This window comes from Haemaphysalis longicornis, unplaced genomic scaffold (assembly GCF_048455015.1).
Source record: "Haemaphysalis longicornis isolate Haplotype H1 unplaced genomic scaffold, Haemaphysalis longicornis Haplotype H1 scaffold_2, whole genome shotgun sequence".
NCBI lineage: Eukaryota > Metazoa > Arthropoda > Arachnida > Ixodida > Ixodidae > Haemaphysalis > Haemaphysalis longicornis.
Window position 1 is genome coordinate 175,472,535 of NW_027526295.1, and position 72,089 is coordinate 175,544,623.

General features: G+C 47.6%; 1 protein-coding gene across 1 annotated transcript; it reads right to left on the reverse strand.

Annotated features, from left to right (window-relative positions):
• Nucleotides 1-29,317: 29,317 nt before the first annotated feature.
• On the reverse strand, nucleotides 29,318-55,166 carry LOC144169501 (uncharacterized). Its single transcript, XM_077698691.1, has 2 exons — nucleotides 54,312-55,166; nucleotides 29,318-34,460 (listed from the first exon to the last, which is right to left on the reverse strand). The coding sequence occupies exons 1-2, from the start codon at nucleotides 55,030-55,032 to the stop codon at nucleotides 34,084-34,086; spliced, it is 1,098 nt and encodes a 365-aa protein (XP_077554817.1). The 5' UTR covers nucleotides 55,033-55,166; the 3' UTR covers nucleotides 29,318-34,083.
• Nucleotides 55,167-72,089: the final 16,923 nt, after the last annotated feature.

The following is a 72,089-nucleotide window of genomic DNA, read 5'->3' on the forward strand; positions in this document are numbered from 1 at the left end:
TACAATGCTTAAGCTTCATGCACATACTGTGCATGGTAGTTTCATTTACTGAACCCAAGCTTCCAGTCTCTCCTTGATGTGTCTGTGGTCCACACAAAATGCACTGCAGGAAAGCCAACTTTTTTCAGGTGATGATGATGATGACCGTGGGTGAAATGAAAAAAACATTAAAACGCGTCTTGTGAACTGAACTGACCCGTGGTCCCTCATTTTATGAAGCTGATGTCTATCCTATTGTGCCATTCCAGCACAGTCGAAGCAATTTGGATTTGCATGGAAGTACAAAATTACACAGAAAATGCACACCTCCATCTAACAACTACAATGGTTGTACGCTACGGAAGGGCATGGATTGCCTGCATCAGTAAAGCTCTAGAGAGAACAATTGCAGTGCAGCAGACCATCCTTATAAGGAACAGGTGCTCGGTACTAGGCTGGTTAATTTGGTGCTGGACTTAATTTTGCAAAGCTTCACGTCCCCCGTTTTTGTTGTTTCAGCAGATGGGCTGTTGTTTTATTATTATTAAGTCTTCCCGTCAGTAACTAAGTCACAGCTACATATTTGGTCGTCATACTACCAGGGTGGTCTGCGAGCACACGCAGTCTGCCTGCTGCTAATTTCGAGTGTACAACAAAAACAGCCACTTCTGGAGGCATTCACCTGCTTTCCATGGGTACCCAGAAAGGATGTAGACCAAGGCTTGCCCTCCAGGCCCTGCACCAACATCGTAGGGGCCAGGTCCAAGCACTTTTTTTCCCACTGGAAGCCCTCCTATGCAGATGATGCAGGAACAGGATTGAATGCTGTGTCAGCACAACTGAAAGTTGGGTGAGCTGGTCATACATCTTTGAGAAACAAAATGCGTGAAAGATGGTGACGCGGAATAGGACCACACAGGACAACCCACTATAAGAAAAAGTTGTTTTCTACAAAAGCGGGCAATCTCTGCCGTATTGTTAATAGCAAGGATCATCCGAGGAAAGGAAGGAACAAGTGCGGTGTTAACCATGCGCAGCCTTTAGTCCGTTGTACAGTTGGCATGGTTTACAGAATTCCGTTGTCATGTAAGTCTGTGTATGTGGGGCGGACAGGACGCTGTCTAAACGTCCGTCTGAGAGAGCATGTGTCCATGATAACCAAATAACGAGAACAAATCTTCCTGCGCATTATAAAAAGTGTGGGTATCACCCTTTGTTCGATGAGACTGCGGTGTTGTGCAGCATAATGTTACGGGACTGGTTGAGGCCTTTATCAATGGACATAGTAACAAGTGTGTCAGCATCGTCTATCAGTCTACACGGACAAAAGCACGCGCTAATCGGCACCATGTTTTTCAAATCTATGATTTGTTTTCGTGTATAAATTTTGTGTTTTTCAATAAAATGGCAGTTTAGCTGCTCGTGTGTGTCCCTCCTGTCTGTACCTGTTATTTATGCACTTTCAATTTTTCAATGGTTTTATGCCCGCCCTGCCACATACTATTTGTCCCATATGCAACTCCTTCCATGTACACTTTACTGACAGGTGCTCCTTGTGCCAGCTCATATCTTGCCCAAATTCCCGCATAACCTTCACATCCCCTGGACGCTCTGATTCTGCCACCGTCATTTGATCTAACATCTCGCTTTCCCGCTTCCTTCTTATTTTGGCTGGCAATTTCGCGGCTTCTTCTTTTTTTTTTTTTTTTTTTTGGCCGCGATATTCTTGCGCTCTCAGCACAGAAGCGACGCTTCCCATTCATACTCCCGCGCCGTAATGTAACTTAACTGCACGAAGAGCGAGAGTTCTGATGCGCGCACACCCCATACTCGCGAGATTAATGCTAACAAACACATGCATATATACTTACGTTCAAGACACTGCACCTCACATCCCGGACTGCGCTTCGGGGAGTACACGCCACCGGTTCGATCAGCCTTGAGCAATGTTACGGGCTCCTACACAAAAGGAACAACAACGAAACGCTTGAAATTGCGGCCAGGGTGCGTGGGGCCATAGCATCGTAATTTGAATTTAGCGTGTGCTGCAAACTTGAACTTGAAACAGGGTCACCGGAAAAAGACAAACCGCGCGTTGGATACACGAAGCAGGTGTTGGTTTGCGCACCAACGTCTCGTTTGTCTTGTTCCAGTCTGTGTTCCTCGTCAAAGTATGCAGCGCACGCTAACTTTGAATTCAAGATTGTACAAAAAGTGTTGACATCATAATACGATCAGGATCGAACGAGAGAAGGCCGAGGCGGCCACGCAAACAAAAAGAATTCGCACAGCTTTAACTACACAGTACAGTGGAGTAAACACAAAAATACAACAAACATAAAATAACGATGTTACTAACCTTGCCTGGAAAATATTCGCACAGATGTCCTCTTTCCTGCTCTTCGGTGTCTGTGACAGCAAACGCCGGAGACCGGCATGGCTGAGCTACGCTGAGCCCATGCTGCAAGTATCTCTTGAAATGTCGCAAGTACACATAATCGGATAGGGAGCTGGCACCAATTCTAACATTCACGGCATATTCACGCAGCTGCAGCTTCCTTTGGTCATACTTTGGTGGCAATCAATACAAATTGACACGCTGGAAACTGACGGCGCAAAGCGTTCACTCGGATTCGGGGACCCAGGGAAACACTGTGCCTATTTCGCCATTGTCCCTAGGCATAGGTAATCCTAGTGATCCTAGCTAGTGACGCTAGGTAATCCTAGGCCATGGAGGAAAAAAAAGGCGCTCGAAGCGACGTCACGTTTTGCTCGCGTGACCTAAGGATTTGCTTCGTGATTTTCTTGCCCCTTCTTAGGCCACTGGCCACTTTTTTTACTAAAAAAAATTATACATACATACTTTCTTCTTCTTATAAAGTTTCTTATGCTCCTTCTAACCGCTCCGCCAACTGTTCCTGTTCCTGTTCCGGTTAGGTGCGCGGGCAGTTTGAATGGTTGGGATGCGCCGTACGCGGCGACGGGTATCGGCAAGGAGTATTTATTTTAACATATCATCTTTAGTTGGGTCCCCGCATACTCTTAAGGGCTAAAAAATAATTCCTTAAAATATTGCACAGCACTTTGAAGTGCCGTTACAGGCAAGGTGATACTAGGAATTCTGTTGTGTGTTCAACATCTTGTTCAGCAGCGTAGGAGGACCCCATAACTGCAAGGATATTAATTGCACGGCACAAAATGTAACAACAAATTCAAAGTGACGTCTTCCGTTGTGGGTTACAATCATATCAACACCGAAATATATTAAAAGGGAAATAATGTACTCGCCGCGGGGGCTCAGGGGCTAAGGCGTTGTACTGCTGATCCCAAGGGCACGGGTTCGACTCCCAGCCGCGGAGGCCGCTTTTCTGAAGGAGGCGGGAAGCGAAAACGACCGTGTGTTCGAGCTTCTGGCCCACGTTAAAGATCCTCAGGGGGGCAATATTAACCCGGAGCCCTCCACTATGGCGCGCCTCACCGCCTGCGTAGCGTCGGTGTGTTAAACCTCATATTCAATCATCGAAATAATGCAATTCATAATAGAATAAAAGCACATGTTGCCAGGCATAAAAAAGTACAAGTTAAGCTAGCACAACCTCACAATGAATTCTATATGGTAAACGACAAGGGAAATACAAAATAATTACTCATTTGCTGTTGCAGTCCCCCACAAATATCCAACGTAACAAAACACAGATAATCGCTAAGGTTTGTGAACACAATGTGTGCACGTTAATTTGTTTGTTGCGACAGTTCCACCAGACACCACGTGAAAGAAGGAAGACGCCAAGAAGGCTGTTATACTCCTGCTTAATTTATGCTTACAATGAGCTTTAATGTCCCTCGACAACTACCAATCAGTAGTGCTGATTGTTTGAACAGAAACTACATTTGTGTGGACAGTTAAAGCAGAACCATTAACAAAAGAAATAATTTCCAACTGGTCTCTCATATGAACGCAATTTCTGAAATAGCCGGATCGACTTCCCAAAACGCTGTCTTCCCAGTAAAGGCCAAGGGCTAGGCCTGAAGATGCCTGTGCCATGGGTGATGGCGCCAAGGGCTGCGAAAAGAAAGGTGGTAGTTAAAGCGGAGAGTTGGGCGAGTTGGTCACTGTTTACTAATGAACTCATACTTATACCGAACTTTACCACAGGACGAAGAAAGAAAAGACGAAACACACGCTAGACTTCAACTTGGTTTATGCAAAAGGGAACAGGAAAACACGCATATAAGTGCATGATTCGAAAAAAAATGCGTGTTTTCCTGTTCCCTTTTGCATAAACCAAGTTGAAGTCTAGCGTGTGTTTCGTCTTTTCTTTCTTCGTCCTGTGGTAAAGTTCGGTATAAGTATGAGTTCATTAGTAGAAAGGTGGTAGCTTGGTCTTGGGCTTCCGCAGCTCTGCGATGGACTCCCTGTAGTTGGACACTTGGGCTTGGAGTCACCCAACTGTGATCCTGAGCTTCTTTGACGGAGACCTTTTTGCCTAAAAGCTGCACAGAACTGAAATGGATACGTGGTCAAAATTATCCGGAACCCTCTACTATGGCGCGCCTCATCGCCTGTGTAGCGTCGGCGCGTTAAAACCCACAATTAATCAATCAAGCGGATATTTCAGACTGTTTTTTTTTATTCTGAGTATTTTTAATTCCCCTACAGGTCCGATATGCATTGTTTTTTCGTCGGTGGCCTCCGGTTCAGGAGATGCGCGCGCTGCGTACGTATAAAAGTTTATACTGCGTGTGCTGGCGCTCTTCATCCTAAAGACAGCCAAATGCGGCCACTTTGCCGAGTTCACTAGAATGGATTCCATTGGCTTGCACCATAGCGCACCGCGGCGTAAAAGATCATTGCAACAGCTGGCTACCAGAATAAACGAACGCAGCGTGCAGCTTCTTCCACGGTTCGTGTTTGTAGAGAGTTTTAGCTTAGCGTGTTACCGTGTTACCATCTCCTTTGAACCATGACGTCACTGCGCATGCGCGAGCAGTTACCATAAACGGTAACTTACTGGCCCAGGCTTTGCCGTCGCCACGGAGCTCTCTGGGCCGGCAAAGTGTACTCTCGCGCTTACAGCAAATGCATGCGCGCTCGGCGCTTGATGCTTGGTACAGCCGATAAAAGTAATCGTACTTGGTTTTGTCTATTACGTTATTCCTATTAAATGATGCTCAGGAGCCCGGCAAACGGCGATTTTTCTCAGCCGCTGGAGACGTCATTGACGAATTCTGCCCACTTCATCAGCGACCAGCTCGATAACAGAACGGAGACTGACCTTGAGCAGCTTGACCAAAGTACGAATTTGACACTTTTCACACCAGTCTCATGCTTCAAAAAATGTCTCATGCTGGCGTGCGGAATACCATCCTGAATTGGACCTCGAAATTGGACCGCGAATTTTTTCTCACGGCGAAGTCAGCGCGCTGTATACTGTGGTGCGCGCTCGGTCAACATGTCCGTACCTTCAGGCGTGCCACAAGGGTCGGTCCTGGGTCCAACGCTGTTGCTGATATACGTCAACGACATGCCAAGGAGCGGCTATTTCCTGCTCGTCCAATACGCAGACGGCAGTTCAATCCTCACCCCTCTCGTATCGCCCATCACTTGCCACCGCCTCTATGCCTATATGCGTCACTGAAATCGCCTGTTGGGCCAGCACATATACCTTCGGCTGAGGCCCGCAAAAAGTTGCACGATGCATTTCAGCGGTGCCCGCACTGTGGAGAAGCCATCGTGCACCCTGAATGGTGAGGCCGTGACAGCGACTGACTCTGTGTCAGTACTGGGGGTGCAATTTGCCCGACAGGGCAATGCGCCCACGTATATAAAAAAAAAAGCCAGCGGCGTGGCAAACTCCCGCTGTGTGGGGGCAGCGGAGCGCATGCCTCCCCCCCCCCCCCCCTTCCGAGCTTCTTCGGAGGGGGTGACGCCTCAATTGGGAAGGTTAGTGTGCACCTCCCTCCCCCCGGCTTCCCAATGAAAATTCCCTTCTGCCATCTTAATCCATTATAGAAAATGATAATAAGCGTTTCTCCGCACTAAAAAAATGACCACATGTACGCGTATTGTTTTCGAGAAAAATTACGCGGGTTATGCGGTAGAAACGCGCGGCCGTGAACCTGCTTGCCATCCCCACCTACAACAGCACTATTAAATAAGTTGGTGATTAGGGTAGATTTCAAAATATTTAATAAAAATGAGGGTGTTTCGTTGTAATACTGAGGGAATTGTGATAGTGGTCCTGCGGATTATTTTATGGAGTAGCAAAAGTGAGAAATAATATCCAAGTGTAATCATTCGGGGTCACTGATGGGGACTCACTCTCCCAGATTGCAAACATAAAACTCAATCACTGCCATGTTATACGCGCGATGTCGTTTGTTTTACTTCTGTTAATCAGTTTCGACAGCTCGGCTAATTCAATCTGATCCGCCGTACTTGACACTTTCATGTTCTTACATTTGGCCCTTCGTTTTCTTAGTTTTCAAGCTTGTTCCATACACATTTCTTCTCCCACAGCTGCAGCTGATTCTGTAATTGTCGTTGTTAAATTGCCATTTAGCTTGTCTACACTAACCTCGTTCTGCTCGTTTAGAAACGCGAATTTGTTTTGAAGAGTTATTTTAAATTCCTCCGTCCTTGCTCTGACTGACTTCATGCTGCGGGTTTCTTACTTCATTTCATTTCATTTCATTTCATTTCATTTATTTTCCAGAACAACCCTTTGCGGTCTCCAGGGCTATAAGCTGCGAGCTGCAGCTTGACTGGGCCCAGGAGCCGTTGTACATAACAACAATCTCCTTTTGCCTACTTTTGTAAGAATTTTCTACTGATGCGTAAAATAAATAAAACGACAAAAACAATGCTACTCTCTGTGCTATTCAGTGCTACTCTCTAAGCTTCTCAGAAAGGCTTAGGAGAGTTCTAAAATATTCTCTTCTTTATTTTTCCTTTCGGCTGTACATCCGGGCCTCTTCAGTAATGAATGCCAATCAGAGTGGACAAAAGTGGTAACGCGGTTCCAAACTAAAATTCTTTTTTGCACATTGGTTACTTCTTCAGAGTTCGGTCATTTTTGCGCGTAATTTAATTCTCCATTTCGAAAAGGAAGTAATTAGCACCCAGAGAGGTGGTACTCGTACACGCTAATCAAGGTCACTAAAAGAGGCCTTTGTAAGGCGAAATGAAAGTTACGGCTGATCTGACCTCAAGTCGGATCCTAGAATTTTCTAGTGAACCTACACATGCCGGAGACCCAAACGAATGGAACTCTCTGCGACTTCGACATATGAAAAATGAAGGCAGGTAAGTACGCTACAAAAAAATTCTGCAGAAATTCAGAGAATTATCTACTAATGCGTAGCATTCTTATGCCGCCTGACTTGAGGGTGAGGTTTTTCCAGCCAAATTTTTGTTTTTTTCTAAATCCTGTCCGACCAATTATCTCCAATTACGCTATTATGACGATTACAGGTGCACTTTCGCGAAATCGTCAATATCGTGGAAATGCTATGCGTTATACGTTTCGCCATCTTCACGGTCATTTTTATATATTTTTCTTATTTTTTAGTTTTTCAAAATTTCATTTAACCAATTATGTTCATTTACGCTATTATAACGATTACAGATGGAACTTTCGCGAAATCTGCATTATTGTGAAAATTCCATGCGGTATACGTTTTGACATTTTCCGTGTTTTTTATATATTTGTTATTTTTTTAGTTTTTCAAAACTTCGTTCGACCAATTACCTCCATTTACGTTATTCTAACGATCACATTTAGAACTTTCGCGAAATCTGCATTTTTGAGGGAATGCAGGGCGCTACACGCTCCTGGCTGTGGGGGTACTCGGCAAAGAATGTTACGCATTAATTCTTCGAAGACGCGCCACCGTACATGCACGATTGTAACCCGCTCGCGACTGTAACGCGCGGGTAAGTTTAGTGATGAAAATTCGAAAAAAAGAATTTGACGCCGATTCTACTCCACGTACTCTACTCCATGACACCACGTACCTGGCAGAGGAGTAGGAGGAACAAACGTTTATTTTACAGATTCAGAGCAGATGAGGAGCCGCCTTAGTGCAGGTAGCCGCGTGCTGCCGCTGCTCGGGTGGCCCGCTGGATCAGGTTTTGCTGGTCCTGCAGGTCCGAGCTGGTCAGCACGCGTTCCCACTGCTCGGGTGTAGGTGCGGGGAGTGGAGGGGTGGTGTGGGCAGAAGAATACGAGGTGGGGGGTTGTGGCTGGGGTGTGGACGTCAGGGCGGTTGTAGGTGAAACGGCTGGATAAGAAATGAGACTGGATGGTGCCGTTGTAGAATGTATTTGTTTGGAGACGTTGCCAGATGCGGGATTCTTCGTTGGTGAATGCAGGGTGTGGAGGAAGGTATTCTCGGCGGGTGTGGCGATAGTGCGCTAAGACACGGCCGCTCGATGGGAACTAGTTCCCATCGAGCGGCCGCCGCTAAGATGATATCGGAGTAGGTGGCTGGTAGTGTGTGTAGCGTGTCTGTCAGGGTGTCCAAGCCGCCCGGCCTCGTCGGGAGTTCCCGGTAGTTCGCGGGCCGCAGCGTCCATGGGCTGCTTCGTTCCCGGTGAGGGAGGCGTGACCTGGGTTCCAGGCGATGGTTTACGAGGTGATACTACGGCCTGTAAATGGTTGAGGGCAGGTAGAGCAATTCTTCAAAGGAGGTATGCAGGCTTGCTGTGAGTCGGTGATAAGAGGTAGTGGCACGTTCCTGTATGCATTGATAGGCCTATTGCTGTAGCTTCCGTTGCAGATGGGGATAAGTGGCGGAAAGTGGCCGTAGTGTATATGGTGCCGTTGGTGTCGGTGACCGCTACGGTTGTATGGGAAGGCGAGTGAGCGATGTCGGTGTAGCGGGTGCCGTCGTCCAATGACTACTTCTTATGTAGGTAGCGAACACGAGCGTTGCGACGTCCTTTGCTGTACTCGGTATGCATATGCTGTGGGATTGGGGTGACTTAATTAAGATAGTGGCCCATATATGAGGTGGTATGGGCTGCAGTGCTTCATGGTGTTTTGATACAGGACGACCTAAATTCTGGAGGACAGTGTGGTCTACATGTAAGGGTGAGCGTAAGGCGAGATAGTTGGCTGGTTCTTTGAGCTTCTATGAATTCGGAGAGCGAATTATGTAGGCGAAGTTGAAGGAGCTTGTTGGTGGATGTGAAAGCGGGTCACTCTCAGGGCTACCTTGTAGGATGGATAGATGAGTGCATCCAAGTTGGAGTGTCCTTGGGGTCAGAGTTGGACTTAGGGAGTGTCATACGTAAGCCTGCCGAGTAGTAATGCTTGCACAAGATGATACGTGTCTCGTTCTGGAAGAAAACATTTTATTTGACGACACAACTGTGACAGCGAAAATTCCTTGATAATAAGAAAAAAGAAAAAAAGAAAAATAATGAAAATAGCGAACTGTGTAATGCCCCGCATTTCCACAAAAAATGCAGATATGGCGGAAGTGACACCTTTAATTGTTATAATAGCGTAATTGGTGATAACTGGTCGGACATAATTTAGAAAAACAAAAAAAATGGCTGTAAAGAACTCAAACTCTACACAAGCGGCATAGGAATGCTACGCATTAGTTGACCATTCTCTGAATTTCTGGAGATTTTTTTGTTTGTCAGTCTGGAGAGTTAGTGTGGGAAATTTTGAAGAGTTTGTCAGTGGAAGCCCGTTTTGTTTGCCAGTGTGGAAAATTTAAAGGTACTTGTACAGTTGCGCAAGTACAATTAGATTTCCTAGGAGGACCCACTAGAAGAAGTAGTAGTAAAACTTTAATTTGGGGATGGGATGGCTAAAGCCACTTGGTGGGAAAAGGGTTATGAGGGAGGGGATTACACGGCTTGCATCAACTCCAATCACTTTTTGTTCTACTCCCTGACACTTCGGAGTCTTTGTCGGGCTCGTCCTTCGCCCCACTACTCGCGACAGACCACTTTTGGCTGCGAATTTGCCTATTTCGTGTAACAAAAACTTAGCTAATGCAGCATGTGCTTCTTGTTGTATAGTGTTTGGATCAATGTGTCGGGTGTTTTTTGGACGATGTACGTTGAAGAATGGGCATAGCTTTGGTGTTCGTGCTACAGTAGAGACAATGTGGGAGTGTGGATGTTGTCCAAGGAAGGGACATGACGAAGAGATAACAGACAGTTGGAAACAAGATAGAAAAAAAAAATGAAAACCAAACCAGGAGGAGGAATAAATGTTTATTTCACGAGCGCTGTTGCTGCTGTTGAGGCAGCAGCCCAATGGCGTCCCTATTAGGGGATGCCCTGGCCTTGGCTGGCAGTCCAGGCCCTCTTCACCAGTACGCGCTGGCTCCCAGGGTCATTACTTTTCAAGCAGGCCACCCACTGCTCGTAAATGCCTTGAGCGGCATCTAAATTCTTTAGGGCGTATTGTTTTTTTTTTTTTTTTTTTTTTTTCGGGAGCAATACAGAATGGCTGATGACGTTAGTGGGAGCGGACGCTGAATCCGCGTATAATGTGTCGCTTGCGACCGAAAAGTAGTGATCGGCAATCACGCCTCGTCCTGTTCGTCCGACTTGGTAAACGTCCGAATATATCGGCGAAGTGGGCTGGCGGTGCGTACTCACACAAAAGCGGCGCACGAATTCGACTGGAGACGAGAGGACGGACACAGCGCTAAGCAGCATTGGGCCAGTCCTTTCGTCTCCAGTCTCATCCTGGTGGTGTTTTCACTGTTTTTGTAAACTTCATGTCCTGCAAGAATTATGCGCGTATATATAAACCCAAGAGATCGTACCAACTACACCAAGATATCGCACTTCTGATAAGTGTCTTAATTTGATAATACGCAGAGTCAATAGCGTCATGATCATCAGTTATTTCCCCTTTCTTTGCTCTTTCCTGACCGCTAAATGAAATAGGTTTGAAGATTGGGGTTGAGAGGGGGACCAGAGCTTGAAATGGTTGGTTTTTTACTCGGAACATTGCTGGCGCTAGGCGGGACAGGACGACGAATTACACACAACTGGAGCGCACACTACCAACTGATTTATTAATCACAACAAACACAACTTATAAAGGAAAAATTCAGATGACGTGAAAGGTGGAGTTAATCAATCTCGCTGAAAATGAATACAATATTTGTCATGCGCATGCGCTTGCCTACGAACTGTCAAGTAGTGTCATCTCAGTTGTCGACAGGGCAATCGATGGCGAACTGATACACTCTTTTTCTTTTCGGATGGCATAAGCTTCCCATATCTCGCGGGTGGTCGCTTCTGAAGATTTAAAGTGGATCGTGGTGCTTACAAATTTCGCAGAGCACCCATGTCTGGCGCAGTGGGCAGCCAAGTGCCCTGGGGCTGAGACTTGCTTGCACATATTTTTGTGTTCTCTGAGTCGTTCGTTACGCAGCGTCCATAGCCGTTCGTTAACGCAGCGTCCATAGCCACTTCTTGCATGTCGCAAGCCATCAAAAAATCCTGCGAACACAGAGTCACTGAAAGTCTATCTTTTCAAATTGACCGTCTAACAAAAAGTGGGTTCACTAATCAAGTACTTGTCTCTGTTGCAGAAAAAGTGTTAAAAACAGTGGTAAAGAAGATTAGCAAAGAGAAAGACAGCAAAAAACCAAAGAAGCGGCCGATCGTTCTGCAGTACATCCACAAATTTTCCCACAGGTTAAAGAAGGCTGGCACGAGGCATGATGTACCAGTTGTTTTTTCTGCTCCCAAAAAACTAATGCTGTGCAAGATGACTAACAAAACCCGAGATAAAAAAACAGGATGTGGCGTTAAGCACACGAGTAAGTTTGTCGCATGCTGCTCCGGGGTTGTCTATAGGATACCTTTGTCATGCAGGAAGGCTTACATTGGCCAAACTGGACGCTGCGTTAACGAACGACTCAGAGAACACAAAAATATGTGCAAGCAAGTCTCAGCCCCAGGGCACTTGGCTGCCCACTGCGCCAGACATGGGTGCTCTGCGAAATTTGTAAGCACCACGATCCTCTTTAAATCTTCAGAAACGATCACCCGCGAGATATGGGAAGCTTACGCCATCCGAAAAGAAAAAGACTGTATCAGTTCGCCATCGATTGCACTGTCGACAACTGAGATGGCACTACTTGACATTTCGTAGGCAAGCGCACGCGCATGACAAATATTGTATTCATTTTCAGCGAGATTGATTAACTCCACCTTTCACGTCATCTGAATTTTTTCCTTTATAAGTTGTGTTTGTTGTGATTAATAAATCAGTTGGTAGTGTGCGCTCCAGTTGTGTGTAATTCGTCGTCCTGTCCCGCCTAGCGCCAGCAAGGTTCTGAGGGGGGAGCGGGGAAGTTCCGCCTCATGCCTGCGTATGAAAATGATTGATTGATTGATTGATTGATTGATTGATTGATTGATTGATTGATTGATTGATTGATTGATTGATTGTGGGGTTTAACGCGCCGACGCAACGCAGGCGATGAGGCGCGCCGTAATGGAGGGCTCCGGATTAATTTTGACCACCTTGGGATCTTTAACGTGCGCCGAAATCTCGCACACACGAGCGTTTTTGCTTTTCGCCTCCATCAGAAAAGCGGCCGCCGCGGCCGGGAATCGAACCCGCGACCTCGTGCTCAGCAGCGCAACGCCTTAGCCACTGAGCCACAACGGCGGGTCGTATGAAAATGGCTCTGCGTCTATTCCTTCCCCGCCTACAGAAAACGTGTTTTTAAAGCAAAATCTTTCTTAGTGGGACCGATGCCGTCCTGTGAAGAAACTACTGCATTTCCCTACGGACTGGCTGGCTGACCAAAAACCTCTCATAAAACTAAATCAGAAGATTGGGCGAGTCATAGTAACAGCGCTAATGACACGAGACACAGAGAAGAGGGCACAAACACGGCGCTGACTAACAACTGAGTTTTATTGCTTAGGCCCGTGGTTTCTATGCACACATGGGCAAAAACAACAAAAAGGAAAAAAGACAAGTAAGCACTAAATTAACACGTGAACATTTGAGAGAGCGTGATCGTCGCATCATACTGACTTTACGTTTATTTACATGTTAATCTACTTACGGGGCAAGATGTACAATCAACACAGAACACAAGCCCCTTTTGCAATCGCAAGAGCAGTTTGGAAAAAGATTACCAGGGCAAGAGCAACTAGAAAAAGATTACCAGGGTGGGTCTTACTGCGCTAGGAATCTACACTCTTTGTCTCTGAGGGCAATAGAAGGGGTGCTTGTGCATTGGCCACCTAACTTGTTAATTTCCGTGGCCTCTAAGATTTCTCGCACGATTTGGCTGCCATGCTCCCCTGTCACTACGCTCTGGTCCAAAAGTGGCTGCCATTTGCTATCGCAATCACGACAATGCTGGGCGAAATGACCACCGAACGTTTTTGAAACGTTTTAATGGTGTCCCCTCAGTCTATCATTTAGGCATCGGCCAGTTCGGCCGACGTAATTCTTGCCGCACGAGAGAGGCACAGAATAAACAGCTCTTTCTGCGCAGGCAACAAACTTTGTGATGTTTCATTGTACACTTGTTACGCGTAGTTAGACCAGAGTTAACTTTACGACACATTTGCGACAGTTTCAGGGGAGCTGAAAACACTACTTTTACATTTCCGCGGTTTCTTACTTCCTTCAGGCCATGAGCAATTCGATGCATGTACGGCACCACTGGAATGGGCTCCTTCTTTTGGGAGCTGGCCTGAGGCTGGTCCTTCTCCTTTTCTTTCTTCTTTAGTTCACTCAACATGGACTCTGCAACGGCTTCCTGCACACACGTTGGGTACCCCGCGGCCGAAAGGCGCTGTTTGTGCCTCAAAACTGCTCTGGATGGCGTGGGGGCAGGATTTCCTTAGACCCGCCGCGGTGGCTCAGTGGCTAAGGCGTTGCGCTGCTGAGCACGAGGTCGCGGGTTCGATTCCCGGCCGCGGCGGCCGCTTTTCTGATGGAGGCGAAAAGCAAAAACGCCCGTGTGTACGAGATTTCGGCGCACGATAAAGATCCCCAGGTGGTCAAAATTAATCCGGAGCCCTCCACTACGGCGCGCCTCATCGCCTGCGTTGCGTCGGCGCGTTAAACCCCACAATCAATCAATCAATCAGGATTTCCTTAGCGCGTTGCCAAGGCAAGTCTTGACAATTGCTCTTTTCACGAGTTTCGTGTGAGCTGACGCATAAGGAAGGAGCGGCTTGTTGCCACGCGGGTCGTACTGCCAGCATACGTGGTGGTATAGCAGCCGGAGTCTCAAATCCAGAAACTTGATGGAGCCATTTGATGGCTCTTCCTGAGTCAGAACCAGTGGCGACAAACAAGCATCGAAATTGCTCCTGACCTGAGTCAGTACGGACGGGAAACTTGCAACGTCAGCTTCGAATAACCCAAAATAATCGTCTACAAAACGAAACACTTTTTCCACGCTAGAACCAAGTAGGTGACCTTCAAGTACTCTGTCACGACTGGCCAAAAACAAATCACTCAAGATCGGCGCGATACAGGACCCAATACAGACCTCGTTTTTCTGCAAGTACGTGCCGCCTTCTCAACTAGCGTAGGACGAGGTCAAGTACGCTGTGAGCAACTCAAGGTAGTCCTGTACAGACATGCCTGTGTCGTTCTGAAATGCCACATTTCCAAGCTCATCAATACACTCTTCAACGCAAGCAAGAACGTCACTGTGCGGTAGCAAGTAATAGAGGTCCTTTACATCAAAAGAGCATACCTTGTACACTCGGTCCTTGTTATCCTGAAGAAAGCTAATTACATCTTCGGAGTTGCGTACCAAGAAAGGATCCCGAATTGGCAGCAATCTCAGTCTTTTTCTGTAGAAATGATGATACATTATGTAACCACGACCCTTTTTTTTGAAACGATAACACGAAACAGGCAGCCATCTTCGTGCGTTTTGGCCGTAAAAAATAGCTGCAGTCCCACACTTTTGCTCTGGTTCACAGTTTCTCCAGGCCTAGGTCAGTACACAAATTCTTTGCATTGTATTTCACTTTTGCTAGGTCAACGTCATCATGGCACTTGAAGACGGACAGAATGGCTTCTTTCGCTTTAGTTATATACAAGTCTCGGGGGGGGGGGGGGGGTAACACCAGAAGTCCCCCTTCTTTATCGGCTGGCAGGAGGGCAAGGGAATGCTGTTTTAAATAAGTAACTGCCTTCTTCATACTGAAAACATTCGAAACAGGTTTGCGTTTCATCAAAACGTCCACCCCTTCTGATCGTGCGCGAAAAATCGTGCACGAAAAATCGTCGAAAAATCGTCGCTCTCAACATTTTTTCAGGAAAGGATGGTAGATTTTTAAAAATTCCTTCGCCATGTGAGAAATTTTTCTCAAACTTCTCTACCCCATTCTAGTAGCATTTTTAGTTATTTTAAGACCAGCAGTGGCTTTGAAGAAAGGCAGTGGCTATTTTGCCGGCAGCCGGCAGATTAGCCCGGGAGAAAAGTTGCCGGCAGTTCCTTCCCATTGGCTGGCCCAGGCCACGTGATTATTCTGCCGGCACATTTTCACGGCTGCTATTTTGCCGGCAGCCGGCAGATAGAAAAGTTGCCGACAATTTTCCGATGATGCTGCCCCTGGGCGCCAATGCTACCGCAGCCGAAGGTGTCAACGTGAACGTTGGGAACAAGTTTTCGAGCTTTGCCGAGCTTGAGAAGATTGATCGATACTGTTCAGCGAGTTATGTTACGGTATGGAAAAGGAACGCGCAGACGATCGACTCGACCAAAAAAGAGCCAGCAAGATTATGCAAGATTGCGGCGGGCAGCACTAAAAAAACGGATGAAGTGTCCAGACAGTTATATTACCGCTATCAAACTCAAGACATGTCATCCAATCGCGTTCCCTCAACACCCTCTGGATTTGATAGGCTGAAAGCCCTGTGCTAAATTTACATCCTATCAAAATTATTTACTCTAACAGACAGTGAACATTCCTTGCTGTTTCCTTTGCAGAATTTGATTGATTGATTGATTTATTGTAGGGTTTAACGCACCGACGCAACGCAGGCGATGGGGCGTGCCGTAGTGGAGGGCTCCAGATTAATTTTGATCACCTGGGTATTTAAGGTGCGCCGAAATCTCGTACACACTGGCGTTTTTGATTTTCGCCTTCATCAAAAAAGCGGCCGCCGCTGCCGGGAATCGAACACGCATCCTTGTGCTCAGCAGCACAACGCCTTAGCCACTGGGCCACCGCGGTGGGTCTTTGCAGAATTTCAAGCCAAGTAGCAGAATAAAAAAATAATCAGCCAAAAAATAGATTGCATGGCTAGAATTCACGATTGTTATTTTAATGCTGCGAAATATCAAACACCCACTTCAATAAAAAAAAATTCCCGCGCCTTCCCGCGAGGGGAACACGAGTAAATGCAGAGCATTGGGGCCTCAGTACTGATTGAAGGCAGTGTTGCTTCCATCGCTTCTTCCGTGATGCTGGAGTAGCAGACACGAGTAAACGTGGGCACGTGCGTCAACCAAGGAAGGAAGGAGCAACGCAGTGCTGAAACACGAGCGACCGCTAGCCGCTATATTTGCAGCGCGCGCAGTAGAGGGAGAGCAGTACGGGGGGGAGAGCGCGCATGCGCAAGCAGCGCGCGCCCTTCCACGCCCCACCGCGCTGCTATCACGCACCTGTTACGCCGAGACCACGACGGAGCGAACGGGCTGACTACGACGCATGCGCGCGCCAGCTGCTGTTGAGAGAGAGGAGGGAAGGAGAGGCGCACCTGCTGCGGACGCGGAACTGTTGACACCGTCCGAAGCAGGAACAGGCGAGGCTAAGAAATGCTCTGCATTTAAAAACAACAAGTGTGCATGAAGTATGCAAGTTGACATCTCCGGTTACGGGAGCATTGCCGGAAAACTGCCGGCAACTTTTCTCTCGAGTTAATCTGCCGGCTGCCGGCAAAATAGCAGCCGTGAAAATGTGCCGGCAGAATAATCACGTGGCCTGGGCCAGCCAATGGGAAGGAACTGCCGGCAACTTTTCTCCCGGGCTAATCTGCCGGCTGCCGGCAAAATAGCCACTGCCTTGAAGAAACTGGGGAGGGAAGACAGGAAAATCTCGTTCATAAATGAAGCAATAGTGGTATTCTAGACAAGCGCGTAACAAAAATTCCCCGCATTTCCCCGAGGGGAAGAATGTGAAAGTGCGAATGCAGGAGTTGAATTTGCGCGGTTCGGTAATTTTCGCGAAAGAGAGATCACACACACACACACAACTACAAAGAAATAAAGATGCATTTATTCACAGACACCTATTTGTGTTGTCGTTGTACTTGATTGCTTGAGCGGATCTCAGCTTTGAAATTTCGTGTCAGTACTCCTTTAAACGGGTGCATTAGCCCTTCTCACGCCCGATTCCTGGCCAATCCCCCACGTGGGTATGTGCCATGTCAGCGGCCAGGCAGCGCGCGCCCATCTCCCCCCGTTGCCAAGGAAGACGAGGAGATTCCTGGCCAATCCCCCACGTGGGTATGTGCCATGTCAGCGGCCAGGCTGCGCGCGCCCATCACCACGTGCGCGGACATCGCCGGTTGACGCAGGTTCAGGGTCGCTTAAGAAGTGCATTCGCACTTAAAAAACAGCAAAGGCAGTCACAGGCTGGAGTCGAGTCCAGAGTCTCTAATAAAACGCACAAGAGCTTTAAAACCCCCCACCGCACTGTCTTGGCTGTTCAGGGGCCTAAAAGGTCCTCCGCGCCCATCTCCCCCCGTTGCCAAGGAAGACGAGGAGATTCCTGGCCAATCCCCCACGTGGGTATGTGCCATGTCAGCGGCCAGGCTGCGCGCGCCCATCTCCACGTGCGCGGACATCGCCGGTGGACGCAGGTTCAGGGTCGCTTAAGAAGTGCATTCGCACTTAATATTTCTCTTCAGGTACCCGATAGACACGCACCGGCCGGGGTTGCCTCCAAAACCGGCGCGGTGCACAAAGCCCCACGACGGTGCGCACTGGAACGGAGAGTTGTTGATTATGATTATAGGCCCTCCTTTAGTGTCGGGACGTCGGTTGTTACCAACCGACTTCCCTGTGTTGTTCTGTGTTTGCCCTACCCTTAACTAACCTAATGGGTTAGCCCCCTTCCACCCATTTTAAAAGCTTCCCCCGTTTCCCGCCCTTGCACACCTGTTTCCACCCCCCCCCCCTCTGTCTGTTCTAAATTCTAATTCGGAATATTACTCTTCCTACGTCCCAGTCTCTTCCCTACTTTTCTTCCACCCCCCTCCAGCCGCCTCTTCGTCACCTCTATGTCCCTGAAGTTGAGGCCCCCCCATCGTTCCGCCGCGGTCGTGTGCAGTCTATGACAATATGCTCTACGGTCTCCCGATCCCTGCCGCAGCCTACACAAGTTTCATCGTGTTGCCTGTGGTTAGCCGTGTATTCCCGTGTTCTCAAACACTCCGCCCGTGCTTCAAAGAGTAATGCACTATCTGGCGTGTTGCCATAGAAACCTTCCTTCCTGATTTCTAGTTTCTCTGTTCCATAAGACTCCAGGATTTTTTTCCCTTCTATTCTCTGTACCCAATTCGTATACTCTAACGCCACTAAATAAGCTACGCTAAAAACCTTTATTTAGTGACGCTAGTATACTCTCTGCTGCTTTTACCTGCTTTTTAACTGTTGCGTATACCCCACCTTCCCGTACCGAATTTCCGTACCGCTTGGTCAGCTAACTGGTCCTCCGTCTCCACAGCGTGTCCATACCTGAACACTCTCGCGGCCCATTTTTCTTCCTCCATGTCCCGTAGTCTCTCCTCAAATTCTATCTTGCTCTGCGCCTCCCTTAACTAGCGCCATCTCGTGGGCTATGCGAGCAACTCGTGAGAGCATTGACAACTTCCAATAAAGCAGCTGAATGTGACACAGTGCTGCTGCAAACTGATAGTTATTTAAAGCCACCACACAACCTATATCCCTCACACATATGCGACAACGTACTCATACTAAACAGCCACCTACAAAGCTGCTTCTCGTCATCTGAGCGCCTGCCTGCAGTCACGGCCTAGCTGTCCCTCGTGCTACGGCGAAATATGTAGGCCTTTCACTCAAGGCACTCCAGCGATTGTGCGTGATACCTCATTCGAACAAAACGAATGCAACGCTCCAATATGTTTTCTTCTGGCAGGCCGTGTAGACTTATTAGCAGTAAGCGAAATTATAATGTTTGTGCGCTGATATATGCATTCTCTGGACGTTATTAGCGTCCATTCTGAGACCGTCGCATCACTGTCTGATGAACACGCAAGCAACTTGTCCTCGTAAATAATGATATTCAGTTGTTTTCGCCTTTACACCAGTGCACCGACGCGCCGTCACTGCTGCAGACGGCGGAGGAAACCGCTTCGCCAGCGCCGTTCTGGATACACCTCGGGATTGCACCCCGGCGCTCCGTCGACTCTCTCAGTGCGCGACCGAGCAACCAAAATTTGCTCCGCGACGGTGCGCCCCGGTTTATCGAGGGCAGATGGTGCGCACCGGTGCGGTTTATCGAGGATGCTGTAAGCACCTCCCAACATTTTTTTTTTCTAAAAACATGCATACGGACTTGCCAGAACAACAATACATAAAAAGAGACGAAAATAAATACTGGTGTCGCTATGCTTTATTATATAATAAATGGATCGCGTGACTGCATATTTGAAAAAAACTGAACAAGCTCGTCGTTGTCATGCTTGAATTCCTTTGTGCGTCTAAGTCCGTGATGGTAGATTGAGGAAATGCACAGCCATTGACGATAAAAAAAAAACATTCGTGCGGCAGACAAAAAATCCTGTACTTGCTGGTCCTGCGCGCACCATATGGGTGCTAAAATACTGCACAGCGCACTGTGTCTAACTATCCCCCTAGAAACACGAAGCCCCTTCTCCCGGATACCGCGGCAGCGTGCACGGCGCCGCTCAGTCACAGAATTCCGGGTCATGCTGTCGTCTGCTAAAACACATTTTATTTGCTTACGCGACCGCGCTCTTTCTTGTTGCTGTTGTTTTTGTGGCCACCATGTGCTTCTTTTCCTTGTGGTTTTGATGCAAATTACACAAGAAGGTGGACTAAAATCCAGACAAGCTAACGACTCGCTTGTTCCCGGTACACCACAGCGTATAAATAGTTGGTATGCAACCGTGACCCATAGCTCGTACACATCCAACCAACACCTTAAAGGACGGTGCAGCGGATGCCGAGAAAGAGATGCTGTTAATTTATTATGAAATACTTGCGATATGACATGTGAAGACTAGCGACGGAAATGTGCCGATCAGTGGTAATCTCACGTACGGCGCGCATTGCCTGGTAGTGAATGACTACGCAGGAAGGGTGCGTGTATTGCTTCGTCGCACATGCTTAGCAGTGCTGGTATGATCTGCCATTTGGCGGGGCCCTGAAAGGCGTTTTGAGTACACTAAATGAACTAGCGCAATCGTTAGGTAGGGTGGCCAACATCATCTGTGCCAAGTATAACATTTCTACATGCAGCGGAAAGCTCTTACTTTTCGTTGCCGCGTTCTTTTCCTGCGTGTTTTTGGGCTCCGCCATGCATCTTCCCGCATGTACGTTACCGATTCTCCCATGTGCGTCACGAAGCAGAAATCTCGCGATTGGACGGCTTTTCCTCTCACTTCCGGCGAAGAGAAGCGTTGTGTACTCACCATCGACGGGTCGCGGCGACGCCTTTGGTTAATCAGCGCTTCCTGCAGCACGCTTAACGCTATCCTTTTCGTCCATATTTATATTTTTAAAGCAAAGCTTTCTCCCTCTACCTACCAACGTTTCTTTCGTGGCGTGCGGGTCAACAAACTCCCAACGCGGCTGGGGGTGGGGAGGGCGTTTCTCACTTACGGAGCACAGTGTTGACGGCGCGGCGATAGGGCGCTCCCCGTTCCCGGCAGCGTTTCCCGCACGCAGGTGACTGCTCACACCGGCGTGCGCGTCGGCCTGATGGCTTTGTCGTCTGCTTTAGCGACAATGGTTTTGGGCCTGTTTTGGCGCTATTTCGCGTCCATTGCGCGCTTTCTTTGCACAGCTTGATTAACTTTTCTACAGAACCTGCTGGGTAACCCGGACCCGACGTAATTAAGTAGGCGTACTGCAAACATACGTTAACGATTGGTTTGCATGGCGGGAAAATAAAATGTAGAGACCACATACAGACATCTAGCCGCTACAGAAACGCTACCTTTTGCGCACTGTTTGCCACGAATGGGACTCCGTTTTCTAAATTGGTGATTACCAATTCGGTTGTGTTTTAAGAGGTATTTACAAAAGGCGAAAGTAGCAAATGGTTCTGATAAATAGCGATTATAAAAGTTCACTCAACTTTCTCGCAATTCTCAAACTCACTAGTAACTAGTTTAAATCGGTATAAATGGGAATCACTAAGCTCACATGCCAAATTGTTTCAGTGTTTGCGCTTGTGTCGCGCGGTGGTGTACCACCGAGCTAGCACATCAGGATGGCTAGGTTCCGCTGTCTCACCCTTCGAAAGACGCTCCTCTCCGTTTTCTTTCCGCAGACGCACGGCCGAGCCTGGCCGCGGCCGACGCTGCTTCGTTCGTGACGCCGCCCCCCCGAATTCCAGGTAACGGCTGGCAGAATCTTTGGTTTCACTGTTTGTAGGGCCACGTGTGTGAATTCAAGTTACGTCGCTTGGGCAATTGTTCTGGGTGTCGTTTAAAGCTTTGCTTTCCAGCCACCTTCACAGCGTGGATTGGAGCCAGTTTTTAGATGCAGAGCATCTGATTCACTCGCCTTGTCCCTCCGGCGTCGTCGTCGTCGTCGTCGTCGGCGGCGGCGGCGTTGTCCGCCCCTCCCCCATTCTTCTCGCCGCGCCAGCTGCGCTCTCCGCCGCTCACCCCCTCTCCTCTCCAATAGCGAACACTCTCTCGCGAGGGGCATTGGATTGGATTCGATTGGATTGGCTTGGATTGGATTTGATTGGATTAACGTGGATTGTGTTGCGTCATAGCCGCGGCAGACGCGCTGGGGCCGGCGCATGTGCAGTACTCTCTCTTCCGCGGTTTCCTTTCCTTCGGGCCGTTCGCCGGCGAAGCAACATCCACGCTTGGCTCAAACACCTAGAGTCCACGCCGCTTTACAAGTACGCCAACGTCGTCATCGACTGGCACCGGCTTACGCAGTCCCCTCAACGTTATGCGCGCTATAAAACGCGGTCCCTTCGCCGCTCCGCCTATGCGTCGCATCTACACAGGGGTTCCCGCGAGGGGAGGTGGGAGTTTTTTACTCTATTACCACGCTTTTCGTTAAGGCGGCTGGCTAGGCCGAGAGGACAACACAACGGCGCCGCCGAGTTGCGAGTTGGCAGACCGCCTTGTCACACAATGCCGACGGCGACACGAACACGTCGGCCCATCGATAGTCCGCGTGGTGTGACTGGCTGGCCGACCGAAGACGCCCAAAATACCGATCGCCCGAACGGTCGTCGGGAATCGATCGACAAGCGCTCCGAAAACATTCGGTCCGTAATGAATGCGGATCTGTTCTGTTAGTTCCTAGAGTGTAATAAACGTAGTCAGGTTCATGAAGTTTATAAAACTCGACGCTAGCGCTCATGCAATCCGTATTCGTTTCCCGGAGTTGCAAACTGCATATTCGTGTGTGACCAGCAACGCTTGTAAAAAAATATAAGCTAAGTTAAGAGCAGAAGAGGAGTTACGGAAGCTTTGTTACGTAATAAGAAATCAATATTGACCAAAGTTTTTCGCGTAAAGCGTTAAACAAAATCACGGCGAGCACTATATTCTGTTGGGGCTGGATGGCATCTCACCGCAGCCACCACTGTTGCGACTGGCCATCCGAGCGCAGCCACCACTGGTGCTGCGACGTTGCCTTGCTCCGACCGATCGACGCGGCGCAGGGCAGAGCGATGAAGTTCTCGAGCCGACGAAGAGTTGAAGCAACATTTATACACGGTATGTACAAGGGTAACAAAGGCGTTACATGGTTCGCACAAAAGCGCCAGCACGTCTCAACTCGGTGCCTCCGAAAAGAGCCGCGCTCGCTGATGCTTCCGGGCTGTTTTATACCCCAGGGGGTCCGTTGCAGCCGGCTAGCGGTTTGACTAGCTCCAATCAGGACTCTCGCTGGCCGAAGTTTGAATCCGACGAATGGAGGCGAAGCGGTTGCGTCAGCCGAGCCGCCACGACGGGGAAAGGGAAGGCGACTCAGCGGCGCCGTCTCCAGGCATGTAGCTGCGCGTGTCTGCCGCAGGCCGTTCATCCGAGGCATGATTCGGTCCAGCCGTTGACAAGGGGAACGGAGAGGTGACTCTGCGGCGCCTGCAAGTTCAGGCACGTCTGAAGCGGCCGGTTAGGCAGAGGCGCGAATCGGCCCCGCCATCGTGCGTCGCAATGCTGCGAATTTGGGCTGGGCGCTCTGGCACAACAGCACCCCCGCCGCCAGACAATGCGCCAGGAAGACTATATCTGCCTCCATGTGGCTCGGATGCCGGGCGTGCTCGTTCGCCAGGCTCATCCAGGTTCACCTCCAGTGCTCCAGGAAAAGGGCGGCTCCACCACGCTCCTTTCCACGAACAGGTACCACCTGCCCGGTCCGGGTCACAGGCACATCGCCGTGCTGCCGAGGTGTCTCGACCAGCTTCGCCCGGCTATTCCGGTCTCGTTTCTCAGCTTCGGCAGGCTCAAAGCTCTTCACTCCCCTCCCATCACATTCTTCACCGCATCTATCGATGCCCTGGCCATCCTTCCTGTCCCACCTGCTCTTCCTACCCATCCATCCCTCATTCTTATTGGGACTGCACCCCGCCATCTCTTGCCCCATACCTAGACTCCATCACCTCCTGGGAGCTCTGGCTGTCTCCCCCGCCGACAGTAAACATCCGGGCTGCCCAGGAAGCTCTCCACAAACACGTGCACCGGATCCGCACAGGCATTCTGCAGTGAGACGTGGATCCGGTGAATTGAACTTTCAAATTAGGATCTGGACTTAGGTCCTGCGGGAAATAAAAGTTTGTTTTCTCTCTCTCTCTCTCTCTCTCTCTCTCTCTCTCTCTCTCTCTCTCTCTCTCTGTTTCTCAGCAGCAATCGCTTATCGTTCTGCATCTTGCAAAGAACCGACCGACAACAGGCAACACCCAGCGCAAGCAAGCACCCTCTGTCCTCCGTCAGAACACCAGACTTCAAAACATAGTAAACTCCCCTCGCTAAGTGTATATCCCAAATTTGGACCCTCTACACCAACATATCGTTCAACTTTCCTTATAGCGAACGACAAGATTGTGCTGCTGGAGTATCATACTCCACCTTTGGCAAACGACCGCTTTTAGATGACATGTTATTTAGCCAGGTTAGCGGGCAATGATCAGTTTCTACAACAAACTGGGAACCGGCTACGTAGCAGGCCAGCTTCTGCACTGCCCACGCGACCCAGCCACATTCCTTTTCGGATGTACTGTACGACTCTTCTCTGATGTTATCTTGCGGCTTACGTACAAAACTGGTCGTTCCCGGCCGTTCGCATCCTCTTGGCATAGCACAGCTCCCATGCCACGATCACTCGCATCGCACTGAATCACGAAACCCTTTGAAAAGTCGGGGGCCTTTAGAACTGGCTTCTCGCTCAGGGCTCGTTTCAGTGTTTGAAACGCGTCCTCCTTTATGTCCACCTCCACCTTTACTGGCTCCGTCTTTCTGAAGGCGCCAGTTAAAGGACTAGCAAGTCTGGAGTAATCTTTCACGTAATGCTGGTAATATCCAGCCAAACCCAAAAGAAGCCCTTATGTCTGACTTAGCGGTTGGTTGGTCGGCGATAGTTCACGAGCGCGGCTACTTTGATTTCCGACGGTCTTCGTCGGCCGCACTACCACCACCACCTGCCTGTTACGTCACTTCGGCGCATCCGATGTGACGCTTCGACGGTTTGACTGTTAGGCCTGCTTCTTTGAGCCTGCTCAACACGACTCGTAAGTGCTCTACATGCTCCTCCCATGTGCTAGAAAAGCTGGCGACATCATCTAGGTGAGGGAGCGCGTACTCAGAGAGGCCACGAAGCACGCGATTCATCAGTTTCGAAAAGCAATACCGCGCGTTTTTGAGACCGAAGCTCAACATTACGGGACGGACTGTTCCGAACGGGGAAACGAACGCAGCGTTACAACTAGCTATTCGCCCCAGGCTTGTTTCGTCATTTGAAACGCGTTCTTTTTCCCCGATCATATACAAGCTTCGCAAAGCTGACGCCCGTAATCTCGTGTGGAGCTGACTTCAGAGAACATAGCGACACGCACGCATGCCTCCCAATCGCGGTTTCACTCAAAGAAAAGGGCTCTCAACTTTCGCTTTCACACTGTGTGCCTTCGCTCTCAGAACTGTGCACTATTGTATGCTGCAGTTATAGAGGACTGGGGACAATGTCGAGTTCGCCTCCCACGGCGCCGCTAGCTGGGTTTCCCCGCCGATGGGGATGACGTAACCCGCTTCGGCCGTTGGCGGCTCGCCTAAGCTAAGCTCTCGGTCCGCTTGCTGCTCGGGTTTCGTTGTTCGCTCGTCTTTCGTGTGCCGCTCGCAGGCTTGGCTACCACATCGCCCGAGTTCGAGCCCGAAGGAAATTCTGTTTCCGGGGGCTCGTGCGGCTTCGTTTGGCTAGCCTCACTGTTAACCCTTTCCCGCGAAACCTCGTTATCTCGCTCACTGTGCTCGCTCCGGTCGGAAGCCGTCTCCAAGGCCTCCCGTGATTCTGAGCATTCTGCAGAAATCGCTGAAACCGAGGCCGACACATGATCGCGATCAGTGGAATCGTACGGCCCTCTCTCGGAAGTATCAATTGGTACGTAATCTCGTCTAGGTACCCCTTTGCTCTCCGAGATGGCGGTACTTTCCGTGTTAGCGTCTTTCGCTACGAGGTCACTGGATTTTTTTCTCGGCAGCGCTTCGACCTTGAACTCATTTTCGCTCAGCAGCTGGTCGGAGCCGGGTTTCTTCAACGAAGGGTTTGATGCAACCCCCTTCAGCCGCTGGCGTCGCGATTAGGCTACCACGAGAGTTTTCCGTCGTTTCGTAGCTGCTCGGCGTCCTTTTGTTGGGAAAAGTCAAGTTTCTGCGAGAGCTTCCCCGCTTGCGATCTCGCGAGTGTCATGCACTTGCCACAACTCGCGGACTGTCGGCACATTTCGAAATTTTTCTCTCGGCGCGGCTTCTCTGCCTCCGCGTCCTTCTCGTTTTCAGCTGTAGCTTTCCAGCTCATCGCGATTCTTTCACTATAGTGATTACTAAGTAGCTATGCAGTGGAATGCACAGTGTTTCCGCAGAGCTAATATTTACGGCGAAAGCTTGCTTAGTGCGCAGTTTCACGTTTATCACGTTGCGCGACCAGGCTCCATATAGCTACGGAAACAGTTCCATTGAGATGTATGGAGAGGAAATTTTGACACTGAATTACACAGAAAATATGCAGAGTCCTGGAAATTATTTTTAAAGTGTTCATGTACAGGTCGACTCCTTACACTACCGAAGTATCACTTTCCTCCAATGGTTTTAAAAGGTTCCCGAGAGGTCGTAATTTTGAGCAAGAAAGCTGGAGTTCTGCTTGCTGTAATTATTAACGGATAAGATCAAACGCCTCCTCTACACGCGATAACAAATGGGCGCCGCCTTTAGCTGTAACGGCGTTTGACATACAGTATATTCCATAGAACACCGCATGTACAACCGTCTAAGCTGTAGCAGCGCAATGCTAAAGCGTGTTTATTGGTAAATTATTGAGTGATTTCGACTGATTTTTTTCTGTAATATCAAAAGTTCTGTTAGTTCTGATCGCTAACATGCTTACCTTGCTCGAAAAAGGATCTCAATCGTGACGTAGCACTCACATCCAAACGGGCACCGAAGTAAACAGAAGATGAATACTCAATTCGTTAATTTTTTATTTTTGTTTAACAGAAATGTTCAGGTCGTCTCGGCAGACCATTTTGCACTCACAATAGGGCTGCTCAGTGAGTTTGGCATCGGATTGCTAATTAAAAAAAAGGAAAATGTTGATACAGTACAACCCATTCAATTAAAATGGAAGAGAAAGTATTTCCCACGAGTGAAATTACATATCCCATCTAAATATCAGATGAGGCAGTGGTTCCGTCAGAGAACAGCAATGTACAGTTGAAAGTAACACGGTCCCCGGAAAAGTTTGCTATAAACACAACAGCATCAATCGTAGGAAAAGAAAATGAAGCAAGGAAAGAGAAGCCGTGAGCAGGAAATTGGATGGTCATTTTGAAGAACACTAAAATGTTTTCTTTAATACTGCAAACCTTGAGAAATGGCCACACATCTCAATCAAAATATTTTGTTTTTACTTTAAAGAAGGTTCACTGTCATTGTTACGAAGTCTCCCATCACAAAAGGAGGGCCTCGCAGGTGAAAACCTCTGGCCAGCGTGAATCCAACCAGATGTCCTGAGCATAAAAATATCAATACGGTGGCGTTAACATACTGACTGACTAATTGTAGAAACCAATTGTTAGTTAGGAATTGTTTATGACAACGTCGCAACAGAATGTAACGCTGTCACTTGTGGGCCACCCACAAGATATTAAACGATTGAAAGCCGTGCCACCCTCGTGCGACGTCTGCCGCTGATTTTTAGCAGTAAAGCCATCAAAAACCGTCCAACCACTCCACATGTTGCACCCCCTTCCTTATTTTTATTCAGTGAAAGCTGTAATCTATGCATCTATGCACGCATTTGTAGATAGGGACTTCAATGAGAAATATGCAAACATAAGCATGGTGATAGGAACCAGGAACCTATGCAGTCCTTGCCACATGGCATGCGCAATACCACAGCTTCAAGCTTGACAAAATATTGAAATCTTATTTTCAATACCGAAATCTTCGACTTGCAAGATGACGTTCCTGACTGGCCTATTGGCGAGTGATAAAATTTACGCCCGAATCAAACGGAAAACTGCTTGCAGCACGACTAGCATTGGAAGTTTATAACTCCTTTATGGCATCTGGTTAGCTCGTTTGTGTCAAGCTGGTCAAATTCCAGGTTTCTACAAGCAAGGTGATTTAAAAACAAATATGGTCGCGTAGGTGTCTCAATTAACGTCTACAAAGTTATTAGCTTAGAAAATTGAAAGCATGGCAAATAACTGTGCGTTTGTCTCGGATACATATTTCCCTCAGCACTGTGAAAGTGGAGTGGTGTTTTGGAACGGAGTCAGCGATATCATGTTTGATGTCATAAGAAGTGCGAGTATAAAACATGGCGTCAGCTGAAGCTGTGCTCAAAAAATCCGCAGCGGCCCGCAAAAATTTTTCCAATGGTTATTTGGTTTTCAGAACTGCTGCAACCAAAGCAGATAAAAAAATGTTCCGGATACGAAATAAGCATGCAAGATGCGTGGCAATTTCCCAAGATCACACAACTCTTTTTTTTTTTAAACCTTCATCCAGTTAAATTTCAACAGTTTTCTGCCACGACAAGCCGGAAAAAGTCGTGCAGTCTGGCGAGGGAACCAAAACGGTGGGACGACAACACCGGTAGTCTGCAATGCACAGACCTAAGGGCACTACCACAATCATCGCACAGCCCGTGTACACACAAAAAACCAAAGCATTCGTACACTGGCTGCCAGAGTTATTCATTTTCACCTGCTGCAAACGCTCCCAATTTGAAGCGACGCAACACCGTAACATTTTCGGTGTACCCTAGCATATCTTTATGATGGTGCCGTCAGTTTTAGGTAAATCACCGGTAACAGGGTGTCTGCTATTTGCGATTTTCACACTTCCAGTCCTGAAAAACGCCACCTTTATGTTGCAAACACTCACCCAACCACAATCACGAGATATTCGTTTTCTTTCTTTTTTTTTTTCAAAATACTTAAAACAGGTATGGCCTACACTTAATCAGGTACTTGAATTCTGCATACCCATAGCAGCCCTCAATGTATGAGCTTGGGCTTGGAAGGCATTCGCAGCTGAAGAATGAATAACTGTGGCATTAAATAAAAATACATACCGTAACAGGTGAAATGAAGAGATCTCAATACTGCACTCATGAAAAAACGGCAGCAGCATTGAATTAGAACAGCCCTACATCCAACCAAGAACATTTTGCACGAGATTAACCCAAAGTAACTAAAACTTCCAAGGAGAAAACACAAGACAAAAAAAAACACTTCGGTAAGGAGAGATGGAGAGAGCGCCACATCGGCAGCACTCTCGGAGGCATTGTTTGGCCGAAAGAGTTAATTTCTTGGAAATCTTAATTTATTTCTGCAAAAATATGTCGCGGGTATATCCCCATCAGGGGAAATATTTGCATATATGAAATTGTATGTATGTATATATATACAAGTATTTACACGAAATGGACAATGCTAAAACTGTACAATGAGCTGCAAAGACCCTTTGGGCTGTTCGCAGCGACACAGACACACACACACTCCAGTTAACTTACACATTTCTAGCTCAACTCCTTCCCTTTTGCATTCATGGTTTCGTTGCACAGCCAATAGCTAAGCACACTTCATAATTTGTTTAATCTTCCTTTCCTTCTGCACATTCATGTGTCAGCTTGTCGCAAATAACAGTAACAGAACAGGCTTTCATTTGTGCGTGAGCTACTGTCGATACGTCCGAAGCTGCGCAAGTGCAGGTGCAAGATGGGGCAGAAGAAAATCTCTCATGCATTTCTTGCTAACAATAACTTGTTACACGCAGCAGAATCACCGTGAGATTGTGAAAGGTCAATCGTTCTTGTGCGTAGAGCGGATCAGAGTGAGCAAACGTAAAAAGCAATATGCTTTGAAATATATATATACTATACGAATTCACAGCTTTTCATGTTTGCCCTGCCCCACCTCTGCTGTGCTTGTTTTTTTCTTTTTCTGCAAGGACTGCTCCTGCCAATAAGTGAAAAAATAACATCTCATCCACATTCACAGGCCAGCTCCACAGATGCAAAACAATTATGCTCTGCCTTTCGGACGAGCATGTGTCAAGAAGTGCACGTGCTTTTTATAGCAGGTCCTTTGTAGACGCGATTGTCAGAAAAAGGGCAAAAGCAGGGGTTCAAAGCCTCAGTTCAAAATTTTTTGCGTAATTATGGCAACCCCCCTTTTAAGGTTTCACCCCAAGGTTTCACTTTTAGTGCTTGTTACAATCCCCCCAAGTACCATCAATGGCACTGCTTGTCAGCTGGCATATATTTTGTAATATAGCAATAAAAGGTTGCCCATAGCTGCTGCTGCCATATAGACAATGGTGAACCTAATTAATTAAGCAAGTGTAATTGGGCCCATATTTTTCTGGTAATAGTACCGCTTTTTTGTTTTCCAGCAATGAGGGATTCTATGCTGCAAACAACCTACTCAGTTGATCTCAAAGCACTTTTGGAACACGGTAGACTAGAAAAAAGGCAGAAAGAAAGTGTGTATAGCCAAGAAAAAAATGAAGATCATGCAACATGCAAGAGAAGACTGTTGGGGAAAACACAAGATTGCATCGATAAAACTGCAGCAGCCTAGTTTTCCCATGCGACAGGTGTGGTTTTCAGAACTGTGAATGGCCAAATTCGAAGGAAATAAAATTTTTGTGCGGGCACCCTATTCTGTTGTGACAACTCATGCACATCAAAAAGTTTTGCAATGAATAGTAAAAGCGGATAGAAACTTCAGAGGTTAATATAGTGGTACCTGGCATAGGAAGTTATCCAAAATGTAACTAGGGAAATTTCATCACCTCGAATAGGAGCAAAATATAAAAATGTGCAAAACGTACGTAAGACAAAATAAATACAATGTGCAATATTCTATTTGCAGCAGAGGTGTGGCACAGATGCACGAAGTATGAAGCAGCTAAGCCAATAATGTGCCACAAGGACTACATCGATGAAAAAGATACACTGTCCACACCACTGGAGTGCTTGAGCATTTCATCACAAAAACAAATGCGCCGCTGCTTTTACCTCTAACAATTAACTGAAAGCACAATGAACGCATTGGAGAAAAAATTTGAAGTCAAAAAAGTTTAGACTGAACAATTTCATACCCCAGAAACTAAAAGAATAAGGTATCAAAAAAGATTTAAAATTGGAGAATCTTTGCTTACACCATTTCAGAGCCCAGAAAAATGCAAGTATAAGAAAACCTGAAGCTACAAACCTGTAAGCTTTCAACATTGCTAGTATCCGCATGCAAAAATTTAAAAGTGAATGAAAGGAAGAGCTTGATTGGTGACAAAAAGCTTGCAAAGGTGACTTAGTGATGTCATGACCCCACTAAGCAATGGAGTACGTGTAAAACAGAAATTATTAGCAAAAACAATTTCTGTAACACAAAATTCCCACCAAAAAAGAGAAAACCCGTATTTGAAAATGATGCATACCACTGCCCAGTTTAACAAGCCTCAAGAGTACATGAAGCATTGACGCAACGATAAAAGAGAACGTATGAACAGATGTATGTCTTAGGAGGTCCTTCAAATTTCTTAATGTGCTGCTATGGTTTGTGAAACAACGGTGTTTCTTAACAGTTTGAAACATAAAAACGTGAAGCCAACAAGCCTGGAACACTGTTCTGCTCCTCAAAAAGTCATCAATTTGCTGCAACCTGCTAGGACTTATACTCATTGTTGAATGAAAAATGCCACTAAAGGCTTTGCGCAGATTTACTCAACTAAAATGAGCAAAAGCACTCAAATGCTGTGAAATAAGCTGATTATTTGCATTTTCCACGTGAACGCAAGAACTGCTTCCTGTACGTGAAGGTACAATTTTTGTACGAAGCTTCTGGGCCATGGCAAAAATGTATAGACCATTAACAAGTAGACACAAACTTTTACATCTTGTTTCAGCACGAAATGTTTCGTGCCAAGAAGCCAGAAAAGTCACTTTATTTTCTTACTCATGAAATATTTTATCTGCGCTTAAACCCTGGACTTTCTCTTTGAATTCTTTGTGGTACAGAAACTTTGTCTGTGGCCCAGATACTTTTGACGATGACTGTACATACAAGTTTTCGACGTACAAGATTTAAGGAGTGGTGTTGCAGCCAAGTCTTGTTGGCTTAATTTAATGTTGGCAGTGCACAATCAGGAGCAAAGTTCCATTAAATTTACTACTAAACATTTCCATTAAAAATTCTAGCTTACAGGTCACCGTGATCCAACAAAACTAATTTTCTTTTCTCCTTCCGAGGAAAAAACGCTCAGAAATATATCCAGCATGAATAAACGTTGATCTAGAAGCTCAAGGCAGTGTTTGAAGGTAACCCCAGTCCAAACTCAACTCTACTGTTGTTGCTCAAAGCCGAACAAAAATGCGTTTTTGCTATTTGCCTGGCAATCTTTAACACATTTCTGACCCATCTTGCACCTCAAGTAAGGCATAGAAAAACACACACAACGAGACAGCAGTAGAGGACCAAGGAAAGCGCAGTGCACTCGCTCAGGAACATTCAGGCCCTGGTTATTACTGCTGGTCCTAACCAGAGCTGCACCACCAAGACCACCACATTAACTATGCGCAGAGAACCAAAGGCATGTTTGGCTTGGCTCTGAACCTTCTAATTTAAAATTGTGCCAAGTTCCTCTTGACTGCCAGAAACATAGCCCCACTCTGCACCAATAAAATAACCCTAACCAGCCTATTTACAGCCCAAAGCAGTTCCTCAACGACGCAGTTTACTTTGGCACATGGATTCTTTTCTTCTCCGACAGTGGCTTGGAAATGGAGTTATTGCTTTGCTCAGCAGGCGTTTGGGCACAAGTGCAACTGCAGACTAGGAGATCATTGCAAGAAGCATAACAGCAGCAGAGACCACCAACGTTTCTTCCCTCAACAATCCGACCTCGATCCGCAGTAAACCAAAAGGCCAGTCAGGTGACCTGTTTAGCTGATGTCGCACTTTTCCAGGCTTAACAAACAAGTCACACATTTGGATAACGGACATGAAAAGAGAGCACATGAGACTCGGTGTAATTTGCTTTGTTGCAATGCTTAGAGTAAGTGCAAATGAGCATGTATATTTGTTTTGTCTGTTTCGAGTTTGTAAGAAAATTATTTGCAAGTCAATGCAGCACTTTGTGTAGACTCTTCGCAAACCCGTTATCACCAAATGCGTGCTGTTTGCTCTGTCTGAAAATCAAAGAGGCTACGAGGAATGACATGCATAAATGCATGATATCCCAAGACACAACTGTGAGAGACGGGGCATCAGAATGGAGGTTCTGTAATAATAGAATGGCACATGAAGTGTGCAACCTTACTGGCATGGGGGGCACTTTAGGAATCAATGGCTCACTCAGGAATGATTTCCAGGAATAGATGTTTAAGCTGCTGCACAGCTGGCACCTGCAATACGGCGGCAACACTGCAATTTTGAACCGGTTCCTGCATTTTCACAGGCACCTAATCTCCCTTGTGCAGGTATTACTCAGGTCAGCTGGAAGCACAAACATTTCTCTGTTTGGCTTAATGGTGGGGCATTATGGAACATACCAGAATATTTTGCACTATAAATAAGGGCCTAGCAGCGTCAGTGGTTAAACAACTAGGTCGTATCCGTCAAGGGATGTGGAATTTTGGTCACACAGTTTCGGTAGGAGAGTCAGGCACATTTGTTGCTGGCTCCTCGACATTGCCAATATTGTGCAGCTAAATGTAAGGAAGTAAAAACGTTAGTCAAAAAATGTCACGGTGTACTGCCAGCCTCGCAGCTCCTCCACTCTGATGCCTTGCAGCTTCACTCCTGTGCCCTAACCTCCGGATTGCTTTCGAAGCCCAAAACGTGGCCCGACCACCTGCCTCTGCAAGCTGAAAAGCCTTGAGCATTCCTTGCCCTGTACCCTGCCATGCATTCGCGACCTGCAACGCCCGGCAGTGGCTACGATGGGGCGGGTGATTGGTGCCCATGCTGTTGTTTACGCGCCGGCCACTGACGCCTCAGTCGCCCGCCTACCATGGCGGACGACCTCCACCAATGTCCCAGCCACCTTCTCCCCCATTGGAGGTGGGAGGATTCATTCCCTCGGGAAGTCTTCTAGTCCCCAGCCGGAGACCAACGGGGACACGGAGGTGAGATCCACACGGCACGTGAACACGGGTCCATCAGTCGTCCACTTGCAGAATGTGCACCACGTGTGTCCGCGGCGGTGGAGGCTGGCCGTCGGCGCCCGACTTTATGGATTCGTGCGCGCCCACCTCCAGTGCCTCGCCCCAGAGCTGGGTGATCTTGTCGATGGGGTTGCGACAGCCCTTGCAGCGGCACTTGGCGCAGCTGCTGCCAGCCACGTAGCACGGGCACCGCTGGCCACAGCACGTCAGCTTTCCAGGGTTCAGGCTGGCCGCGCCGCACCGGCAGCCTCGGCGTGCCGACGCTGTTGTCACAGGCCGAGAGTAGTGCAGCAACGTCGCCGTGGGTGCCGCCGCGGGTGATGGGTTGTCGCACTCCGATGTGTCCGAATCGGCGCCCGTAAGGTCCAGCACTGCGCAGAGGGGACAGGACACATTTAAGCCGATGCACAAAATTAAAGCGGTAAATTTGTAAGTACTTGAGTGTAGCCGCTGCAACTGCAGAGTGGCAAGCCATTGTGACAGAGGCACGCAATCGTGGGGTTAATTGCAGGTGGCCCAAATTAATCCGTAGCCACCTATTTACAACAAGGAAGTAAGCTAAGTAGCATTCAAAGCAAAAAAAAAAATTGAGCATGCAAGGGATCTTGGTGGTCAACATAATACTCAAAACGAAAAACAGGCCCCCCAAAAAGAAGTGGGGCAAGGGGGAATGGGTGTGGAGAAAGTAGAGAAAGATAAAGTAAATGTTCATTAAATATAGAAAAGCCGAAATAACTCAATCAATTACTCAATAAGTACTTCGGAATGAAACTGTTCACAGTTCCGTTGTACAGACAGTCCATAGTAATGCACGAAAACGTTCTTTAATGCATTTTCGAGAAAAAGTGCATGTTATATTCGTCTTAGAAAATTACACCTATAACAAGTAAAATAGCTTTAATTGCTTTCACGTATAAAAGCGGACATGTTTTTTAGAGAAAACGACAAGACGCCCGGAATTAAATTACACACCAGAACTGTTGCAGACAAAACGGAAAGTCTGGGTTTTTTTAAAGCAGTGGAACACTCAGAGAATCAACGGACCTTTTTCTAGTACCGGCCCTTCCATCGGCCGCCACGGCGAAGTAAAATCGGCAGTCAAACAGGCACCCCCTCAAAAAAAAAAAATTGTGGTTGATTCTTCTGGCATAGGAATCGGTAAAACACGAAAGTGAAATGTGCAGTGAAATCTGCAGCTGAGCATTATTTGCGGGCCGACGGCTGTCTTGTGGGTGTTATTGGCTACGTCCTGCAGGCGGGTGGCTTCGTACTGGCGTCATTTCCGTGACGGATATGACGTCAGTGAAATCTGGGTGTATCCCGGCATAAAACACGTTCATGTTAATATACAAAACCCGAAAACGAACAACCCCAACTATAACGTACTCTCTATAGTTCTAAAGGTTGCTTCCCCGCAAGAACACTTTGTGTGAAGGGGTGCACCCTTCACAGGCCGCTTGCTTCCTTGTTCTGGCGTCACTTCCGTGACGGATATGACGTACCTCAAATGTTTGTGTATCCCGGAATAAAACACTTTCGTGTTAAAAAAGTTTCGGTGTAAAAAAAAAAAAAAACTCGTGCACGAAACATCCTCGTCGCTTAACCTTCCTCCTCCCCCACCCACCGTTCCTTCCACATGAAGGCCACGGAAGCAGGGCGAAGCGCCTCCTCCTTGCTTTTTTTACATTCCCTATGTGCTCGCAGCGTGGTCAGCTTCAAAAGTGTTCGCCACTTTCCTTTGTGAGCGGCGTGCGTGCGTGCGTGCGTGAGTGAGTGTGTGTGTGTGTGTGTGTGTGTGTGTGTGTGCGTGTGTGTGTGTTGTGTGTGTGTGTGTGTGTGTGTGTCCGTACGAACTAATCGCGAGCAGATGAACAAGCCGAGATAAAAAGGTGCAGCGCTAAAAAGCAGAACACACTCTCCAAGTGGCGCGCTGGACACACTATTCCACTCCCTCTGTGAGTGTCCGCGGGTACGCGCGACCCCTTCCCCCTTTCCCCTCCTCCTCTCACTGGGAGCAGGCTCTGGGGAGCTCTGACCCCGCAACGCAAGAAGCCGTTACGGACAGAGCCCTGGACGTCGCGGGGGCGCTTTGGGCCTCCGCCAGCCCCCTACCCTGAACCCTATGCAAAATAAAGTAGCTGTACTACTACTACTCTCCAAGCAGCAAGCGAGAATGCGTTCGTTTGTATACTCCCCTTAGCGACTGCCGAGAATGGCGGACAGCAGCGCGCGCATGCGCATATATCACCACTGACATCTACCATACAACTGGAAAAAGGCCCATTGCCGGAGCCCTCTGTTCATCGTCCATGCCTCTTCGCTGGCGACAGCGACTGAGGGCCCCGGGCGGTAGTGTATTAAAATTTTCTCGTTTGCAGATGCCGCCCACCGTATTGAGTTACGCATGCCGCGTAGCTCATCGTAGCTTCCCCGTGGCTCCATGCCATCTTCTACTTTAATCGAATAAGCTCTAATCCTCCAGCACGCAAAGCGTTTGGCTCCAGAGGCAACTCCATAACCGCGGAGATGTTAATATTCGTCGGTATCCGAGACATTCCGCAGCAGAAGCCGCCGATCCACTTCCCGAAGTCATTCCAGCAGACGGCAGGTTCAACAAAACCGCCGTGAAATAAGTTTCAACAGTCCCATATTTGTCTGCTACGATAAAACCACACACCTACAGAGTTCCATTGATCTAATTCACTCAGAAAAATGTTGTCACTAACTAAACGCACCCAGTGACACTGTAGCCCAGTGCTACGGCCCCGGTTCGATCAAACGTTCGTTTTATCGAACGGGCGAGCCGGTGCCCAGGGGCGGTATTCTCGTGCTCTGTCTGTTTTGTGTCAGTTTCAAAAGTGTCCGTTTTGAGCAAGCCCTGATTGGCTAAAAGCGAACACCCGGGTGTGACGCCATGCAAGCACTGCGGAGCTACGAGCCGCGGCTCCTCGGAGCAGACGATTTGGGGAGACGATTTTTCGTCGCCTTGTTGTTGGTTCGCTGGCGGAACAATAATCACATAAAAGATAGTTTAAAATAGGCCTAGTCGTTTAAAATGTGTTTAGAAGAACAGCTGCGCAAAAGTAAACCAAAAGCCCGCCTACAACTGGAAGTACGTCACAATAAAACGGACGCAAAACGGACGTTTTCAAAACAGACAAACACGAGAATACCGGCCCAGGTCAGAAAGGCAAATAGAAATAATACAAGCCGTTCAAGTCCAATCCAAGTCCAATCCATTGGGGTGTGCATGCGAGCACGCCCATCACGCGAGGAGAACACGGAAGCCTCATAAAAAAAAAAAAAAAAACACGAATAAAGAAGGGTGATTTTCGGTATAAACAGCGAGCGAAAATAGCGGGAAAAGCATTATACGTTTGCCAATGTAAACACACCATTAGCACGCGCTTCCTTAAATTACAAACAACTTATATTTGGCGTGCAGGTCTGGTCACTCCGCGTAGGACGGAGCTCGCGAGGCAGCGCTCTCGGTGAGGAGTCACAACAGGGCCGCAAAGGGCGCACTTTTTCCCCGCGAATATTCTCCCTCCGTGCAGCCTTTCAATCTTCGCGACCTCGATCATGGCCCGGTATCAGCGCACGAGGAACTGAACGTAAGCGTTGACTTTGCCTGTCACGGGGTTGCTCGTGATCCGCTCACGAACGCAAGCCGTAATCCCATAATCTATAGCCCGCTGAAAATGTGAAACTTTCAGACTATAACCAAAATAAACCCCGGACATGGCAGGCAAGAAGTTAGTCATGGCCTTGCAATGCAAGCGAACGGAGTCAACAAGCGAGGTCTATTTGCGTCTGCGAACTGAAGTTTACTAAATTAAAGTTATGTTGCTCTCACGGGAATGTCATTCTGTCTGACTTCGATGAGACAGCGATAACAGCAGCAACGACAGATATACAAGTTTTCTTTATTTCTTTTTTTGTGTGTATGGTGCGCCAGAAGTATACGCGTAATGTTGATGGTTTTCTGTTACCGTTTCAATAAAAGTCAGTTTACCAGCGGTGAGATCGAGGAGCATTCATAGCGAGACGAACTGGCGCCAAGTCTTCTCGAGGCCCACGCGGCGAACACCAGAGCTTCGCATTACTTCAGAGCAACTTTTGCAGGTATGGAGTGCTGCCTGCTCAGGAAGTAACCACCATCCCGGGTACCTAAGAGGATAAACTAGATGGGTGCAACCATGCCAGGAAGACTCTTTGGGACGCAAACGGCACTCCCTCACCAGAGAAGGAACTGGCCACCCTGGTGCAATAACTGCCCCCTCCCCCTCCCTGATTGACCAACCCAACCCTCGGCCCTCCTCAGCAGCTGCAGAACACCTGACTCCGGCGGTGGTCAGGCCAGCGATAGAGCAGAGGGTGCTAAGAATCTCTGGGTGCGTACAGGACGTCAATGGAACTTGACCCTGGCAACGTTCAACGCACGCGCCCTGTCTTAGAGAGGGAAGCACATGTACTACTAGAGGAGCTATCGGACATTAAGTGGGATATTATAGGGTTAAGCGAAGTTAGAACAACAGGGCAAGGCTTCATGGAACTGACTAGCAGACACTATGTGTGCTACTGAGGACACCAAGAAAAGAAAGAGCACGGAGAGAAATATCAGGAACCATGGAAGGTTTCTGTAGCATCAACGAAAGAGTCGCGATAGCAGTAATCAAGCTAAACAAGTGATACAGGCTAAAGATAGTACAAGCCTATGCGCCAACAGCTATCTACGATGACGAGGCCGTAAACAGTTTTTGCGACGACGAATCAGCAATGAACGAAACAGCACACTTCACGATTATACAGGGAGACTAACGCAAAAGTAGGTCAGAAGCAAACGGGAGAAAGGTCAGCGGGAAAATTAAAATAGGCATCAAGCAACAGTCGATACTCGAGGAGATACACGGTGGGATTTTCGGAGAGAAGTACAAGCCGAGGTTAATGAATACATTCTTCTGCAAACGAAAGACTAGGAAATGAGCATGGAAAGGTGCTAACGGTAAAACAAGAGACTAAAGTAGCTTCATTCTAAGTGACAACCCAGGTATTGTGCAGGACGTGGATGTGAAGAAAGATTCGGAGCAGCGATCATAGGATACGGTCAGGTGCGAAGTAAGGCTGAATCCCAAAATAGAGTTAAGGAAACTGTGTGAAAAGTAAGAAACCCAGCATGGAGTAGCCACGAAGCACGACTTTAAAATAACCCTGCAAAACAAATGCGCGCTTTTAACCGCGCAGAACGAGGATAGTGTAGACATGCTAAACGAAAACCTAACAACGGCACTCACAGAATAAGCAGCAGCTATGGAAATAGTAGCCAGTAGGAAACAAACTTAGAAAACAAAGGAGCTAATTGCAATACGTAAGAATATGAAAGTGTCGAGTACGGCGGGTCAAATTGAATTATCCCAGCTATCGAAATTGAAACGAACGAAAGAAGCAAAATGAACGACATTCGAACGTACAACATGGCAGTGAGCACATCCTTTTCTCCTGCTACAGTGCTCTAACCTCTAGAGCACTGTACTCCTGCCCCGCTGCCCAGCAGTCTCCTCATTACCCTAACCCCCCTCCTCCGAACTGGCGAGTGTGGTTGGCGTCGGCGGCCCTCGTCGACCAGCGAGCCATGATTCTTCTTGCGGAAGAGTACGATGCATAGGTCTTAATCTGACCAGAAATAAAGTTTTTTCTCTCTCTCTCTCTGGCAGTGATCGAGGAAACGCTCGGAAATGGAAGGAAGCTTAAGTAAAAGAGTTTAGCTATTGGCAAAGACAATGTATGCACTTAGAGACGAGCAGTTACACATAACATGGACCAGATAATAAAAGCAGCGGAACGATCTTACCTCATGCTATACGCCAGTGACGTCAGACCAAGGGAAACTACTAAGTGTAAAGGCGATGTCCCACGCGATGTCCCACTTCGCGATGTCCCACTAGGAGCCAAAGACGAGGTAGAAAAAGCTCTCACGGGCATGAAAAGAGGAAAAGGTGCAGATGACGACGGCATAACAGTGGATCTTTTAAAGGAGGGAGGAGATACCACACGGGAAAAGCTTGGCGCACTATTTTTCAGAATGCTTAAGCCATGCTGACAAAATAAAAGTTTGCTTTATTTGAAATATTTGGCGTTTTACAGTGCCCCCGTGCTGGTCCTGAAGCAAACGATGCTTTATTCGCTTAGAAATTAATGAATTAAACGTTTGATTACCCCACCAAACCGTGCGTTTCGTGACGTCTACGATGACGTAACAAGGACAGGTCTTCAAACGAACGTTAGTGCGCTGTTTACTATGCAGCGGACTGCGGAGCGCCTCAGTCCTCCTAGAGGGCGCCACTTTACTGCGTGGGACCGTTGTCTGCCTATGCTTCGTTTCTGACCGTATTGGCATCTGGCTTGTTTTTGTTACGGTAGTTAGTAATCCTTTCGTGAAACATGGCGTTTGCTCGACAAGCAGGGTCACGTAAAACAATGTCGCTTACGCCAATCGGCCTTTGTCGTGTGAGACAACCCCAGAGCGCCAGACTGCTGTGCAGCTATAACAAGCTTAGTGCGCGTAGTACCAACAGCAGTACCCATCGGCACTTCTATGCTTACGTGTACTTTCGTAACTTACACTGTTTACGCAACCATTCTTACTGCTATAAAAAGAATGTGCCTACATTTAAGCGAAAATAGCTCGTTCTGCAAGCTTATAAGCCCTGCCAAACTTGGGTTTGCTTTAGCCGACCTCAGCCAATCGCACAGCTGTGCCTGTTACGTCATAGGTTCTAGTACGGGAAATGTACTGGTGAGTCGCATGGCTATTCACTTTTCTTGTAATTATATAGCTTATTTGAGCGACGTTTACGTTAAGAGTGGTGTCAGCTAGTATGATTCTAGCGAGGCACTTTCGAATGAACCAAACTTGTGTTGTCTGCATGGCCCCTTTAAGGCTTTCTCCTCAAAAATACAACGTGCCTTGTTTTTTTTTAATCCACTTCTGTTTAGCGCTATTTGCCCCAGCTGGCCTTGCGGCAAAAAATCCAACCATCATCATCATCCTTCTCCTCGTCCTCAAAAATACAATCGCTGCTTATCCACACTTGTGTCTACACATTCCTGAAATGCATTCAGGAGGGATTGATTTCAAGATATAGCTTACCATGTGCGTCTGGAACATCACCCGCCCCAGGCTTATACCCCCACATGTGCACAATGTTATGCTCGGAATTTTTTTCTCCTTATTAAGACAACGTGTAATTACGATTCAGCAGAAGGGGCACACCGAAGACGTACACGCCCATCAGCCTACTCCCAGATGTATAAGGCTCCTGCGCTGGAGGTTTGGCGACATGCAGCGCCCCTAGCGGCCGACGCCCCTGGGTACTAGAAAAGCAGACGAACCTCATCGCCCTCCATGTGTTCATGTGTTTTCAATTATAAGCCAGAGCGAAAGTTAGTTGTACTTAATTTAATCACATTGTGGTGCATTTAAGTGACTGCATACTGAATAAAATGCCCTTAAAGTAGTTGCAGAGCCTCAAGAAAATAATATCCGCTACAACAAGCCGATTTCTCGGCTTTCTTTTAACCGAGCTGTCGCGATCTTAGCGACGTTGTGCAGTATTCCCAAGTCTAACTTCCTGACGACTCTTTCCGTTCTTTCTTCTGGCGTACCGTTGACAAACAGTTCGCGCGTATACCATAAACGCTGCTCATCCTGAGGTAACTGTAAAGGGTTGCTTCAGCGGGAGCATATGCAAGACGACGCGAGAAGCGCAGCCTACTCAGCTGACAGCGCTGGTCAGGCACCGCCTTGAAAACTAGTGGAAATTTTATTTTGTATTTTCGCAAACTAAATGATTCTTGCTTAACATTTTACGCCATACGATTTACGAACGGCAGGATACATGCATACTAGCGAGTATGTGAGGCAATAGCGTCAAATAAACAAATTAAGCGCAATTAAAGGACGCAAAACAAGCATCAAAACACATGTTCGCTACTGCGGAGATGTGTAATTCTATATTTACATAACATAACACAGCCACATACACGGTGCGCGGCCCAAATATTTACACGCGATCGTCACTGACTGTGTCGGTTATATCTACTGCAGGGTCGGCAACCTACAGCCTGCGGGTCGAATGTGGCCCGCGGGGCTGTATTATGCGGCCCCCAGCACGCCGTCAGAACCTCCACCCCTCTCGCTAAAAATCTGAACGCTGACACGCCAGTTTTGACCTTAAACAGTGTTTGACGCTGAGACAAGGACAGAAAATTGATCGCTTCCATCTGCATTGTTCCCCATATTCACACTTTGCCAGATTATTGACAAATATTATTGGCAATCCGCTGAACTTTTTCTCTTTGCCTTCAACGCCCCCCCCCCCCCCCTCCCCCTCTTACCTGATTGGCCATCCAGCCCTCCGCCGTGCCGACTTCATGCAACTCGGAACTACACCTGAATACGATGCCGATTCTCATTCTAGTCTGTAAGTGCAAACTGGGGATATATGATGCAAGAGCATAATTAAATAAAGTGAGAGCAAACTCATTTCGCCCGGCCACTTTGTTTTACGGCCACTACTTTCGGAATCAGAAAACAGATTTCACGCTTCTGACGCTCGCTGCATTTTGTCACTAAGCCACGCAATGAAACGGCAATCTAGCGCTGCACCATGTAGTCGTAACGGCGACGCAAAGCAGCAGTGTTTAATGAAAGTACACGCATAGTGCGCATGCACGTACGCAAAAGCGCGGGGCACCGCTGCAGACGAGCCTGCAGTCCGCCGGACTCGCAAACGTTTACTTGGGGAGCACTCGTCAAGCACTCCCAAATAATGAAAACCTTTGTCACTGAAAAGAAGAATATACAACGAATGCATCCTGCCGGCCATTACATATGAAGCGGAAACTTGGCGCCTTACTAAACAACTTGAAAGGAAACTTAGGTCGGCTCAACAGGCCAGGGAACACTGTTAGGAGTAACACTGAGGGACAAGAAACGAGCTACCTGGATCAGAGAACAAACTAAAGTTGACGATATCATAGTTCAAGTAAAGGAGAAGGAATGGACTTTATGTAGTTTGACGAAATGACAACCGGTGAACCACCAAGGTGATTGAATGGATACCAAGACATGGGTCTAGAAGAAGGGGAAGAGCGATAACTCGATGGAGAGACGAAATAAATAAATTCCGAGGCTAACAATGGACTCGAACAGCGCGGGAGAGGAGCGTTTGGATGTCGATGGAGGAGGCCTTCGTCCTGCAGTGGACCTATAGTTCATACCACAAGCTAGGTGCAGCACTGTGGAGGCTACATTGTAGTCAACAGTGCGCCCACTGAGGGCGCCTAACTCGCTGTGAAGGGGGTCCTGAAAGGACATTCCCTTCTCCCCTCTCGGCAAGTGGAACCGCAAGGCCCCGGCGCCTTTTGTCGCTTCCTTCGCGGTGAGTTAGGCGCCCTGAAGGGGCGGGCTGTTGACAACAATGTAGCCTCCACGGTGCTGTACCTAGCTTGTGGAATGCTATAGTAGGCTGTTGGTGACGACGATGATGATAGTAAGCGCTTGTACTGTGTAGTTCTCGCTTTCGGCTTGTGTTCTTTTAAGCTTCCATTTCAATATAACGATAACAGTTTCATTATGCTTATTTACCATCCCCCAAGTCGCAGCAGCTCTAACCAGCTAGCCAAAGCGGAAAAATGTGCAACTAGAAAATAAAGAAAGGGAACTCCACGCCTTCAGCTTTACGTGAAGCCAAATCTACAAGTCATCGCCGTGAACTGTCATCAGATGCGAGCTTGACGAAAGCAAAAATATGTCCGAGCCATATTTTCAGAGTTGGCGCGCGATGGCGGACGTTCCCCGCGGTGCGACTCGGCCGCTGGCGCAGGATGGTGCAGATGAACGAGCCTGAGAAAAAAATGTTCAGCGCAAAATGACGCGAATGCCGCCACAGTTCCGCCCCTGCTGTTATCACGCGTCGCCTCTGCAGATGCTCGCGCCTTCGCTAACGAGGACCCGAAGGAGAAGGCACGATTGCGATAAAGGTGACAGCACCACACGCAGAAAAACTGCACGCTACAGTAAAATACGGTTGCTGATTTTCTTCATTGTGAAGTTCTTTATTGCGAAGAAGAAGTCACGAGAAAGCTCTTAATGCAACGTATTTCCTCACAAAATGTACCTAGCAATGCACTCACTGCGCGACGTAAGCCTTTCACTACATGTATGCTCCCTTGGTATCAATTTTGCGCACGGCCTTGCGCACATAGGGACTCCCTCGGTAAAGCTTATACCACTGCCGCCAAAAAGTTACGCGAATGCTGCCGCATTCCGAAGCGTGGGCTTTGGAAGTATATTTCAACGTACGGGGAAGGGGGGAGAGAAGAGTAATCCTACCCTCTGCGCGGCACCCGAAATGCGCGCCTTCACAAGTGATGCAACCGACATCGTTGATATAGTTATGGGAAGGAAATGATTTAACACCCCCTGTGCAGGAACACTGTGTCAGTAAAAAAGTTACAAGAAAAGAAACAAAGATTGATTTGATGATTTGATTGATAGTAGGGTTTAACGCGCCGACGCAACGCAGGCGATGAGGCGCGCCGTAGTGGAGGGCTCCGGATTATTTCGACCACCTAGGGATCTTTAACGTGCGCGGAAATCTCGTACACACGGGCGTTTTTGCTTTTCGCCTCCATCAAAGAAACAAAGAGAATCGGGAATTAAATAACAACTATTCTTGGCAGACGGGTCGTATGTTCTGGCAAAATTGAGCTTCGCGGTTTGGACCACACGAAAGCGAAGCTTTCGTGTCCTCCCTGCTGGCGTCTGTAACGCGTATACGTCCTGAAGGAAAGCCAACTTTCTCTGGCGATGATGATGATTGCGAGTGAAGTGCAGCAAAATTAAAACGCTTCCCTGCGAAGCTCACCGACAGCTCCGTTACGCCACCCCCCCCCCCTCCCTCCCCCCTATCAGATTCGCAGACGGCGGTACGGAACTTCTCCACAGGTATTATTTCCACACCCGCAGTTAAATTCAAAGATGTGATCCTCCGTTGGATTGGTCGGCCGATGTCGAAACGATGACCCGATGCAACGATGGCTGGCTGGCTGGTGGTCGACGGCACGTGGCAAACGTTGAGTTACTCCATATGTACACTTTATTTACACTACGTATTTACAACTTTCAAGGCTCATGATCGCATAAAAGAGGTCGGCAAAGCCCGCGTCGAGCGGGGCTCACCGCTCTCTCTCCTCTCGTTTCCAAAACATCAAACTCTCGGTTTTACCACCAAAACCCCGCCCACAACAGGGACGTCACAATTTCAGAGTGAGGATGGTCCATCGATTAGCCCACACTAGACCACACCTCTCTCACGCTCTTACAGAAACCCGGAGGTATACCGCAAAACAAACATAACCCACATGAAAATCACCCAACCAAAAGCAAACCTAGCGCCGGCCATGGGTTGTCGAGCGGTTCGTCTTAAACTATTGTCCATACCGTGCGCGTCTATAATTATGCCCCACGCCGCCAAAATTCCTTTCCTTTGGAAACACGTGGAGCGCCTAACAAAGCCTGGTCGCTTACCAATTAACGCATCCCTGCCACCAAGTCGCCAGGATTAGACGTGCGACAAACGGAAACTTCGCCCAGTAGCTTTGAGCAGTGCAACTGCCGTAGACAGAACGTCTGGTGCCCTCTTCCTATGTTTGACCCCTTGACTGACTTTCAGCACCCGTCCGCTTCCGACTTTCTCGTGGCGGTAATTGCGGTCGTCAAAATGTCAACGGTTTTCCTCCTCCAGTTTTCCAAACGAATTAGAGGAAAGCCTCATTCAAAAGCTTACATCGCTTTTAACTGTTGTGGGGTGACCGACGCATTTGCATAAGCCCCCTCCGGGCCCGCTCGTCGTGTGAACACAAAAGCGCGGCGAACAAAAAAGAACCTTCCGCGGTTCCTCCTGACGCCCCTCGCGCCCAAATCAGCTCGGCCCGCGTGAAACAAACACAATAAAGGCAAACAACACGCTATACCTAACGAACGATAATCTAGTTTCCGGGCGGTATTAAATTAAGTGAGGTGCGCGAACTTAACACCCGCCTTCAAAATTCTTTCAAAAAATCCCCCCGACCAACCCGTGTCACTAGTATGAACTCCGGCCCATACTGGTATAGGCGCTAATGAGGCGGCACGTGAACATGCGTGAGCTGCGGTTCTCCGGGCTCCCGCTTCTTTTACACGCATGCACGACGTCCCTGAGCTCAGCCGGTCAGCCCTTCTTACTTATGGGGACATTGCACAACACTACCGCCTCCTTCGCAGAAGTTAGCACCTCCTCATCCATCACTGACACCGCAGGCCGCGACATATGGCGCCTGCTGCAGACACACACTTTCCCCCATAGACAACAACTCGTACACTCACACCCACATCAATTCTCTCTCCCTCTCTCTCTTTCTCTCCCCCCCCCACCCCTCCACTGCCCTTCATGCGGCGCATTGGACTCTCACTATCAATCCTTATGTGAATTTCCAAATGCCCCCTTTACCCCCTCCCTACTCCTTCCCACTGGGAGCAGGCCCTGGGAAGCTCCGATCTAGCCGCCCAGAAGGTGGCGACCACTCGGGCCGTGATAGTCGGAGGTCCTGTGGATTTCCGCCACCCCCCTCCCTGAGCCCTATGGTGTCAATAAATTGTCCCCCCCTCCCGAGGTTTATGTGCAGGAGAGGAAGAAGGTGACGCAAGCGTGCGACAGCGCAACGTAAATATGCCTACCGTAATGTTGTGAGGTGAACATTGGCAGCCGTTACCCGCAGGCCGACGTACGATGAATATTGCGTTGCTCTGGGTGCCGTAAGGCACGTTAGCCACGTACAAGACGTTACACCAAACTTCCCTTTTGAGGTTTCGGACCGTAAACTTAACGTCACATCTTGGGGCTTAACACCTCAAACCGGCACCACTCAGAAAAAGTGCTCCCTGAACGCTGAACAGCAGGTACAAATTCGCTCAGTACACCCCAAAACCAAACGTTAGGCCTACGGAGTGCACACCTGATAGTTGCTGCGGGTGTTCTAGAAGAAGGGGGTGCGTACCCCCAGAGTAGCATATGCACGCAGCGTGGGATTGGCCAACCAAAGCAATCCATCACGAGAAAGCTTCGCGTTTAACCATCGTCATCTTAAGACGCAGGGGTGCATGATTTTTTTATTCGCTTTTGTCTTTTTTTCAGAGCTATGATTTGTCTAATCGTGCCGAAACCAGATGGAGGGGTGTGGAGGGGGCTCGAGCCACCACAAGTGCGCTTTACTGCTGTTAGGATAAGAAGCGCGCCATTTCAGAGGATCGTCATCACGAGCGTCTACAGCATCTACAGTATCCACAACCGTGGGGCAGTGAACGCGTTAACAAACCAGCGTTCGCCCATTCTGCAAAACTGCAGCCAATCTGAAAGCCCTTTTTCCGTGACATCATCGCCACTCTCTTATAACGATCGTAGCCCAATACCTCCCAGCCGTTAACTCGCGACTACGACGGCAGCAAACGTTATCAACGTAATTCCGCTCTCGCAGCCAGTCGAGTTTGCCCAATGAGAGCGTTTTAGCATATTGTTACCGTGTTTGCGGTACCGCCGCAGTTGTGCAGGTAGCGACATCTGATGAATTAGTCTCAAGGCAGATTACTCGTAATTTTGTTGCTCATATCTATTTGCTTTCGTTTACAGTAGCTTGAATGTTCCACTTTTCTGACGAAGCGTTCACAATAACACTAGTTGATTTGAGAATACTGTATTCATCACCTGTAGAGCCATCGTTAGAGGCGATGGTAGAGCTTTAAAAAGAAAACATGTTGGTGGCGCCATCTACTGAGTACAGTTGGAATCACGGGAAACTAGAATTTACGCCCGCGCTAAATATTTCGGCAATACATGAGCAAAATATGTTGTAGAAATTACTCGACAACCTACGCTACCTTTCCCAGCACAATGTTGGAAGTCTGAAAGCACTTTGCGAGCACAGAAACTTATCTGAACTAGTTGAGGCGGGCGAGGCTTAGCCCGAGTAGGGGCGCCCATTTTGCTCGCCGATCTAAGAAAAAATAGGCGTTTATCATGCTCCTGAGCATCATGTAAAAGGAAAAACGTAATAAACAACGAACTAATAACACTTTTATAGGCTGTACCAAGCATCAAGCGCCGAGCGCACTGCATTTGCTGTAATAAATACGCCAGGGTACACTTCGTCTGCACAGGAAGCTCGCTGGCGACGGTAAAGCCTGTGCCGGTAAGTTATCGTTCGCGGTAACCCTCGCGCATGCGCAGTCGACTCCCGCAAACACGGTAGGCGGTAACGCAAACACGGTAATGCTATGCAAAAAATCTCGAACCGGTCACCTCTAGAGAAATGCGTGGGTTCGTTCGTGCATTTTTTTTTTTTTTTTTACTAAGACGAGCTGTACATTTATAACGAGCTTCGCTTCGCAGCACCATTTGCAAAATGGCCCGAGCGCTGGCGGAGGAGCAGTAAGCCATTCCGGCAACACTGTTCACCGTCATCATAAAGGAAGCGAGAACAGCGAAAAAGCAGCAAACGCAGAGCAGTTAACGTACGCCGCGGCGTAATGATGGCATGCGCTTCTCATAAAGTTGTTTTTCCCATAACTGGCTTGGAACTTACCCTTGCTGCTCTTCCTTTTTTTAAAGAGCAGCGTATTTCGGACTTTTATTCGACGAGGTATTCGACTGACAGACCGTACGAGATCCTATAATTTCAGCGTAGAATACCGTCGTCTGGGATGACGAACAGCAGCAAACGAATGTAGGATTTGTTACCAAGAACGAATAGCCTTACCGCTGCCAACTCGTTTAGTCGTTGAGTCGTAATTGTGTTTATTCGCTGCGTCCTTGCCCCATCGTAGTTGCGGCTGGCCGCTATGAACGGAGTTCAACGGACTATGCGGGGCCTGTTCTTCGCCGAGTGCTTACATTGCGGCTATTCAAACTTTTTAAACCATTTGCGGAAACGACGAAAGCATATATACTTAAGAACACTGCTCTTGACTCCACGAAATATTCCGAACAAAATTCCGTTGCATTGCAGACTAGTAAAATATTGTCCCTCATCTCTTGATTGCTGCGATCCATCTTTTTTCCGCCTGTATGCCAGTTGGAAACACTTGATAGTACACATGAAAATAAGTTATGGAGGTTATTAAACATGCGATGCATTTTCCACCTCTATCACTTATATAAGCAGTACAATTCGTGCATTGCGTCAGGAGGTCCGTATTTAAAGGTGTTGTGCCACCAAATTTTAAGTCTGTAAAAAGCCTGCTGTAGGCTTCCTCTGCATGCAACGACCCTCAACACGAAGTGCTGGGTACAGAAAGCGCTTAATATATATTTTAATTCGCTTCTAAAAATTACCTAAATGCTCTTCTGGAAATCGGGACCCATCGCTAGCGCCACTAACCATGACGTCAGTGAATTGCCAGCGCAGCAAAGTTTGTGACGTCACACAACGCTAGCGACTCGAGCGACGTGAACGTGAACTCCAGTTACCACAGTTTGTTTGGTCGCTTGGTCGTATCGACACACTATACCGATACGACGGCGACGACGACGCGACGCCGACGAGTCGTTAAAACACCGGCCAACTGCCGAATTGCCAGACCGCGTTGTCACACCACGCCGACGGCGACACAAACACGTCGGCCGATGGAAAGTCGCCGTAGTGTGACTGACTCGCCGACCGAAGACGCCAACAAAACCGGTCGCCTGACTGGTCGCACGACGCGTCGTCAATCGACCGAGAAGCGAAAACTACGCCCCGACAACATTCGTGCCGCAATGAACGCGGCTCTATTTTGTTAGTTTCTGGAGGGTAATAAACTCAGTAAGTTCCATGAAGCCCATACAACTCAACACTAGCGCTAATGCGATCCGTATTTTGGCGTTCGACGCTTCGGCCGTGCTCTTCGGCGACGCCGCTACCCCGGAATGCGTGTGCGATCGGCTCGCCTGTAGAAAATATAAGGTCAGTTTCGTGCAGAAGCACAGTTACGTAGGGTAATTTGGGTGATAAGAGATCAGTATCGGCAAAGGTTTTTAACGTAAAACGTAAAACCAAAGTACGGCAAGCACTATCCCTTCAGTGCAAAATCGCAGTCGCAGCCGGGCACACTTATTTTTGCGAGCGCTTTCGCAGAAGAGCAGAGTTGATGGCGATAAGCTGTCGCGGGGGCTTCGCGGAACCTTGCTGCGCAAGCGCTATTTAAAAAATGTGAGTTTACAAGCCAGGAATTCTGTAAACTAGCTAGTAAACACCAACGCAGGACTCCAAGGATGGGCCTCCATCTAGTATACCGGCTATATCGCGGAGTCGAATCGTTTGTTCGCTGGCTCAGTGGTCTCGCGCGTTCCGCCCATCCGGTCAACGTTGCCGGTTCGATTCGCGGCGGGGGCGGCTTTTTTTTTTTTAGCGTTTTTTTAGCATTTTTATGGTTTGCACATCCATGGTTTTCATTTGTCTGCATCCGAGGATGCAGACAAAGAATCCGCGTCGGAGCTGTCGCGGCTTGACGTGACGAGTCGGCGTGTTTACTTCCGTGGTGAAGCACGTATGTGGGGGAGCAGACGCCGCAGTAAAGTCGCAACGTACCGCAGCGCCGCCGTGGCAGAGCCTCCTCGCAACTCTGTGACGTCACTGCTTGAATCGGCGCCCAGAAACCGAAACCGAATCCTGTTCACATGAATCGTGCGATCATAAATTTTTCACTCAGAATATGTGCGTGTGAGAGCATGTATCATGCTTTCTAACGAATTATAAAACGTGTGCAACAAAGAATGCACAAGCAACAAATTTGGTGGCACAACACCTTTAACATCGAGATTTACAGGAACGCAGGATTCCGATTCAGTTCGAGTACAGCGTGGTCGCTGCAGGGTACGCGCCGTTAACACCACGAGAGAACGAAATTCGCATAATGTAAATACAAAAAAAAAAAAAAAACCTCCTAGACTGCATTCCCGATCTACTGCCGTTGAAATGTCAAAACAAGCGAACACGCCTGCAGGCTCGAATTTTTTGGCTGCCCCAACACAACCCTCCTGCCTGAATGTTCGAAACCTCGGCAGTGATGATCCGCACTTGAAAGTGTACCATAAAACTGTTATCAAATAAAAAAAAAAAAGGGAGGGGGGGAGGGGGGGGGGGGGGGAAGCCGGGCGCATTTGCGGTTCACAGATGTTGGAACATCCATCGGCGCGGGCAGAGCGAAGCACGAATGCGGCTCGAATTCGCCTGCACCGAAACCACTCTGCTGCCTAAATGCATTCGGCGCTAATAACGGTGGCAGTCGTGACCGGCCCGTGAAACGCAGCTCTTAAAATAGTGTATAAAAAAGTCGCATTGCCTTGGAGATTGTCAAATTAAAACTGGAGACGGACGTACGCGTCGTACGTACCCTGCGCCCAGCAACACTGCACGTAAACGTACCGCTTCCAAGAGGTACTCAGCAGTGCGTGGGCATCGCGCCTTACAATCGCACCGCGTCTTAAGGCCGATGCGTGGGCATCGGCCTTACATCGCGCCGACCACTAGCAGCGTATACAAAATAACCAAAAATTTCTTTATGACACTGCAGAATGGTGAAGAGGTGAACCAAAAACGCGGAACCGCCAGGGCGTTCCTGCGCGACGCTTCCTTTATCATGGCGTCGTCGCGTTAACCACCAGCGCTGCCACCATTGACTGTTCAGTGTGGCCCTCCTTTTTGCAAAGGGTCTATTAAAGGGTATTGAAGTCTGAACGTCATACACACAACCCACTTTCCTGAAGCATTAACCCCAATCGTTTTACTTTACAGAAGACATTTCCGTTTCACCTGCGATACAAAGTCACCATGCGGATATGCCAAGCACACACCGCGTCACGAATCCTGCGGGCGCCCACAGACACGTGGCACTGAAGTTTGCCGCCCCAGCAGCAGCGCCGTTTTACACATGGCGTAATTTTTCGTACAAAATATCCCTCACGCCTCGCTGCCTCTGTCAACAGAGTTCAATCTGCGTAAAAGTCACCGGCCCGCTTGAGTTATCAACGACCACTGTTATCACGCGCCAAGCTTCTACCAACGCCCACAAAAAGAACGCCCCTATAGGGTGGCAAGGTAATTTATTCATTTATTTTTATTTGTTTTGAAAAGAACTGCAAGGCTTGATAGCAGGCCTTAGGCAGGAGTGGGCATTCGGAATGAAGGCGTCTAGGGCGACACAGTATAATGGTTTGTCAAAGTAGAGAATATTACACGGGGTCAGGGCGGATTTCGTAGCCGGTCAATCAGGACGTAAATCAGAACAGGAAAGGAAACATCGATACGCCCTTTACAATTTTTTTTTTTCTTCTCGGCGTGTCTTACAACGAGGGACCTCACTGCAGGCGCGCAAAACGTTGGCACGCAGCGTCCGAAACTGCTTGATTACGGATAAAAAAATCGCCTTTGTTTATCGAAGCCCTAGCGTATATTGCGGATAGACTAAAATGATGGTGGGCTCGTACTGTCGTGATAAATTCTAATACGAACAACGGAGCGCGTGGCTGTCAGTACATGCCACGCATCCTGGCGACGGGCCGCGCATGCGCAGTGCGAACAAGTTACGAGAGTTTGTGCCCAACGTTGATATGGAAACACCGTCGTTCGGCGTTTTGGTTTTGTCTTCGCACCGCGTTAGACGCCCGCTCACTCACGCGTTGTCTAACTTTGTTGCTGCGATGAGTGAAAACGGCGCCCGCAGATATATATTCCTTTATTTTTTTTTATTTCGTGCTGAGCGCCCAACGGACGATACGAGCGCCCAACGGACGATACAACGGACGCGTCCATCTAAATCAATACGATGGTCTTACCATATCAAGTTTGGTCACGAACTCTTGTAACTTGTTCGCACTGCCCATACGCGGCACGTCGCCAAGATGCGCGGCGTGTACCGGAAGCCACGCGCTCCGTTGTTCGTATTTCGATTTATCACGATAGTACCTGCTTCTGTATAGTACAACGTGCCTGTGGTGGGCTGAACACCCGTGCACACTAGTTGTTCGGGGCGGAAGATGCCTTCGCGAAGCGTGCAATAGCTGCTTGCTTGCGGGTGCTACTAAAAGCTATCAACTAGGTTTACTGCTAATATTTTGTTTGGACACGAGCAGGCGTGAACTGAAAACAGTAGCTCCGCAGATTTTCCTCCTCCCTTATTGCACACTACAAAAAGAATAACTGATCAAATGAACAAATTACCACTTAAAGTTGTACTGAAAGTAACTTTGCGGCGACTAAAGGAACGCGTTTTCTACAATAAAGATCATTTATCACGGAGTAACTGATAAATATAACTCATATTAGAACTAGAAACGGCCATCAGCGCAAGTCAAGGTATGAGCCGCTGCGAGTAATGAAATTAGGTGCTCTGCTTTGAAGGAAACTGGGTTACTTTCACACAAAAGTACAAGCTAAAAAAATAATAGGAAACAGAAAGACCTGTGAAGCCAGAAGCGAAACGCTCCGAGTGAAGAAAAGGCACAAGATATCTATGAAAAATGAAACACCTCCAGCTTTACTAGCGCAAAGGTCAATTTAAAAAGCCCGCACTAGCTACGGTATCGCCGGCTGGTGTCAACTTTCAGAAATACAACACGCGCGGGGTGGTACCGCGCGCCGCAACGCGATAGGAAAAGAAAGCTAGGACGCTCCAAGCAGGCAGCCCTGGAAACAAGGGGGGCCAGTACTATTCAAACTATTTCTCCCTGACCAAATAAACTCCACGCGCGTTTAATAGTTCACCACAACCCGTTAATAAGCGTTGACAATTTACAAACGAAAGCCAGGGTAACCCGCACGCAAAACGGCACGAGCGGACAGCGTCTGTCAATGACCGCAATGGGGAAAACCGTTAAGTTTACTAGTTTAATTCAAGTGGCAAATTCACTGCGGGGTAACATTCATGCTCGGCTAATACTATCGCATCAAACGCGTCCATCTAAATCAACCACGCTCGTCCGCTCACAACACACACACACACACATGTGGCGGCAAAGGCGCGTTCACGAAACCGCAAGCTGTGTTTACCTGAGACGCGGGCGCAGAAGTGTCCTTTGCACTTCCAAAAACAAGCACTTTGTGGCGCGAAAAAGGTGAAAAGGTCAGTAAGAACTGACAAGACGTACCTTTGGGTATTTTGATCAGCTTGTACGGTGCGGAATTGGCGCGCTCGTGAGCTATCGCGATGGCATCCCCATTGAGTAGCGCTGCACGCCGCGTCCCGTTGACAGTTTTCGTTACGGGAGCCACAGCTGAAGTCCGATTCACTACACGTGCTGCCTGGGCTGGTACTGTTGTAGATTGTGCTGGTTTACTCGCTGGAGCTAAAGACGGGGAACGCGAAGGCGACGCTCCGAGGGAAGGCACTGCCGACGACGTCGAAGGAAGGCTCGTCGACGTCGGCTCTACCAGCCGAAATTCATCGGCCAGCCGCGATCCTTCGACCACGATGTCCCTAAGAGTCAGATTCGTTCCCCCATCGAGTGAACCCCATTTCATCACATATTTCGCTTGGTCCAAGTAGCGGCAAACCCTTTTGTAACCCATGAGCACGATACGCAGCTCGCGATCCTCCGTGTAGCCCGCGGTCGTGTTGTTACAGTCGACGCACGGCGCACTTAGCCGCATCGTCTGCCCGACGCACACCTTGCACACTACGTGTCTGCACTTAAAAGCCCTAGAAGACATGGGTACGACTATTAGGTTTGAACACACACAGCACACAAGCGCCTGTCGAAGCAGGGAGAGCAGGCGATATATGTCAGCCCAGGCAGTGGGGCTCTGGTCGTTGAGATCCGATTCGAACACTTTTCGACACGCTTCGAGGTAGATATCCAAAGCGTTCATGATTCACGGTGCGGGCTTGCTTCGGAGGTCCCCCTCACGCCCGCAAACCACGAAAAACGTACTTTTCAAGCGCATTTAGCGCTTGTAACATGGCATGTTTTGTTTATGGAGAAAGCGATGTCGCTGGCGCTGGGGCTTTCGGTTTCGCTTTGAGGCATTGCTGGTCAGCTGTTCGCGGGCTCTTTGCGCCTCGATGAGCGTCGTTTTAGGCCGCTTTGGAAAGCGCTTATTTTCTAGAAGTAGCTTCAAAAAGAAAAATTTTCCTTTCCGGAGATTGCTTAAAAATATTTTTTTTTTCAAACAAGAACGCAGATATTAACAGCTCAGGAGCCTGCAATAACGGAGCAACCTGTGATGCCGTCTGCTACATTTCGTTTTTTTTTTTTTTTTTGTCTTAAACCGCAATTATTGCTGCGTGAAAATTCCCTTACCGCTATATTTTTACAAAAGACTTCGTCGCATTCTGCGTTGAAATTGGCACGTACCATGCTAGTCGTTAAACAAACATTCATAGAATAGGCAGCAAAACAGCACCGCACTAATGCCACTCGCCGAGGTCTCTCTGTGGCTAAGGCGTTGTGCTGCTGTTCACGTGGATGTCGGTTCGATCCCGGCCGTGGAAGCCATTTCTATGATAGTGGCTAGAGACTAAAATGCGCGTTTCCAGATTTCGGCGGACTTCAAAATACTAAACTGAAATGGTTTAAATTGAATACACAGGTTTAGCCTCGGCTCTTGAAACACCGGAAACGCCAGTAACTCCACATCAGTGAATTGTTAGTAGCCGCTTGTCGGTTGTTAATGGGCGCAAAAAAACAAAAGAAAAGAAAAACGCGGAAATAAACGAAACCGCTGGCGGTGTAATAATAACCGATGATTTATTGGTAACAACCGTAGTTATACTGTCAAGTATTTAAAAATTGCAAACTAGCGTATATTACCGTTCTTTCCAGTAAACCCTTAGTCGTTCGACCAGCGCTATCGGCGTCACTCATTTTCGTCGTCTTTCTTGCTCTGGTTTAACCGATAAAATTCCGCCAACCGATTAAATTCATTTTGCCATTCTGTGGCACATTGTACTACTGCCAGCGCACAAAGCGTTACGCTATGCTTGAAGCTTGTTAGTATTATGCTTAACGCGTACATTTCTACCATATCTTTTTTTATTTATTGCTGCAGAATGTAGTCTACACTGCATGCCGTAAAGGAAAAAACAAAACAAAAGTGGACCAACCCGGACCAATATCGTTGACTCGCGTACAGTGTACTGCTTGACAGTAATATAATATCACTGTCAAGCATTTTGTACGAATAGAGCATATATTTCTTCATGAAGATAAAAAATGTACAAGTTTTCACCTTGTAAGTACACGTACCTCACCAAATAATTAATACCGCCCGGCAACGAGGTATCGTTGGTTGGATATAGCGTGTTTACCTGTAATGTGCTAGTTTTCGCGCTAGCCGAGATGACTTGGGCGCGAGGGGCATGAGGAGACACCGTGGAGGCTTCTTTTTGGTCGCAGCGCTATTGTGTTCACCCGACGAGTGGGCCCAGAGAGGACGTGTGCAAATGCGTCGGTCACTCGAAAGAGTTAAAAGCAATGTACGCATTTGAAGGAGGATTTCCTTTCGTTCGTTTGGAAAACCAGCGGCGGGGGACCATTGACATCTTAAAGGGGCACTGACACAAAAAATTTGCATCTTGTTTTTTTTTTGTTGTTGCAATAAGTAGCTAGTGACCTACTTATAACCTGTAGAAACCTCATTTGCTTCAGCGTATGACGGTTGTTTAATTAGAGGCATTTTCAATGCGGCCAGTCGCAGTTTCGGTTTCAGCGGGTGCCGCGAAACGATGGATTTTGTGTGAACAAAGCTGACCACGTGACCGTCGTAGGGATATCACAGAGCAGAGCTGCCGTAGCACTGTCGAATTCGCATCGGCGGCAGTTTCTGCGAATGCCCCCGCGTAGTCATCTCGTGAGCCGCTTAATTAAAAAGCGGCCGTGGACGTGACGCAGGCGCTGCGAGTGCAAATGCTACCGCGGCTAAAGAACGACGCGCGACGCTCGAGACAGTGGGTGGCAAGACGCGCTCTGGGAGCAGCCGGCCGGTCTGCCTACAGGTCCGCCTACAGATGTGTTCGGCTTAGCACTGCGGCGGATATTCGAGTGCCGCTCTCGTAAGCGGTGCAGATGACAATTTTTAATGCAACCCGCCATCGCATCATTAACTCCTTTCTCATGTAAGCCACCATGGTCGGGACTTGGGGACAATTTCGTGCAGCGGTAACAAGCTATCGCTCGAGGTACCTGCGCCGGCCTGGGCCACTTCGCGGCCGTGGCCGCCGCCTGCACAGCGACCGTGCGGCTAGCTCAGTGGGCTTTCCATGCCTCCGGCGCGTTTTCGCATCCAATGGTAATAAACAGTAATAGAAACAGAGTGCCTGGAATCGCTGTAGAACTTTGGTCGCGGCCAGCTGCCCGATGAGCTGACGAAATCACGGCGCCTCCTCCGCCAACGATCGGGTCGTTCGTTCTCGAGAGCAGAAGCTCCGCCCTCCGGCCCTCCGATAGGAGTGGCGAGCCGGGCGAGCCGGCGAAAAACGCCGGCAGTGCGGAAGCGGCAAACACAAACTCGTGACGTGTTTCGATGTTGTTTATTTACACAATATCCTCGGGATGTCGATTGCGCGTGGTCCTCTGCTGGCTGCTCGGTTGCGTTTCACACACTTTAAAATTGATTTTAAATATGTTCTAGGCTGTATTCGCCGCTGATATTTTGCAGATGATGTGTATGTGTTCACACCAATCTATCTCCGAAGTTATCTCGCCTACATAATTATCTCGCCTTCTAAGCGGATGGGAGCTGAAAGCACTGAAAGTCAGTCAGGGGGTCAAGGGTAGGAAGAGGGCACCAGACGTTCTGTCTACCACAGTTACACAGCTCAAAGCTACTGGGCGAAGTTTCCATTCGCTCCACGTCTGGCACTGGCGGCTCGGTGGCTGGGATGCGTCAATGGGGAGGCGACCAGGCTTCATTAGGCGCTCGGCGTGTTTACAAAGAAAAGGAATTTTGGTGGTGCGGTGCACAATTATGAGCGCGCATGGTATGGACAATGCTTTAAGACGAACCGCCTGACAACCGATGGCCGGCGCTGCAGGTTTGCTTTTAGTTGGTTGGTTTTCATTTGTGTTCTATTTGCGTTTTGCAGAATTCCTTCGGGTTTCCGTATGAGAGCGAGAGAGGTTTGTCACGTGATTATTTTGCACTAACCTAAGTTTGTTTGTCACTGTGGCCAGTCAGTGGCCTAGTGTTGGTTAGTCAATGAGCCATCCTCACTCTCAAGTTGTGACGTCCGTTTTGTGGGCGGGGTTTTTGATGGTAAAACCTAGGAGTTTGATGTTTTGGAGAGAGAGAGAGAGAGAGAGAGCGGCGAGCCCCGCTCAAGCGAGCACCTTGCCCGACATTTTTTATGCGATCATGAGCCTTGAGAGTTGTAAATACGTAGTGTAGATAGAGCGTACATATTGTACATCTTGCTTTTGCTCGGAGTAGACCATCGTGGGCTACATGCCGTCGGCGAACGAGGCAGCCAATCGTCGTTTCAGCGATCATCTCTTCGATCATCGCCCGACTGATATCCAACCGATGCGGGTCATATTCATGATCTTCATCGTCTTCTCGTCGTGAATTTAACTCACCTACCTGCCGCGGTGGCTCAGTGGCTAAGGCGTTGCGCTGCTGAGCACGAGGTCGCGGGTTCGATTCCCGGCCACGGCGGCCACTTTTCTGATGGAGGCGAAAAGCAAAAACGCCCGTGTGTACGAGATTTCGGCGCACGTTAAAGATCCCCAGGTGGTCGAAATTAATCCGGAGCCCTCCACTACGACGCGCCTCATCGCCTGCGTTGCGTCGGTTCGTTAAACCCTACAATCAATCAATCAATTTAACTCACCTGCACACAAATTTTGTTTCCTGGGGATAAAATAGAGGATACGATGCGACCCATTCACGCCATGGTTTGTAGTTGTATACAGATTGGCCATTTTAATAATTGCAGACGGTCGCATTGTTACACACGACTGTTCAGTCATTGTTCCAACCTTACAAACCATACGATGCCGAAATTAGGCAATTCAAGTCAGCGCCTTCGTGCCCACATTTGACACGGTTATCTGTGTGCACGCAGTGTATAATTTGGCACAGTTCTCGTTATGTGCTGCTTCTCAAACAACGCAACAAATTATAGCCTTCGCGTCGTTTTTTCTCTTTCGGCGTTTGAGAAACGAAAGAAAAAACAAGAAGCACAAGTACCTTGCGGAGTTTTTCAAATTAATTGTTCTTTTTGCTGCTTTATCTGTGCAGGTGTTTCGTTTTTATGCCCCTCTACATAAAGGTACATTCGTATTGCTGCTGGATAGCTGAATGCATGACCTAAATTTGGCTACAAAAGAAAAATCATGCACCGAGTATGATTATCCCAAGAATAATTGTGCGAGCCGATATTGGGAATCTTTTGAGCGGCCAGTCGAATATCATCCAATTCAATACGTTTGCGGAATTTAATAGTGCACATCCGAAAATTTCGAAATTTCGCGCCATATATAAATTGAACAATTCACAAATAATTTTCAGTTACCGTTTAAGCATTCTCTTTGCTTTAACGAATGGTTTAATGGTTTGGTTCATATAAATGCCGCGTTTCATGCATCGCGTTTTATTGGGTAACGTGTTATGCAGCTTACATGCTGTCAATTTAACTCATCATTACTTAGTGGTAGTCTATTTCTATATGTATATAAGGTTGTTTCCTGCCAATTCAAACCTTAACATTTCGAGCTCCTGTAGCGCATTACACTATAATACCTGTCGAAGAGCCAAAATTATTTGTGACGTACATTATCATTGGATTATGATCCGCGAAATCTAACACAGTGCCGTCACCCTTTACAGAACATCGAGATCTTCTCACAACAACGAAGTAGTCACCAAGTTTTGCAAATAACAGTCGCGTAAAGTGAAAAGGAAATCTGAGGATGCTCAGCTCTATAGTATTATGGTTATCACCGTTAAGACACACGTTGTATTTGTGCACGTGTATTGCACGCGTCTACACTATTTCGACAGTTTTGCAAATGATCGATTTACCATGTGCCACCAATGGTGACTTTGATTTGTGGTTTGGGAGTGGTCGCTGAAGCTGACAGCACAATGTCGCTTTGGTGATTTTGTGGAGCAAAGACAGAACCAAGGCAGGTATTCGTCCCGGTGGTGGGCACAGGTATATCGCCTTGCGAACTAAATTCAGGCTTTCGTAAAATAAAGCATAAGTAGGGGATAGTTGCTGCTGCACAGCAAAAAAGAAAAAAAAAAGATAATGTATCTTCCTTTTATGTCCGCGTCTCCGCGTAAAGGTTAAAGCATTTCGGCACTTGATGTCATATAGCTTACTCTGAAAAGCAGGATTACTGTTGACACTCATTGATGTCGCTAATCACAATGAGTGGCAGATATACAATTGGTTTTACAGCGTCTCCTTGACAGTCACTTATAGGCGTCAAGCGGGACAGGAGTGCAACCCACCGATATAGCTGAACCTTGTTCACCGGTCACAATAGATACGTCGATTTGACGATTGCGAGTTGCTTCGAGTGCACGTTTAGGTTGCGATCACCGTCAGTGCTCTGAGGCAAGCGCGTCATTGTACATACCGCGCTCCGATACCCCGACTTGCTGACTATGAGCCATTTCAAGGACTCGTTTAGGTCGCGATCGTTGTCGATACTCCGGTGCAGTGGCGTCGTTACACACATCGATATCAACGAGCACGTTCGCTAAGGGGCCCTTTATGGCGTTCTCTTCATCTAGCGGATATAGTATCTGAGGACGAATGAGGCGATATTTCGGCTCTACTGATTCTGCTGGGAGGGGCGGGTGCGTTATCATGTATAAGGTGCATGCTAATTGCTAATGACGGGCATTTTCATAATCGAGCAGACACGGTGCACGGATTTCAAAGGAATTAAAGTCTGATCTGTATTAAGTGCTAACATATGCCAGTTGTAAATTCGTTAGATAATGACCCAAGTAATTTACGAATCCGAGCAGATCGCACATGTTCATAGTAGCTGCTACGGGAGTTCGCTCTGCAATTCTGTTCGGACAGACTCGCGGCATTTGCGTGTTCATTCCATCTGGCTAACCAACGAAATGTTGCCGGTTCGTTTTCGAGAATAACGTGCTCTGGGGAATACCAAAAAATCTCATCACTCGAATAGGCCGAATATGAGCTAATTACTTAATTAGTTCGGATATTACAACCATTAGCGCACCCAGTATTTTTGTCTGGGGGGGGGGGGGGGGGTTCAAAATTTTGACAACAAAATATAAATACAATGTTATATAAATATAAAAATATAAACGAACAAATATATAGACGAATTGAAACAAATGATACAAATAAATATAAATAAATAAATAAATAAATAAATAAATAAATACAAAGCATAAAATATACAAAATTATAAAGGAGTAGTTTCAAGTTTTCTTCATTTTTCACACGAAAAAATTAAGCATCAAAGCAGCCGCCATAACCTACACGAGGCGCTTGAAAGAGGAATATAATGATGGGTACACCTTTGAATAACACACAAAAAAAAGGACATGCGAAGGTTTTTGCCATTCCCCGAAGCCTTGGACCCGAGTTTGGAAGTAGAATGGGAAGGTAGGTATGATGGGAGATCAGGGTGGGCAGGAAATACAACTAAAGCAATCCCGATTGTCTTCTTCGCTCAGGCAAAGCGTATAGCACGTGCAGTCTCCTCGTGACCTTTATTTTTGCAAAAACGTAGAGAGAAAAAACTTCGCAGTACAGTTGACTATTATGCAATGACGAAAATTCTCCCTTCTCTACTGCTACGACAGCTTGGTGATCGGCAGTGAAGCAGACAAGAAGTTGAAGCATTTTTGAGGTTAACTGTTTCAATTTACTAATAACATTGACAGACCTATAACCCATACAAATTTCAAACAATACATTTATTACATGAAATGAGAATATAGTCAAGAGATCAAGGGTACTAAACGGAACATAGTTGATGGGGAAGGTGTCCCGGAGTAATTAAGGGACCAACCACCAACGACGGGCGGCAGCGTTTTTGAAGTCGCCCCGGCGCCGGCAGCTGTTCCCTGTGAACCCGGCGGACAGGGCTTTGACTTGTTTTGACCGGGCACTTGAACATCAAAAATAAAAAGCGAATTTTGGGCACAATTTCCGCAAACGATCGGGGAGACACCTCTAAACCAGTTACTAATGTTCCCGTTAAAAAGAAAGGAACCAAACACTAACAGACACAAAGTTTGAACCCGAAAACGTGCGCTTGGGCAAAATAATTATTGCCGTAGACGAAATTGTTTAGACAAAACACTGAAGTAAAGAGTGGAAAAAATAAGAAATGCCTTCGGAAGCAGAGAGAGGGCTCGGAGCCCGGAGCGAACACCACAGGGGGTGTAGAATCTTCTACAACGCGAAAACCCGAGCCCTTGCGACACTCGGCCAGGACGGTCTCCTCACCCCGTAATAGCCGCGTCTACCGGTCGGTCGGCGCGCAGACACAGGCTACATGCATTTCTTAGTAAAACGGGAACCTTGACGGCCAAATTAGTTCTAAACAAGGAAAGACAGCAAACGCAACGAGAGCTTCGCACAATTATGCGCTGCTATACCAGATACTAAAAAAAAAAAGGCTGTTCACCTGTGTACCAACTGTAAAATATGGTGCGCAGGGTGAAGCCAGTTTCAAGGAACAAAGATAGAGCCCAAACTTGAAATAAGCCTGAATGCGAAAGTTTACTCAAATGCGATCTATCTGCAAGTGAACAAAATCGGTTAGTATGCGTTGGCACAATCTGCGCTGAGCAGTCAAATTAACCCATATTTCCCAAAGCCTATTCAACACGGCATCATTGTTATCCGTGTTCACTGGTATTTCTAACTGCGCAAGAAACGTTGCCGCTTACCTGGCTAGCATGTTATAAGCGGAGACGATGTATAGAAAGGAAAACCGAACCTTTTTTTAATTCAACGCGAGAGGGAGGGATATTTAAGCTCGTACAGTGCTTAGCATTAAAGAAAGAAAACAGTTATTAATATTTCAAATGAAATAAAATAAATTCGGTATGATATTATTACATTTGATTTGAAGTCAGAAGGCAAACTCGACAATACTGAATCCCATCCTACCAGAAATTTCAGCGTCCTTTTTTAAGAAGACGACGAATGATTCAAATCTCATGATGGAAGTTGTCCACAAAAGTTCAGAAAGTTGTATAATGTGGCCCTACAGGAGTTCTACTTATTGCGGGTTAGCGTGGTTTTTTCAGTTTATTCAGTTTTCCCAGAAGCATCTGGACGACTTCCTTGCTAAAAGCTGCTCGAGCAGCTTGACAAAGGCGCAAGAAGCCGTTACAAGGCATGGAGGACGGACCACGTAACACAGATGTAATCATAAGTAACAAAAAAAAAATAAAACACGATTTCAATTTAACAAATCAGTTCTACAAATTTCATCAAAGATAATCAAAATTAGATGAAGGAAACACAGATTAGAGAAACAGGCCACGAACAGAATGAATAGTTTACATTATCAATAGGAGATTCAAGCACACTGTAAATAAAAATTAAAAATAATACGCTAGAAATATGTAGGAAAAAAACATGATTCAGAACACAGTGCATAATCGATTCCAAACACACAGTAAACATACAATAGGACAGAAATACAGAAGTAAAAACCAGTTAGGTTCAGTTACAATAGGCCAGGAATACAGAAGTAAAAACAAGCTAGGTTCAGTTACGATTGCAGGATGTATGTTCGAAGTTGTTTTGTACTGTACCCAGAAGTATGTTGGTGTCTATTTAGTATCATGGGAACATTATGAGATAATGACTGAAACTTGTAATTTGTACGAAAATGTGGTATAGCCCATATATCGGTGCAGCGTGTTTTAACAGTCGATGAGTAATGTTGTAATGATGCAAGAGAGGACAGGTGATTAACGGTTTGAGGTGAGGAGCAATTAAAGATCTGTAATAACCGAAACTCATACATTTTATCGGCGCGAAGTACATTATTCACTAGAAATGCCCCTTTTGTCGTGTCGGTGCGTTTAAGATTTGATATTTGTCGTATAATTCTTTTTTGTATAGTGACAATCCTATTCATATTTCTTTTAGTTGTGGTAGCCCAAACCAGGTTGCAGTAATTTATGTGTGAGTAAAATAAAGCATTGTAAATTTGAAGCTTTGCTTGCTGCGGAAGAATACTACAGCAGCGCGACAGTACCCCTGTCACTGCAGATAACTTTTTACTAAGAGAAACAATGTGAGTGTCCCAATTCAAGTTTGAAGAAAAATATACCCCTAGAATTTTGTGGTCACTGACAATTTCCACAGGCTGATGTTCATAACTAAGGTGGTAAGACGAGGAAACTTGTTTGTTTTTAGCACGGAATATGATGGCCTTGGTTTTATTGGGATTAATTTTGAGTTTATTTATTTTGGACCACAATGATATCTTATTGAGAAGTTCATTGCATTTTAGAATTATCCGATCTAAATTAGAACCAGAGACTGTAAAAGTGGTATCGTCGGCGTAGATCATAAATTTAACTTCGGGATCAATCAGGACAATGTCATTAATATAGGTATTGAATAACAGTGGACCCAGTATGCTACCCTGAGGTACACCGTCAGTAACAGGTAAAAGAGACGATTTGTGGTTGTTAATAAAAACACATTGCTGTCGGCCGCGCAGGTAAGACTCTAGCAAGGCTAAAGGGCTCCCGCGAATCCCGTATTGTTTAAGCTTTATCGTGAGAATGTCATGGTCTATTAAGTCAAAGGCCTTACTAAAATCTAAAAAAAGACCTACTGTATATAAATTTTGTTCAATGTTTCCAAGGATGTTTTCTTTTAAAGTTAATAAAGCCAATTCTGTGGATTTTCCCGCTCGGAAGCCAAATTGATACTCAGTTAGCACATTTTTTGCGTCGAAGAAATTTGTTGATTGTGAACATATAATTTTTTCTAACCCTTTAGAAAAAACAGGTAGAACAGAAATCGGTCTATAGTTCGATGGATTGTTCTTGTCTCCCCCTTTGTAAATCACTGATACCCTTGCTTTTTTCATGGCATCGGGAAAAATTCCGTGCTCAATCGCCAAGTTAAAAATATGAGCAAGTGGGGAGGCGATGAAAGGCAAAACATACTTAACCGGTTCAATTTGAATGTTGTCAATATCCAGTGCCTTACTGTTTCGCAATAGCATAAATGTATTGTTTATTTCAATTTCATCTGTTCTTTGAATAAAAATACTGTCGGTAGAATTGCTAAACTGAGTGCTGATATCGGGTAAACAATCACATAATAATTTAAACCTCTTGGGATTCTTAAGCATTCATTAACAAAAGCCTGATCAGGGCTACTTGGTTGAACATACTGAATAATTTGAGGCGCTAAACAACGGGGACCAGAAGAAACACGTAGACACAGACAAGGCGCCTTGTCTGTGTCTACGCGTTTCTTCTGCTCCCCGTTGTTTAGCGCCTCAAATTATTCAGTAAGCATTCAGAAATGTCCTACCAACGAACACTTTTTGTGTCACTAAAATTTTTCTCGTTCTTTTTCTTAAACTACTTCGCGTATCTGATCACTCCATCCCGTATCCACTACATGCATGGCATCCTCTCGCGTCCCACTTGCTCTACACCCAACTGCCCTTCCTACCCATCAGTACGACACCTTTACTGGGAGTGCCATCCGCCAAACCTACCACCACACCTGCGTTCCCGCATCGCTTCCTGGGAGGACTGGTTGAACCCGGGCCCTGGCGTAGATGTCAAATCGACGCAAGACCTTCTGGCTTCTGGCGGCCCACTGCCTTCGTGTTAGTGCGGACCTCTGGGAGTTCTACGGACCAGCCGTCTCCTAATGAAGAGACTGTGGCACGACGGCCCGGACTAGGGCTGTTTAAAGAGTAAAGTTTGCTCTCTCTCTCTCTCTTATACGCAAGTTAACTGGTCCGCACACTCTTAAAATCACATATCCTTAAAAGCGCGTGATCTTGTTTTCTTCTTTCATTTTAAAGCAAAGCTTTTTGCCTCTACCCCCCAAGGGTTCTTTCGCGACCGTTAGTGTCACCAGAAAACTCCGGCGAACAAATAAAAGAATTTGCTGGCACCGCCGGGAATCGAACCTGGAACTAATAGACTAACAAGGCGAGAGCCCGTTGTCTTACCGATTTAGCTACGAGCCCACGCGAAGACTGGGAAGACAGGTGGTGTACTCACCAACACACCGACGGGTTTACCCCCTGCGTTCTCGCTGAATGCCACGTGAAAGCGTCACGCGACGACTCACGCCCGTCTAGCGGCCCTGTCTGTGCGCACCTTGCTCATGTGCTAAGAGTTACAAAATTTAAAGGAAGCTCACACCAATGCATGGCATCTCACTTCTAGTACGCCAATGCGCTAAAGCCTGTGGCCTCCAGTGTTCACGTAAACAATCACAGCTCCTTGTCGTCCGCCCTCACGCCAAACCAAGGAATACATTCAAATACTCCTTGATGGCCAGGCCATCACTCCAAACCCCAGCATCAAGATCCTGGGCCTACATCTCGAGGCTAACACCAAGAGTGACCTCTTCTTGCAGTGCCTCAAAAACAGCATTAATCAAATCATACACATGATCAGGCGAGTTGCCACCAAGAAGCGAGGCCTAACGGAATCCCGTACCTTTCGATTAATTGAAGCCTTTGTCCTCTCGAGAGTTACTTACGTCAACCCCCTGTCTTCTTCTCGACAAGGAAGACATAGAGATGCTTTATATAATGATTAGAAAGGCGGTCAAGCAGGCCATCGGTCTACTCATGAGTGCGTCCACACAGAGGCTGCTTAGCACGGGGCTCCACAACATGGTGGAAGAGCTGATAGAAGGCCATCTTTCTAACCAGAAGGTCCGACTCAGAACTGCGATGGGTAACCGCATGCTTCACCCGATTGGCTGGGCAGCCCATAATGTCACTCGGCTTGACGTACTCCCAGACTCTTGGCGACTAAAACTAAAGATGCTCCCTTTGCTTAGAAATATGAACCCCTCACATGACGAGGGTCACCGAAAAGCACGGGCTCAAGCGCTAAACACCACCCTCGTTCGGGATCATGCAGTTATCTACACAGACGCCTCCAAACATCGAGGGCAGCAATACGCGATCATTGTGGTTACCTCCAGAACCAACCTCCTTGCGGGTACCTCGCTTAGGGCCCAAGAAATGACGGCAGCAGTAGAGGCAACCATCACCTTGGCTCTCGCTCAACTAGGGGTTCGGAGGGCAGTCATCGATTCCCAGCAAGCCTACTGGAATTAGCAGTAGGGTTGGGTGTCCTGACCTGCACTGCGCGTGCTAAAAAAACACTCCCCAAACGGTTGCATTCAGCTCATCTGGACACCCCCTCACGCTTCAATGAAGGGCAACAAATAACGCCCAGCCAACAAGCCTGCGCTTTTACCTCCCGTGCTATGGAGCTGCACGAGGACAGTCACCCGCTTGTCACGTTCAGGGAGATAACCCAGCATTATCGCCTTCTGAGACAGACCGTACCTTCGCCTTACCCTGACCTTTCCAGAGAACAACAAACTACCCTACTGCTCATACAATCCGGGCTCCTTCCCACTGCAGCCTACGCGTCTTCACTTAATGTATCCGAATCGTTACGACGCTGAATGTAAATTTTGCTCAGAAGTAGGAACACTCCGCCCCGTAATCGGGAAGTGCGACTTTAGCCTTGAGCACCCTCCTATCTTTCCGTCAACAACCCAACAAGAGCAATGGGAGATGCTGCTGTCCAGGCCCTCTCTACCTACCCAGCTTCAGCGGGTGGACAGAACACAGGTCGCGCGGACTGCATATGGGGCCCACAGAAGAAGGAATCACTCCCCAGGGCTGCACTCTGGGCCATTCAGAAATCTGAACAGAAGTATTTCTTCCTCCTCCTCCTCCTCCTCCTTCTCTGCCGCAAATCTCGTCGCCTCCGTCCGCGGCGCAGAGACGAGAAGACAGATCGTATAACACCGGGTTGGAGCTTACTTTAATTTTATAAAAAAAAGTTTCCACTCTTGTGCTACACCAATACAACTCAACTAAACACCGTTCATGCTTCATGCATTGATTTAACCTTAACAAGAATATATCTTTGAAGTAATAAATGGTGTGGTTAAGTGCGTTTCACTTCTCTCTGGTTTTGCTATTTGTAGAGTGATGTGAGTAATTTAAGTGACGTCGCATGGGTAATCGTTATGGGTGCCGTTTACAGCTTTGCTTTCCAACCACATTCACGGGGGGGGGATTAGCGCGATTTTTTTTAGCACGCGCAGTGCGGGTCAGGACACCCAACCCTACTGCTAATTCCAGTAGGCTTGCTGGGAATCGATGACTACCCTCCGAACCCCTAGTTGAGCGAGAGCCAAGGTGATGGTTGCCTCTACTGCTGCCGTCATTTCTTGGGCCCTAAGTGAGGTACCCGCAAGGAGGTTGGTTCTGGAGGTAACCACGATGATCGCGTATTGCTGCCCTCGATGTTTGGAGGCGTCTGTGTAGATAACTGCATGATCCCGAACGAGGGTGGTGTTTAGCGCTTGAGCCCGTGCTTTTCGGTGACCCTCGTCATGTGAGGGGTTCATATTTCTAAGCAAAGGGAGCATCTTTAGTTTTAGTCGCCAAGAGTCTGGGAGTACGTCAAGCCGAGTGACATTATGGGCTGCCCAGCCAATCTGGTGAAGCATGCGGTTACCCATCGCAGTTCTGAGTCGGACCTTCTGGTTAGAAAGATGGCCTTCTATCAGCTCTTCCACCATGTTGTGGAGCCCCGTGCTAAGCAGCCTCTGTGTGGACGCACTCATGAGTAGACCAATGGCCTGCTTGACCGCCTTTATAATCATTATATAAAGCATCTCTATGTTTTCCTTGTCGAGAAGAAGACAGGGGGTTGACGTAAGTAACTCGCGAGAAGACAAAAGCTTCAATTAATCGAAATGTACCGGATTCCGTTAGGCCTCGCTTCTTGGTGGTAACTCGCCTGATCATGTGTATGATTTGATTAATGCTGTTTTTGAGGCGCTGCAAGAAGAGGTCACTCTTGGTGTTAGCCTCGAGATGTAGGCCCAGGATCTTGATGCTGGGGTTTGGAGTGATGGCCTGGCCATCAAGGAGTATTTGAATGTATTCCTTGGTTTGGCGTGAGGGCGGACGACAAGGAGCTGTGATTGTTTACGTGAACACTGGAGGCCACAGGCTTTAGCACATTGGCGTACTAGAAGTGAGATGCCATGCATTGGTGTGAGCTTCCTTTAAATTTTGTAACTCTTAGCACATGAGCAAGGTGCGCACAGGGCCGCTAGACGGGCGTGAGTCGTCGCGTGACGCTTTCACGTGGCATTCAGCGAGAACGCAGGGGGTAAACCCGTCGGTGTGTTGGTGAGTACACCACCTGTCTTCCCAGTCTTCGCGTGGGCTCGTAGCTAAATCGGTAAGACAACGGGCTCTCGCCTTGTTAGTCCATTAGTTCCAGGTTCGATTCCGGGCGGTGCCAGTAAATTCTTTTATTTGTTCGCTGGAGTTTTCTGGTGGCACCAACGGTCGCGAAAGAACCCTTGGGGGGTAGAGGCAAAAAGCTTTGCTTTAAAACGTTTTGGCATTTAACGGCACGCACATATGCTTGGCTGGCGATAAGCATGACTGGTGATAAAGAGGCACGGGGAACAGATTATGAATTAAAGTGTTCGTTATAGCCTTCCTTTGAAGACTAAACAGGTAATCCAGAGAAAACCGTGCAGTAAGGAAATGAAAAGTATGCACAACTTCTTTTAGAAAACCCCAAGGCGGCTTCTTCTCCACCTCACCCGTAGAAACAAGGAGAAAAGGTAAATGGTAACTTATGTGCTCTTGAAGTATACTAAGTGAAAGTGGATGCTCCGCCAACTTGTAGAAGAAAAATCGAGACACAAGTTGGTACACAAACAAATGCATTAACCCAACACCACCAGACCCCAAAGGAAGAAACAAATTATCCCTGCGCATTGGCTCCCATTCAGATCCCCACACGAAGGTAGCAAATACTCTGTGCAGAGCCTGGACTTTCGCCCGCGCACAGTGCAGTACCTGAAGCACATAAACAAGCTTCGCTACCAAGAAGACATTGCAGACTTGCGCACGGGCAAATACAGAAAGTTCTCGCCCCATCCATGCCTGCGAGGCGCGCTTGACATGCGTGAGGGCTGAAGACCAGTGTGGCCCTGAGTTCCTAATTTGGTGCAAAGGCACGCCAAGGTACTCACGTGGCGTGCTGTCACAACTAATACCTGCAAATTTGGAAGGCCTGGTTCCCCACCGGCCAAACCAAAACCCCTTAGCTTTCTCCATATTCATGGCCACTCCAGACACGTCACAAAACTCCTTAGTCAATATAAGGGCTTCGTGAACACTACGCTTGTCAGCACAAAAATAGACGATGTCATCAGCATACGCAAGAAGTTTAACTTCGCATGACGCTAACGAAAAACCACGTACCCTTTGGCTTTGTTGTTTGCTAAGGCAAAGAGGCTCTATGTACAGTGAAAACAGTAGAGGCGATAGTAGACAGCCCTGTCTAACAGACGACCTGATCTGAACCGGCTTCGAGAGAACGCGATTGACGACAAGTTGTGTAGTACAATTCTTGTAGCAAAGCTGAATGCCTCGATACAGTACATCACCCACATTAGCTGTTTCCAAAAGTGCGAATAAAAAATTGTGAGACACCCGATCAAATGCTTTTGCAAGGTCAATTTGGATAAGGGCACCTGTTCAACCGAATCAGACACGCATTCCAATATAGAACGAGATATGCATATTCGTTTGAATACTTCTGTTCCGAATACCACACGTTCGGTGAGACCCAACTAAACCAGAAATTACCTGTTGAAGACGGTTAGATAAAACTTTTGCAAATATTTTATAGTCAGCATTGCAGAGGGAGATCGGCCGATAGCCCTCTTGTGTTCATCCGCATTTTTGGGTATTAACACTGTGGGCCCTAAGTAAAAGGTTGGTGGAAAAACACCGTGATCGCATGCGGCTGTGAATATGTCCAAGAGGACTGGATCAAGGATATCAGAAAACTTCTGATAAAATCCCCCGCTCTGTCCATCCGGTCCACGGGTCTTCTTTGTCTTAAGCGAAGAGATGGCAATCTTAACCTCTTCCAGTCTAATAGGACCGGAAACCCCAGCACACTCATTATCCGCAAGCCCAGAGAATGAAATCCAAGCTCTTGACACACGACATTGGACCCACCAAATAACCTGCTGTAATGAGCATGGGATACACCGGCAATATCAGCTGATTTGGTATACCTAGCACCATTATAATTAATCTCAATGATCTGCTTTGCAAGAGCCGATTGGCGCTCACCGCACAGTGAACGGCGAGTGGGATAACTGTCAAAAAACGTTCGTGTTCTGGACCGAATTAAAGCACCATGGTATTTTTCAGTAACATATTGCTGCAATTGCATGTCCTTTAGTTAGGCCAATTTCATCTATACGTGATACAGGCATTTTGCCTCCAGTTCATGAAGGTCCTTCAATGTACGGGAAAGTTCACGAACGTGAAAGCGTTTTAGAAACGCCAGACGAGCTGACTCTTTTATAGCCGAGTTTCTCACCTCTTGCTTAAAAAGATCCCATTGTTGATATAATGAAAGGTCACCTATTGCAAAAGTAAACACTCCGATATACTTCTGCAAAAGATTTCATCGGCCAGTAAGGAGACATAATTGAGCTTCCATAGATCGCACTGAGGCAGCACACCACGCGGCTTTGAGCTACCGAAGTAAACAGAAACAATACAGTGGTCGGTGAAAAAAATAGGGCGCACATTAGAGTCGGAAATCCCAGAAACTTCTGCAGAAATGTACATTCGATTCAGGCGTGCATTCGTGGTACACTTAAAGTGAGGGAA

Excerpts from the sequence above, each read along its gene's own strand:
- LOC144169501 (XM_077698691.1), bottom strand. The coding sequence starts at position 55,032 with ATGAACGCTTTGGATATCTACCTCGAAGCGTGTCGAAAAGTGTTCGAA. Across the intron at positions 34,461-54,311 it reads GCTGATCAAAATACCCAAAG|TGCTGGACCTTACGGGCGCC; the intron begins GTACGTCTTGTC and ends CCCTCTGCGCAG.